The sequence below is a fragment of the Sinohyriopsis cumingii genome, chromosome 6 (assembly GCF_028554795.1).
Source record: "Sinohyriopsis cumingii isolate HCF-2022 chromosome 6, ASM2855479v2, whole genome shotgun sequence".
NCBI classification, from domain to species: Eukaryota; Metazoa; Mollusca; class Bivalvia; order Unionida; family Unionidae; genus Sinohyriopsis; species Sinohyriopsis cumingii.
Genome location: NC_142966.1, coordinates 85,764,234 through 85,836,322, shown reverse-complemented (window position 1 = coordinate 85,836,322; position 72,089 = coordinate 85,764,234). Strand labels below are relative to the sequence as shown.

General features: G+C 37.9%; 1 protein-coding gene across 3 annotated transcripts; it reads right to left on the bottom strand.

Moving 5' to 3' along the window:
• Positions 1 to 27,815: 27,815 nt before the first annotated feature.
• LOC149797367 (uncharacterized) lies at positions 27,816 to 35,803 on the bottom strand. 3 transcript variants are annotated; one of them, XM_089960400.1, is made up of 2 exons: positions 35,560 to 35,803; positions 27,816 to 29,219 (listed from the first exon to the last, which is right to left on the bottom strand). In XM_089960400.1, the coding sequence occupies exon 2, from the start codon at positions 29,197 to 29,199 to the stop codon at positions 28,063 to 28,065; it is 1,137 nt and encodes a 378-aa protein (XP_089816526.1). In that variant the 5' UTR covers positions 29,200 to 29,219; positions 35,560 to 35,803; the 3' UTR covers positions 27,816 to 28,062. The 3 variants fall into 3 exon arrangements, with proteins under 3 accessions (XP_089816526.1, XP_089816527.1, XP_089816528.1); XM_089960401.1 differs by having other exon boundaries at positions 35,572 to 35,803; XM_089960402.1 differs by having other exon boundaries at positions 35,618 to 35,803.
• Positions 35,804 to 72,089: the final 36,286 nt, after the last annotated feature.

Genomic DNA, 72,089 nt, shown 5'->3' with positions numbered 1-72,089 from the left:
CGCTAAATAGCCTAAAAGTGCTGATGCGCCGTTAAAAAATAATCAATCAATCAATCAATCATGTTTTTAAGACAGTGGTCGTTGCAGTGATATTGGATGTATGAGTGGACCATTTCCATTTGTTACGTATATCTGATTTAATTCATATTTATTTTAATTTAATTGTTTGTCAGTTTTAATTTTTTTTATTCTATTACATGCTATTATAATGTAAATTTATTCACAAGAGATATTTTTCTAGAAAATTGGTTGACCTGAATCATTCTTTTCGTAAACACCAGGTGTTGGCCTGGATGCTGACCTTGATTCAAAATTAGTAAAAAAGTTCTATTTTATTTTAAAATGATTGGTTGTTTCTAAGGCCATGACGGGCCTACATGGTTTAAGATAAAAACAACTCTTTTTATTTTAGAGAAAATTATTGGTCTAATCAAGGCCATATTCTGTGTAATTGATATAAACACGGTCATGTGACGCTCCTTCTGATTTCGCAACTTGGGCGAATTTCAAAACTGCGTCTTATACTACAATATAACCTTTGTTTTAGAGAGATCTCCCTCAGTTTTGGGCTTTTAACACTGATGTCAAGTTAACTTGTTGTAGCGAGATTTGAGCTATAACTTTCATCAGATCAGTTGGATTTCAAAAGGATTAATTTCTTTTTTTCCACTAGAAATATTTTGAGGAGTGCTCACACAGAGATTCTGGAAAGACCTTGCTTACAAATTTGGATTTCCAACACCGGAATGCCATTTTTTTGTATTTCTACAAGGAACTGAAGATAAGTACAGTACTGACTACAGCATACGTCATCGTCATCCATCTTGGATTTTCCATCAGGATTCGAACTTGAAATTATCAGAACTATTACAAAGGCTTTTGCAAAATAATTCGTTGATTATTCATAGATTAGTTTAGGATTTGATTCTTGAAAGTCGTAAGTTCTTCTCCTTTTTTCATTTTTACAGAATGTTTCCAGGAAAATAAATTATTTGTTAAATTTTGAAAAGCTTGTTGTTGTCACTCTTTCTGTGTTACTGTTTATTCGAGCCTAAACACGTAACATATTTAGGACCCACTAGATTTCAAAATAAGTATACTGGTGAAAACTCCTTGCAGATATAAACATCCATTTTGAAAATGTAGAGATAACAATATTTGTAAGATATGACTTTACATGAAGGAGTAGTAATAATATGATTTTCAAGATGGCTGCCTTGATCAAAACCATTTTAATTTAGGAATAGGTAGACATCATATGAAATCACTTAGTGAAAACACAATGTTGCTACCACTATCCATGTAGGAGGGGTAGGAGTAACAAAATTGTTAGCTGTGGCAGCCATACTGGTCGTCAGATCGGTATCATTGTCATTTAACAACAACTAAACCTCATCAGAAGCCTTTTAGTGAAAACGCAATGTTGATATGACCATCCATTCCGGACAAGTAGCAATAAGAATATTTTCAAGATGGTTACCATGGCAGCCATATTGGACAGCAGATTGGTACATATTAGTATAGGACCAAGTCGACACCAGTGAAAAATATGTTTTTAAAGTACCATCCACGAATGAGAAGTAACAAATAAGAAGACTTTCAACATAGATGTCATATTGGCACTATTTTCATTTTGGAACAAGTGTACATTATATGACGTTTTAAGTGAAAACCACGTGCCATAGACCATCCATGCAGGAGGAGTAGGAATAACAAGGTTTTCAAGATGGCTATATCGGGCTGTCGGCGCAACAACATTTTCACTTCGGAAGAAGTAGACTATGAGATAAATGTATATGTAAAATTTCATGGCAATACTCCATGTAATTGAGGAGGAGTAGTGATTAAAACCTTGTGCTACCATTTATTTAAGGAGGAGTAGCGGTGAAAAGATTTCAAGATGGATGCCGTGTCGGCCATACTGGACGTCATATTTACACTATTTCCATGTGCGACCAACATAAAAAGTCTTCTTTTGTGTGAAAACCCTATGATGGTATCATCATCCATGTAGGAGAAATAGCAAAAACAAGATTTGTTGCTGCGGCCATACTGAAATTCAGATTGGCCACATTGGACTAAGTAGACAGTAGAGTAAGGTTTTTAAGTAAATATTACCATCCATTCAGGATGAGTAACGATAACAATATTTTCAAGATGGCATTTGTAACGGCCATATTGGATGTGCGCACAGAACGATTTTCATTTAGGACCATATAGGCCAAGAGATGAATGTGTATCTAAAGTTTCATGGCAATCCTTGCAGTATTTTAGGAGGAGTAGCGATAACAAACTTGCGCGAACGGACGGACTACGGACGTCCGACGATGGACGACAGACGACGGACGATGGACAACAGACCATTCCATAAGAACTTCTAGTATATGGTCAACACGATTTTCATTTTTAGCCGATTAGGCATCTTAAGAAGTCTATTAGTGAAAACGCCATTTTGATAACGTCGTTCCATTCAGGAGAAGTAGCGATAACAAGATTTTCAATACGGCTGCCATGGTGGCCATATTAGACGTCAGATCAGAACCAATTTCATTCATGATGAACTAGACATTTTCATAAGCATTCATTCAGCGAAATCCATATGGTTATATGACGATACATGAAAAAAGGAGCAGCAATAACAAGATGGCTGCCATGGCATCATCTTCATTTATGACCAGCTAGGGGTAATAAAAAATCATTTAGTGAAAACGCCATGTTGATATGACCATTCATTGAGGAAGAGTGGCGAAACATTTATTTTCAATATGACTATTTTGGCGGCCATATTGCATGTGCGACAGCACCATTTTCATTTTTGACGATATAGAGCATGGGTTGAATGTGTATGTAAAGTTGCATGGCAATCCTCTAACCAGTGATAACAAATTTGTGGTAACGGACTGAGGGACGACGAACGACAGACGGCAGACGGCGGAAAACAGACCACCTCAAAAGCTCTTCTGCTCTATGACCAATAGAGATAACAAAAAAACATTTTGAACCATCTTTATGTATCTTCCTGGTCCTAAATGGTACGGAGAAATAACAGATTACAGAAGATACTGGCAATTTATGAAGGAGCTCAATAATAAAATAATAATAATAATAATAATAATAATAATAATAACAACAATCGTCATTATTATTATTATTATTATTATTATTATTATTATATCATATCTTCATTACGACCATCTGAATATAATTTCTTTGTGGACACAGATTTATTAGTGTCTATTGAGATATCTGCCGCGTATGGTTTTTCCCGTTTATTATGTGATGCGTCCGTGTTAAAACTTCCCAAAAACCAACCACAAAATAACCAGTCGCCAAATATTTCAAATGAACGAATAAAGTTTTCACAGGAAGGCTGCATTTTTCTGTCTAATTCATAATTTTTAAAGGAATATTAAATGGATTCACTTGTGACGTTTCATGAGTATGTAGTCAATAATGGGCGACAGTCGGCAACTCAGAGTAAAATATAAATGTACATAGATGCATTGGAAAGTAGTGTATACGGTTAAAAAAAATACTCGATATGTAGTCCTGACATCTTAACATTTTAGGGAAAAGATGCATTTTAGAAACCATGTTTTTTTTTGTTGTTTTTTTTTTGACTAGCATTATCACTGTTCAAATTAATGTGTACATATACAAATCTGAGATCCTTTGGTGTTGTACTCTGTCGGTAGCTATGTACATGCGTAAAACTGCATTTACTCACCAGTGTTGTGGATTCAACATCTTTATCTTCGCTGGTACTTTCACAACAGTACTATGAGATGAATTTCACTGCTGCCTTAGTCTTGTTCTGATTTGTCTTCTACAGGGCAAAAAAATTCCCATTCTGTTATTCCCAAGTGCTAAAATTGGAATGTCTTGCAGTAAAGGCTATGCCATAAAATTTTCGTGTGTGTGTGTTTGTGTGTGTGTGTGTGTGTGTGTGTGTGTGTGTGTGTGTGTGTGAGAGAGAGAGAGAGAGAGTTAATTATGAAACCAAACACACTTAGATCCAGTTTCGAAAATGGACTAACACAGAAGATAAGCGTGCAAAATGTTTTTACGATGTTATAATTCAGCTTGACCTTCCAATTTTCTACATCGTTTCAAGGAACAAGTAACACTAATGTGCATTATATACTATAAACTTAAAATGTGAATGTTGTATAGTTGGAATATGTATCAATGTGAACATATTTTGAACATTATTATTCACGTTTGTAAAACAATTAATGGAATGAACCTCACCGGTGGAGCCATAGACGGCTAGAATAACTCGTCCTGCTTTATTCCATCTACCTTCAGATTCAAGAAATGCATTGTTTCGACAAAGAACGTGATGTTGTTTGTCTTCATCAGAATCTTTATACTGGAGGGTAATAATAAAAGGAAACGAGCTTCCTATAATACATTACAGTACAATATAATACTGTACTTTATTGTACTGCACTAAAACATGGCACTCCAGGACATGATGGTAAAAAACAGAGCAGCACAGCATAGAACAATAAAAATACCATACGACCGAATCATATCATACTGTCAATACAATACAATAAAATATAATATAATGCAGTATAATATAATTGCAATTTAAAACAAGAATATTCATCTTAAACTAATTAATAGATCATAACATATTAAACACTAGCTAGATCTAGGAAGCTCTTCAAAAGAGTGGATAAGTGCAACATATTTGATTAGAAAGGAAAGCAAGTGGGCGAAGTGCGCCTGATCTCCTTAACCTGACCCAAATTTGTCTTTAAGCTGATATTATATTGTATATTTGACCTAAACGGACGAGACCGCTCCGGTGGCCAAGTGGTTAGAGCGTCCGCCCCTTATAAGGGAGGTCGCTGGTTCGAACCCCGGCCGAGTCATACCAAAGACTTATAATAATGGTATTAACAGCTGCCTCGCTAGGCGCTCAGCATTAAGAAGTTAGCGTCAGGACTGGTCGGCCTGGTGTCAGGATAATATCGTGTTGCTTGTCTGTGGCATGATACTCTAGTGCTACACATCACAATAAACTGCCACACTGCACACAGTGCAGCGATCTGATTGAGAAATTGTTATAGCTAGGTTAAAAATCCAAATATCACACACACACCTAAACGGACAAGATATTCCGAATGTTTTAAAGAGCTGACAATGTGATTCAGCATATGGACATGTATTTATTGAGGGAGTGACTCTTTGGGAGATATTATTTGAAACATATTTTGCTTGTTCAAATTTATCCAAAATATGGCGGCCATGCATGATTGCCACACGACTCGTATGCAGTTAGAACCCATTTAAGTAGGGATGAGCCGCGAAAAATGTGGCTAAAATTGATCAAAACGATTCTACAGCAAAAATCTAAAATAGAACGGACAGAGGTCTAATTACGAAGAACAATGGACGCAAGACCAAAAGATCACTTGGCCATCTCATATAGAGGTCATACGAATTAGTAACAATAGAATATAGTCTTGCCACGTATGATGTTTAAAGTATGGACTTTACACGTATAGGGCTTAGATTTATATTAATAGAGGTACACAAATGTCAGTCAGTATATTGTTACGTGTTTAGGCTCTCATAAACAGTAACAAAGAAATAGTGAAGACAACAACCTTAATAAAATTTAACAAATAATTTATTTCCCTGGAAACATCAAGGTAAGAATGAAAAAAAAAAATAGCTTACGGTTTTAATAATCAAGTCCATAAAATAATCCAAGAATTAAAATTTAGAAGTTCTAGTACTAAAATGTTCTAATGAATTCGAGTTCGAGTCCCAACGAAAAATCAAAAATGGAACGCGATGACGTATACTATAGTCAGCATAGTGCTGTTGTGTCTACAGTCCTTTGTTGTTCCACAGACAATAATATTCCGGTGTTAGACATCTGAATAAAATTAAAAGAAATGTCTTTGTCCAAGAATTCTGTATGAGCACTCAAATATTTCTAGGAAAAAGAATTAATATTTTAGAATCCAAATAATTTGAATACAAATTAAAATGTAACTCCAAACTGGTCAAAACCAAACGAACACCCTGACATCAAATGTTTTTAAGTCAAAACTAACCAAATTTTCTATAAACATCGGTACTAAACATGACTACAGCGCGATTCCGGTAAAACCAGACTTTCGAAATTGAGGCTGTTTGCATCTAAAGTAACGTATTCACAGTATGACCTTGACCAAAACCAATCATTTTACTCTAAAAATAAGATAAAAATAGAAAGTTGTTTTCATGACTCACTGGTTTCTAAATCAAGGCCGGGAACTAAGTCAGCTTAATGAGACAAAGTTCTATTTTTTATATTACTTTAACATGTACTGAAATAAAAAAATTAAAACTTACAGACAATTAAATTAAATAAATTATAAATTAAATCAAATACACATAACACTTCCATCATAAAGAAAAAGAAAGATGTATACAATAAAGCTTTATTTTTACCATGGGTCAATTATACGTGAGGTTAAAAAATATAAAAAGAACTCTTATGAATTATACACAGTATACATGAAATAATACATTTCTATACACGAGAAAGCGCATCCGCTATTAAATTATCCTTTCCCTTGATTGATTGATTGATTGATTGATTGATTGATTTTTAACGGCGCATCGGCACTGTTAGGCTATTTAGCGCCAAACAAAGTGTTATTTCTATAATCTTTTAAAACTTATAAAAGGTCCTATATCGACCAGCGATATAAAAGAACAAATGGTTGAAATTAAAAAGCGGTAAGATGATAACGGTGCAAAATAAAGGTTCCCGCTCAACGGGAGATGTAAAAATGATCAATAGGTATTAAAATGGGACGGTATATATATTGCATAAAACTGCACAAGGTGATAGCATAAAAGTCAGAGTTTAGAGTAAATATTTACGGCTTTCAAGAACTCTATAATACGAGTGATGTTTATATTATCAAAAAGTTCTTTCATGTCATGCACAATGTAATAACGATCGCGCGTTGGTTGTAGGTCAAAGCACTCTATCATAAAGTGCTTGACAGTGAATGGTTCATTGCAAGAAACGCACTCTGGTGGGTCGTCACCTTTTAGTATGTGGGTGTGGGTGATATAAGTATGACCAATTCGGATTCTTGCAATGACTACCTCCTCCCTACGAATGGTTCTGTAGGAAGGAGTCCATTCTCCTAGAGTCGGTTTGATTGCGTGAAGTTTGTTATTTACAGCATCATTCCATGATGCCTGCCACTTCTGACGTAAGAACTTTCTGATACAAGGTTTAAAATCAGTATATGGTATTTTAAAATCAGTTGGTTCTTGAGAAAGGGCCATTTTAGCAGCGCGATCTGCTTTTTCGTTACCTTTAATACCAATGTGGCTAGGTAACCAACAGTATATTATATTGTGGGAGACACTCAGCTCGGTATTTTTTACGAGTATGTTTTTCAATAATGGGTTCCCCAGTTTTCTATTGTGTAGTGACTGGAGTACTGATAGCGAGTCGGAGAAGATGATACAGTTTAAAATACGGTTCTTTTCTATATGTTGCAGAGCAAGGTCTATTGCTCTGATTTCGGCTGTATAAATTGATGCTCCATTTGGTAAGCGAACTTGCGTTGTGTGATTTCCACAAACAAAGGCTGCAGCAGCCTTTTCCTCATCCTTTGATCCATCAGTGTAAATTCTGGTGTAGTTTTTAAATTCGGTGAGGAGTTCATGGTAAGAGTTGTGGAAGATAGATGGGTTTGTTTCGGATTTTTTTCCATCGTGTAGCGTAAAACGTACTTTTGGTTGTTTAATTAGCCAGGGTGGTGTTTCAGAGATCGATGTTTTCTCAATTTTAGAAAGATCTATATTTGTAGTGTCAAGGCTGGATGATATTCTAATGCCAAAGGAAGGTATGGCGTTTGGTTTATTTTCGTATAAAGTTTTGTATTTGGGTTGAAAAACAGCCGAAAAAGCAGGATTCAGAGGGTTTGATTTTAATTTCAGAGCATACTGTGCGGAAAGCATTTCTCTACGATGCGATAACGGTGGTTCATTCGCCTCAGCTAGAAGGCTTTCACACGGGGATGTTTTAAATGCTCCCAGAGCCAGTCTTATTCCCTGATGATGAATTGGATCAAGCATTTTAAGATACGATTTTCTGGCTGAACCATACACAACGCAACCATAGTCCACTTTGGAGCGAATAAACGTTCTGTATAAATTTAGGATGACTTTTCTATCAGCACCCCAGTCAGTGTGCGCTACTACTTTAAGTAGGTTAAGTGCTTTTAAGCATTTAGCTTTTAAGTTCTTTAGGTGTGGAATAAAGGTCAGTTTTCTGTCAAAGATTATACCTAAAAATTTGGTTTCCTCAACAACTGGAATAGGTGTTCCATCCAGCGTGAGGTTCGGTTCATCGTGATGTTTTCGTAGTTGACAGAAATGCATGCATACCGTTTTTGATTTCGAGAATTTGAAACCGTTTGCACTGGCCCAATTTTGAATTTTGTTTATATTTTGCTGCAGTTGTCTTTCAATTGTATGCATGTGCTTTGACCGATAACATATTAGAAAATCATCAACGTATAACGAGCAATCCACACCAGGAGTCAAACACTTGGTGATGCTATTAATTTTGATGTTAAAGAGGGTCACATATAAAATACTGCTCTGGGGCACACCCATCTCTTGCTCGTGCAGATCTGAGAGGGTAGAGCCCACTCGTACTTTGAATTCTCTGTCGGAGAGAAAGCTGGATATGAAAGAGGGCAGACGGCCTTTTAGACCTAGATCGTTCAGGTCATTTAGTATCCCGTACTTCCATGTCGTGTCATACGCCTTTTCTAAATCAAAGAAAACCGCTACTAAATGTTCTTTCTTAATAAATGCATCGCGAATGAATGTTTCTAGTCTAACCAGATGATCATTGGTGCTCCGGCCATATCTAAAGCCACTTTGGAAAGGAGATATTAAATTGTTAGTTTCCAAATACCAGACAAGCCGAGAATTGATCATTCGTTCCATTGTTTTGCACACACAGCTTGTGAGTGCAATTGGTCGATAGCTGTTGGGGTCTTCGCTATCTTTACCGGGTTTGGGGACTGGTATTACAGTTGCTTCTTTCCAGATTTTTGGTACATTACCAGTAATCCATAAATCATTGAAGAGTTTCAAAAGAGATGTTAATGATGATTCTGGAAGGTGTTTCAGAAACTGGTAATGTATCTCGTCAGGCCCAGCGGATGTATCATGGGCCTTATCTAAAGCCTCCCTAAGCTCCGATAGTGAGAACAATTGATTATAACTTTCCGAGTTGTTGGATGTGAATTTTAAACGTGACTTTTCTTTTTGAGTTTTAAGTTTTTGGAAGGCTTCTGAATAATTAGATGATGAGGAATTTTTCGAGAAACTGTCAGCAAGAATATTTGCAATGTCACGTTTTGAACTAAAGTTGTTATTGTTCAGTGTCAGATGTCGGAGAGGGTTTTGCTTTCTCTTTCCGTTTATTTTGCGTATAGTGTCCCAAACTTTTTTAACAGAGGAACGAGAGTTTAAAGAAGAAACATACTTCTTCCATGATGATCTTTTACTTTCTTTGATTATGCGGCGAGCTTTGGCCCGGGCAATGCGATATATATTTAAGTTTTCGGGCGTCGGTTGATTATTAAATTTCCTTAATGCTTCTCGGCGTAGTTTAATGGCTTCCTTACATTCCTTAGTGACCCAAGGTTTTTGGGTTCTTTTACAATATGGCGAGGACTTGGGAATGGATTCTTCTGCAATCTCTATTAAAATAGATGTAAAATGCTGAATGGTGTCGTCAACATTGAAAACTGTATCCTCATTCAGCCTAGTTTTACAGAGTGTTTCAAACTTGGCCCAGTCGGCCTTCTTTAAATTCCATTGTGGAATTACTTCATCGACTGTAGAGTTAAGATTTACAAGAAAGATTGGGAAGTGATCGCTGCTATGAAGGTCATCAGCGACCTTCCATTCATAGTCCAAAAGCAGAGAAGGAGAACAAATTGTCAAATCGATGCTTGTGTATGTACCCGTGCCTGGGTGTAAATATGTAGGTGTTTTGGTATTATATAGACACAGATCGTGTCTAGAAATAAAGTCTTCAACTTTGTGACCTCTGTCACTTATATGATTCGATCCCCATAAAATGTTATGGGCATTAAAATCCCCGAGTAAAACAAAGGGTGTGGGAAGCTGTTGAACAAGATTGTCGAGTTCGTTTGGTACTAGGTTAGTGTTTGGTGGTAAATAAATAGAGCAAAATGTAATCACTCTATGTAGAGTGACGCTTACAGCAATGGCTTGTAAATTGGTGTTTAAATGAATGAAGCTATGAGGAGCTCTGTTGTTCACAATAACAGAAACTCCTCCTGATGCCCTATCAACATTATGAGAGTAGTTGTTAATCCTTTCCCTTGATGTGGCCGATGTTCAATATTACGTGCAATAAATCACGGCATTGAGATAGTATTGAGCTATTGCATTGAACCAATAGTTGCATGAAGATTAACCAAGATGCTACTAACGTTACATTTTTCGTGGCAAACATCAGTAATGGTTAATACTAATAATAACAACGAGAATTGAAAAGCAACCCTGAAATATATAATATAACAAGATTGATTAGCTTGTTTATTGTTTATATTTTACTTCTGTTTATCACATCTTTCACATCATGCACTTTACTGTAAGTGTTAATCCGCAAAAGTTTATATCTTTGGGTAATGAGGATACTTGCCATTATTTTTTTATGTACAATTCTGCATGTACATATTATTGGTAATTTAGTGACATTTTATGTATTTGTGATAACTAGTTCTTTCTGTTGATTTTGTTTATTACATTTGAACACTGGATATATGGGTTCTTTAAAAACAAATACACTGAGTTAGTTTAATGTGGCTTGTGGTTCACATAAAGGGAAATTATTAAATAAAAATCTTAGATTTCGTCCGTTTTGCTTTGGACCCATTATTAGGATACCAAGAAAGCGGTTGAGATTAAAAACTTAAAATTCATTATCGAAGTTTAGAAAAGTGAATTACCAATTGTGGTATAATAGATTATTCAGCATGTACAGAAGGACATGTGAACAGATAATATGAATATTCCAGACACTTCATTTTGGGGATCATCATAATATTTAGGACTTAAAATATATCATTAGTATTATTATTACCAAAATGCATGGAGAATTGTGTTATTATCTTCATCATAAAATACAGCTAATAACCACTACAGGCCTTGTACATATTGTTTAGGAAGTACTATCAAGGTTGTTTCTGACTGACTAGAATCAATTTTATTTGCAAACAACGTGTGCAAAAAAGGACTTCATGCTAAGTTTCTGAAGTTTTATTCAAAATTCACTTCTTCTTGCAACTAAATTGTTATTCATAAGTGTCAGTAGCATTTCCTTTGCACAACATATTTCCTGCATATTGCCGTACACGGCATCAAAATCTGTGGATACAAAGTTATGGAATTATTTTTATTACAAGTTATTCATTGACACACTCACTTCTCAATGGTGTGTAATACTTAACTGAAAGAAACTGGACATTACTATTACCCCAATTGTTAGCCATTTCTTCACAATCAGAGTACCATCCACCACTCACCTGTACTGAATTAAACATTACTAACAGCTCTTAACTAGGACTGACGCAATGTCCCCCGTGAAATCCGTGCAGAAAAACAACAACATGTATACAAGCAATTAACTACATACACCTACAGACACACAACAAATACACATTAGTACAGAAAACAACTAAGTAGCAGCTGTTTTAATTTCCCTTTTTTTTCTTAGCATCCTTACCAAATTCGAAATATCATCAGATATATTCTAGCAAAATCATTCTCAATATTCTACCATTGTACTCTCCTTTTAATACTTCCTTTCTCGTTTATAATAAAGTTAGTTGACCTATATAATGTCAGTCCATACAAAACACACAAGGGGACAGTAAAAGAACATAGCAACATGTATACCAAACACACTATAGACAATATATAGATCCCTGACAATGACCATTCAAAAGCTACGAAGTGGGAAGGAAACCCGCAAAACCATGTTTGCTTATGGAGGGGCGTACAAACCACACACAAATCAGATTTAGACCTGGTTGAGGAAAGTTTAAGAGATCTGGGAACGTTGATCTTTGTACAAATACAAACATATCACAAACAATAGAAACTCCAATCCAAAAGATATTGAAATAAATTGTTGAATCAAGTTCTTTTAATTTTTTTCTGAAGAAACCACATGCACAGAATTAGGGGGAAACATCAACATATAAACAACCCGTTTCAAAACTTTCGGACTAATGAAGGCTCCCCTCAATCGTAATAGCTAAAAGCTTGAGAGGGGCCCGCATATAAGCAAATATACACAAAGACGCACCCCCTACCAAAGACATAAATCTAACATATATTAGCGTATAATGTTTTTTACATATATAGATGATTCATTACTTAAATTGGGAGAAAAACAACAAATTAATGTTGCTATTTTAAAAAAGAAATGTTTAAATGCCTTCAATTAGCGGCATGTTTGTCACGTTCATTTCCAGAATTACCTTGGCCAATTACGTACGGGTTATTTTCACCCTGAATTATAACCTTGAGGATTTAATTAAGAGCAACTGGCCCATTTTGTTTAAAGATCAAAGAATGATATTTGCTAGCTTTTGTTTGTTCGTGAAAACAGTCGAAATTATTGTATATCGCCTTCAATAAGCGACCTCTTTTGTCGCGTTCTTTATCAGAAATCCCGCGGTAATTAGGCACGGGTTATTGTCACCTTCAGTTATAATATAGTATAGTATCAGAGCTCGTAACGCAGAACACTTGTCCTGAAATAGCCGATACTTGAATGAGTTGTGAATCACTACAATAAATGTATTAGCTATACATAAATATAAAGTAAAGTCAGCAATGGCACGTACGAAGCAAACCGCGAGAAAGTCAACAGGATTGTAGTCACTGATGATGCCAGAGAAAACACTATCATGCAAACTCAACATTGGAGAAGTACGTAGCAAGAAAAAAGATTATTTGAAAACAGAATACTGAATCTACAAAACTGTAAAGAAAAATACAAGGACTTAATAGACCTACTCTAACGAGGTGAACTCTGCACGTGAAACACGAGGAAAAATGGCGGCAGCTAGAAAAGAACTGAAGAACATAGGGAAATTTGTTAAAATCAAGAGCATTGAAACTAGTGAAGGAAACTTTATTGAATGTGCTTACAAAGATGGAACACAAGAGCTAGACCTGTCCCATGTACCGTGAAACAGAATACCGGGAACAACAGCGGTGATGGTTGCATTGAAAGTATAGAATCCAGACTACATTAAAACCTTGTACTCAGTTAACCCCAAATGATATAAAGGATACATAATCAGACCGAGAGGGAAACAACCAATTCTACCGTATGGAGAGATGTACGTAGGGAAAGATAAAGTCATAGTAAATAAACCAACACCTATATTAAGGAAAGTAAAGAAACAAACTGGAGAATTATATGTCAGACATTCCTCTAGAAATCCCACTGGAGGATGTAGTAACACAATTTGAAGAAGAAAAAATATCAGCATCAAAGTGATTTGATCCAGATTGTCAACTATCCGCCAAACAGTAATCTATAATGGGATGCAAATACTAGAAATCGAAAGAGACAAATTGAAGGACATAAAGAGCAGTCTTTATATTTGGTTTCTTAGCTAAATCTTGGTATAAAGGGTGTATGTATGACAGGAATTGTAATAGATGTGAAAAAACAGGGCATACACCCTTCAAATGTTCAACAAACCAGGCTACAGGAGCAGAGATTGGAGAACTCCAAGTCATGAAGTGACAACAACAACAACAACAAAGTCAGGAAAACCAGAAATCGTGGAAGAAACAGACCCACATTACACAGGAAGTTAAACAGAACCCTAAACAACAACAAAAAGAAGTGAGACAACAACAACAACGACAAACACGACAAAATCAACGACAACAGCAGCCAGGAGTGCAGAAAGAAATGCAAGAGCAAGCCAAAAAGTCAACAAAATCGAAACTCCCACAACAATACAATCAACTTCAACGGAAAAACAAAACCCTGACCAAATACAAAGAGATGCAAGACACCAATGACAATCACAGGGAAAGCAGCAAGAAATACAGAAACAGTAAGAACAACTCCCAAAACCACAATTAAGAGCTCAAAAACATCAAGGAAAAGCGAAGTTTGAGACAAAAAAGCAAGAACCAGAACAAGAAGAGGCCAAACAATTGACACAATTGGAAACTAATATAATAGCACAACCACAAATGACGGGAAACCCAAGTATAGAAACAGAACTAACTAGAGATAGATACAGACACAGAACAAGAAGAAGGGAAAAAAAAGAAGGAAACAAAGAGAGGAAGAAGAAAAACTAATGATGGAAGCCTATTTTATGCAAGATGACGAATGTCTGGAAGAGCCAATTGATTTAGATTATTAAAGAAAAAGAAAAAATCAATCAAAAAATAATTAAAAAATTATATATATATATATATATATATATATATATATATATATATATATATATATATATATATATATATATATATATATTATAAAAAAGAAAAAAAAATATATACCCCCCCCCCACAAAAAACCAACAAAATAACAAACAAAACTTTAAACAATTAAAAATGAAAAACAAAAATTAAATCATACAAAAAACTATAGCAGACACAAATTATAACAGTAAGGCAGGAGGGTCTCTCTAACATGGTCTGAAAAGATCAACGGAGAGCTCCTCTCCAAAAAAAAGTAAATAAATATAATGCATTTATCGCTACTTAGTGTGTAATTCATTCACAAATCAACTATTATATGTTTTGAAAATTGACTCTGAGTAGATTTTGTCGGCCTGAATTTAACTGCTCATGGACAAATTCAGTAATTTACCGAGTCTGAAACTTTCAGATCTTTGTTCTTGGTTAAATTCCAACGGTTTCTCTTCATGGATATCACTGTGATCAGAGCTGTGTGGCGGTTTTAACAACAAAGACACGCCCATGTGCTGAAAGTCCCTCAGAGGAGAACGAAAACACGCAAAGACCATCACGAGAAAAACAAAAACAAAACAAAACATTACAAAACAACCAAAAGAGACATTAGAAACGAAATTGAAAGATATTAAAATCTGTATGTCAAAGTGTCTTTCATTGTATATTTCTGTGCGTCTTTGCGTGCCATTGTGTTTGTGTCTTTGTGCGCCTTTGCATGCGGAATGTTCTGCAAAGATGAGCAAAGACCAGCACGGAACACATAATCATACAAATGCATTACAAATAATTGAATTAGAATGATATCCATGTCCGTGTGTCATGTTGCCTGTCTTTATACGTCTTTGTGCATTTTTTTGCATCTCTTTGTGGGTCGTTGCATGCCTTAGTGTATCATTGCGTGTCTTTGTATATCATTGTATGTCTTTATGTGTCTTTGTATGTCTTTGTCTTTACGTTTTTTTTTTGAATGTCTTTGCGTGTAAATTGTAGAATTAAACAAGTCGATCGTTCTCAGCATCACCAATAATTACGTCGGATCTTTTATTCATTGTAGCTTGAGCCAGAATTACACTATGTAACACAATTTTTGTTCATGGGTAGTAAGTGTTACTTCGTAATTGCTTATGCCTAAAAAGTATAGGAAATGGCTATTCTTCCCCACAAACTTTGCTTTTGTGACCAGGACAGTGATATTTAAAATGCACACATTTCCAATCAGAAAACAGGCGAATTTGTGTCTTTTCGTTCACATAAAGTCAGAAAAACGACATATAAATCAAATTTAACGTGTGTTTATACTTAAGTAATACAAAAATGACCATAAAAGATTCAGAATGGAGTAGTTCGAGATTTAAATTATACTGTAAATATTTTTCACGACTCAGCCTCCAAATGTAGTCTCCCATCATGTTCTCGTTAAACTGTCCTTGGTAGCGGTGTTTAAAGTCCAGTATATCATGGTGGAAGCGCTCGCCTTGCTCTTCCTAATACGCTTCCATGTTCTCCTTGAATTTATCAAGACGAACAACAAGGAGAGGGACTTTGAGGGACATCCTGCAGCCCATAATGTCGTAGCTCCTCACCAGAGTCTCAACAAGCTCCCTTAGTTTTCGGCCTTGTGATTGCCCATGAAGCCCCAAACCACTGCGACAAAGGTTTCCAAGCCGTTTTCTAATTACTAGTGAGCTTCTTGGGGAATTCATTGAAATCCAGGATTTATTATCTGTGGTCCGACGAAGACCCCGGCTTTGACCTTTGCCTCAGAAACCTTAGGGAAGAAGTTTTCAAGGTACTTGAAGGCTGCTGACTCCTTACCTAGAGCTCTGACAAATTGTTTCACAGGGCCCAATTTGATGTGCAGTGGTGGTGACATCAACAATTTCCAGGGGTCAACCAGTGGCTTCCACTTGGCGTTGTTCCCCCCCCCCAAAGTTCCGTCTGTGGTAGTGCGCCTTGGTGTCCCTGCTGTCCCAAAGGCAAAGATAGCACGGACACTTGGTAAAACTGCCTTAGAGACCCATCATCATTGCAACCCATTTGAAGTCTCCGATGACCTCCCAGCCGTACTCATCATACTTCAAGGCGTCCAACAAGGTCTTGATGCTGTTGTAAACCTCTTTTAGGTGCACCGAGTGAGATAGGGGAAGAGACGGGTACTTGTTCCCATTATGGAGCAGCAAGACTGTTAGGTCCCTGGATGAGCTGTCAAAGAAGAGGCTGCACACATTCTGGTTACAGACGATTACGATTTCCTAGAATAAACTAGTCGCATTGTGGCAGAAGCAAAGCCATTCGTGACCAGTTAAGAAGCTGAAAAAACTTGGTGACGCTTCCTCTGAACTGCAACTTGCACACTTTTATCCAACAAGTCCCACTGCTTGAGACTAGACGTCAAAAGTGTGGCATTGGACTTTGTGAAAACAAGATCTCTGATCAAGTCGTTGAGGTCTTTGTGGTTGGGGTAGTTTGGGTTTCTCTCCTCAGCTCCACCTCTGAAATTGTCAACTGGATCTACAACGACTTCCTCGCTCTCTGACTTACTGCTCCATTCTAAAGATGGCTGAACTCTCTCTTCGGATGAGTGGGTACGGGGAGCGCAGGGTAGTGTGGCATAGGGGTGATGGATGAAAGGAAGGTCCGGATACGTGATAGCAGGTGCATTCTTGCCAGTCAGAGCGAGGTCTTGAAGTCAACCCATTCAAAGTAGAAAGGATCGTGTTTGTGTAGAACGTCTTGAAAATAGCCAGACCAACATTGAAATGGATTCCAATCGATCATTATAAAGCGTTTAAGTGTCGAAAGGAGATCCAGTTCAGGCAATTGAATCTGGAAGCAGGGACAGACATATGAAAACCATTTCAACAACTCAGTGATCCTCTCTCTTCTTCGTGTGTTCTTATCTATGTTGAAAATGAGCAACAGTTTGAACTGCACACAGATACAAGCGAACATGGAGTCGGTGAAGTTCCAAAATATATATGATTGATTTGGCATATTAAAATATACGTTCATTTGCGCGGTACAGTACGACGTTGCTTGGCGGAAAAATGTGTTTGTTCGCCTATAGGTGATTGCTCGTTCAATATTATTATCCGTAAAATGTCAAAGTCCCATATGATAATGTACCTAAATTTTCATGCATGCATATGTATGCACGTCTCATACATCAGTTTTATGTACTTTGTATACTTGTCTAAAAAAGGGAGATGATATAGGATGTTGGTATATTCGAACACATTTATTTTATGTTGTTCAGCTTTGTGAACACATACTATGCCCCCATTTGGTGTTTTGTTATCTGGGCGTGATTATTGTCCATGTACATGTCTATATTTCTGCTTATTGTATACATGCAGTGGCACGGATATACAAATTAAGAAATGTGAGAAATATTAACTGATTCTGAGTTAATGCAGATTCAAATAGACTGAGATGTGAATGAGATGTACGTAAAGTGCTGACGATGTACTGAATGTATTTTGTTTATTTTCAGGTTACAATTACCCCATGATCCCTTTATTATGCTGAACTCCCGCCGTATCCACTAACAGACCATTACTAACACAGTATTGACTTACCAGTTTGTATGGGCCTCTAGCCTTGCTGTGTAACGTGATTAGTATTTTGTAAGAATGCTTTATTCAGTAATTTAGGCCACCGGAGAATATTACAATATATATTACAAGGTATAATAGAAAGTACAATCATTGAGAGCCATGGTGTACGTAAATTCAACGTGGTGTTCAACATATGTATACATACACAATTTACTTCAAAGAATAAATGCATATTATAAATGTGTTACGTTCACTAAGTGTGTTACTCATCATTCGACTATTGTATCAATGATTGTCTCAGTTGAAAAGCCGAATTGATATAATAAGAAAGAGTTGTTATAATTCTATTATTCTACAGGAGGATAACAATAATAAAGCTTCAGTAACCATAGTTCTTTCTCAAATGGTCGTATTCTGGCAAACACAAATGAACCAGAGTTCATCTTCTACCAAACTGATATTATTGTTTCAGCATAACTCACAATACCTATTAATTCTCTCAGTCCTGCTATGCCTACCGGAATTTAGTAACTTCCTAAAAGCATATGATCATCCAAACAATATATATTTTCCCGGTTCTGGTTCAGTTAGTACAATATTACGCACATTTACGTCAATTGTAAATATCGCTTTTACAGTTTTAGAAAGCAGAAACCTCATTTCTATGCAAAAATGGTGAGAACAATTGTTTTTCGTCTCTATCATCTTGATTACCAGACATACCCAAAACCGAAGCGAAATAACACGTCTTTATCTTTGGTAAGCCAGTTCACACGGATGGATCCATCTAATCTGTTCAACATAAAATAACAATGATGTGGATAACGAGTTCGAGGTATTGTTACAATCTCCATACAATATTTTGAATAGATCGCAAAAACTACGAGGTACAAAGTGGGTGTTCTACGTACTCTCCTTACACAATCGCATTATTGGTAGTTTTAGAAACGCATAATTACTGCTTACAAATGTTGCACTGCATATTTTCGGTATTTCTACTAAATTCATATCCCCAATTTTCTGACCCATAGCAAGCAATTGGTTATATTACAGAATCAAAATTTTAAACTCATCCTCTACACTGAAACAGTCAAAGTGGTTTTGATAATTCAAAATCCTTCTAGTTACTCTCTTTGACAGATCCGCTAGTACCTGCTTTGCTTTTGTCTAAACAAATGTTATGGTGAAAAATAAACTCATATATATGTAGTAAGGCGCACATTCAATGCATCTTTGTTTTGAAAAAGCAAACCTCCTTTTGCCTATGTTATCCCTCATTCCTAAAGAAAACAATGATTTCAGTTCTATCGAAATTGACCATCACACCAGTTCTATCACAGAGACTTTCAATGACATTTATTTGTTATTGTAGAATCCAAACTGTATCAGGACAGTTAGAAACATCATCAGAATAAAATATTGCGAAAGCTTATTGAAATATCATGCTGAATTTATTTATACATTTTTTGTTAATTCGTTCTCTGCTGGGAATCCAACCTAGGTATTCGCGGGTTACTGTATCCAACGCCTTCCACTAGTTTTAATTTTTTTCGACAAAAACACAAAGTATTGAATCGGTAACACAATGTCATGATGCGCCTAAGGTAGATTTCTGTAATTTTATGAAAGAAATGAAATTTAAATCAAGGAGTTTACTCACTTGCTGACTAGAGCCCTTTAATGTCTATTATAACAATGATGATGTGTTCTCTTCGCAGTACACGAATTTAAGTTTCATTTGTGATAAAGAAGTATTGACTGACAAGTTACAGTAAGTACTCTAATGAGTTCATCTTATTTCTTCAGTATTTCTCTGAAGTCGGAATTGAATGTCATCCAGACATTTTTGGTAACCTTAAAGTCTGGATCATGTCAAACAGTTAGTGCTATTATCGTTTTTCTACTGACGAGTCCGCACAGATTCATATGAAGGGAAGTTAATTGTCTTCCCGAAACAAGTCTGTCTGGTTGAAAGTGCTTGTGAAACAGGCCACAAATGACTACCAATATTCATGGCATATTTTTCACTGTTCAAATTGCAATCACTTTTAATCAATAGCCCTACTCCTTAGTAAGTCAAGCAGTCCCACGCTGTCAAATAAACGTTCCTGGTAGTCGACTTGTACTACATGTTCCTAGATGTTGGGGATGATAACATTGGTCGTGTTTTCTTCAGACATGATTAACCACCACCTGGCACTCATGTATGAATATATCTCTATTTCATCCATTCTGCAATTTCCATCTTAGCGTTTCCTTAGGCCAATTAATTCTTCGGATTTTGTTCGCTTTGCAAATAGTGAGAATTTTCCACAAAACACGCTTAAAGAAGCTCAAAATGCAAATGTCCTTGGGCATTCGTTTTTCTTTAAAGCCTGAACACTGACATGCGGTGAATAGGAAATGAGTATCCCTTAAGTATAGTTTTGAAAAAGAAAATCTCCAATGCTTGTCGGCCTCTGAGGTGCTATTCAGGGACATAAAGGTCCTTTAATAAGTCCGTCACAATGTTTAACCGTTAAGACTTTTTCCCTGCCATTTATTTAATTCAAAGTTCAAGCCCATATCAGGATTAAAATAGTCTAATTGTTTTCATCGTCAATATATCATTAAATATTGATATATAATTATTTTGGAATGATTCATTTACGATCTTTGGTATAAAGCTCTAATCTTGTTTCCTCTTTGTGCTTTGTGAAAAGTCAAGAGTTTATACAAGTTTCTATATCCACACGTTTCTGTAAAACTCGTCAAATAGAGAACTTTTTCCTCTGTAATATCGCCAGAGGGTCAATCATTCATAATCGCGTAGACCGTTGACCAATTTCATGGAAGGCAATATGTGAAATATAACATAATCCTAAAACATCCAAACCCAATATTTTCTTCTACACCAAACTGAAGCTCAAGGCGACAAAAGGACATATATGGCATATTACATTCTCACTATCACTGTAATACGAAGCCATTGGCAGAGGGGTGCAGTATAGTCAATATCATTCAAATTCAGACCCACAGTCCGCAGTCATCATAACCATCTCTGCCAGAATACCGTCAGCAGGCACTTCTTCTTTATCACGTAAATATTTACTTTCTAAGCAAGTGAATGCAGCAAAAAATGGCCAATGAGCAGGACAATCATCCGATTTTCTCGGACGTTATTATACATAGGAGAGATTCAGCATAGTTCAGCAAATAATTAAGTTTTAATGATTAACAATACGTGTGGTAATCTAAGCAAACAATTGATTGATTGATTGATTGATTTTATTTTTAACGGCGCATCAGCACTGTTAGGGCATTTAGCGCCAAACAAAATGTTATTTGTATAATCTTTTAAAAATTATAAAAGGTCCTATATCGACCAGCGATATAAAAGAACAAATGGTTGAAATTAAAACGGTAAGATGGTAACGGTGCAAAAATAAAGCTTCCCGATCAACGGGGGATGTAAATGTTGTATGTTAATGAAAAATGATGAAAAGGTATTAAAATGGGACGGTATATATATTACATAAAACTGCACAAGGTGATAACATAAAAGTTAGAGTTTAGAGTAAATATTTACTGCTTTCAGGAACTCTATAATACGAGTGATGTTTATAGTATAAAAAGTTCTTTCATGTCATGTACAATGTAATAACGATCGCGCGTAGGTTACAGGTCAAAACACTCTATCATAAAGTGCTTGACAGTGAATGGTTCATTGCAAGAAATGCACTCTGGTGGGTCTTCACCTTTTAGTATGTGGGAGTGGGTGATATAAGTATGACCAATTCGGATTCTTGCAATGACTACCTCATCCCTACGCATGGTTCTGTAGGAAGGAGTCCATTCTCCTCGAGTTGGCTTGATTGCATGAAGTTTGTTATTCACGGCATCATTCCATGATGCCTGCCACTTCTGACGAAAGGACTTTTTGATACAAGGTTTAAAATCAGTATACGGTATTTTAAAATCAGATGGTTCTTGAGTAAGGGCCATTTTAGCAGCGCGATGCGCTTTTTCGTTACCTTTAATACCAATATGGCTAGGTAACCAACAATATATTATATTGTGGGAGACACTCAGCTCGGTATTTTTGACGAGTATGTTTTTCAATAATAGATTCTCCAGTTTTCTATTGTGTAGTGACTGGAGTACTGATAGTGAGTCGGAAAAGATGATGCTGTTTAAAATACGTTTGTTTTCTAAATGTTGCAGAGCAAGGTCTATTGCTCTGATTTCGGCTGAAAAAAATTGATGTTCCATTTGGTAAGCGAACTTGCGTTGTGTTAGTGCCACAAATGAAGGCTGCAGCAGCCTTTTCCTCATCCTTTGATCCATCCGTGTAAATTCTTGTGTAGTTTTTAAATTCGGAGAGGAGTTCATGGTAAGAGTTGTGGAAGACAGAAGGACTTTTCTCGGATTTTTTTCCATCGTGCAACGTAAAAAGTACTTTTGGTTGTTTAAGTAGCCAGGGTGGTGTTTCGGAGATGGACGTTTTCTGAATTTTAGAAAGATCCATTTTTGTACTGTCAAGGCTGGATGATATTCTAACGCCAAAGGAAGGTATGGCGTTTGGTTTATTTCGTACAAGGTTTTGTATTTGGGTTGAAAAACAGCCGAAAAAGCAGGATTCAGAGGGTTTGATTTTAATTTGAGAGCATACCGTGCTGAAAGCATTTCTCTACGACGCGATAACGGTGGTTCGTTCGCTTCAGCTAGAAGGCTTTCACACGGCGATGTTTTAAATGCTCCCAGTGCCAGTCTTATTCACTGATGATGAATTGGATCAAGCATTTTCAAATATGATTTTCTGGCTGAACCATACACAACGCAACCATAGTCCAGTTTGGACCGTATAAACGTTCTATATAAATTCAGTATGACTTTTCTATCAGCACCTCAGTCAGAATGCGCTACTACTTTAAGTAGGTTAAGTGCTTTTAAGCATTTAGGTTTCAAGTTCTTTAGGTGTGGAATAAAAGTCAGTTTTCTGTCAAAGATAATACCCAAAAATTTTGTTTCCTCAACAACTGGAATAGGTGTTCCGTCCAGCGTTAGGTGAGGTTGATCGTGATGTCTTCGTAACTGATAGAAATGCATGCATACTGTTTTGGACTTAGATAATTTGAAACCGTTTGCACTGGCCCAATTTTGAATCTTGTTTATATTTTGCTGAAGTTGTCGTTCAATTGCATGCATGTGCTTCGATCGATAACATATGAGAAAATCATCAACATATAGCGAGCAATCCACACCAGGAGTCAAACACTTGGTGATGCTATTAATTTTGATATTGAAACGTGTCACAGATAAAATTCTGCCCTGGGGCACACCCATCTTTTGCTCGTGCAGATCTGAGAGAGTAGTGCCCACTCGTACCTTGAATTCTCTGTCTGAGAGAAAGCTGGATATGAAAGAGGGCAGACGGCCTTTTAGACCTAGATCGTGCAGGTCATTTAAATCCCGTACTTCCGTGTCGTGTTTTAGGCCTTTTCTAAATCAAAGAAAACTGCTACTAAATGTTCTTTCTTGATAAATGCATAGCGAATGAATGTTTCTAGTCTAACCAGATGATCGTTGGTGCTCCGGCCATATCTAAAGCCACTTTGGAAAGGAGATATTAAATTGTTAGTTTCCAAGTACCAGACAAGCCGAGAATTGATCATTCGTTCCATCGTTTTGCAGACACATCTTGTTGAGTGCAATTGGTCGATAGCTGTTAGGATCTGCGCTATCTTTACCGGGTTTGGGAACTAGTATTTCTGTTGCCTGTTTCCAAATTTTTGGTACATTACCAGTAATCCATAAATTATTGAAAACTTCCAGAAGGACTGTTATTGAAGGTTCTGGGAGGTGTTTCAAAAACTGGTAATGTATTTCGTCAGGCCCTGTGGATGTATCGTGGGCCTTATTCAGAGATTCCATCAGCTCAAACAGTGTAAACAGTTGATTATAACTTTCTGAGTTATTCGATGTGAGTTTCAACCGTGTCTTTTCTTTGTGAGTTTTTAATCTTCTGAAGGCTTCTGAATAATTAGAGGATGATGAATTTTTGGAGAAGCTATCAGCAAGTATATTAACTATGTCATGTTTGGAATTGATATTCTTGTTGTTTATTTTTAGATGTCGAAACGAATTGTATTTTCCCTTTCCATTTATTTTGCGGATCGTGTCCCAAACTTTCCTTATAGAGGAACGAGAATTTAGAGTGGAAACATATTTTTTCCATGATGCTCTTTTTCTTTCTTTAATGGTGCGGCGGACTTTGGCCCGAATAATACGTTACTTAGTTAAATTTTCGGGCGTTGTACGATTATTAAAAGTTTTCAGTGCTTCTCGGCGTTGTCTAATGGCCTGTTTACATTCTTTTGTGAACCACGGTTTTGAGAATTTTTTAATGTTTTGGTCAGGACTTGGGAATGGATTCTTCTGCAATGTCGATTAAAACAGAAGTAAAATATTGAAAAGGGTTATTGTCGTTTAAAACAGTATCCCTGTTAAGTCTAGTTGTACAAAGTGTTTCAAATTTGGCCCAGTCGGCTTTCTTTAAATTCCAATGTGGAATTGCTTGATCAATTGTAACGTCGGTGTTGTTAAGAGAGATTGGAATGTGATCACTACTGTGAAGGTCATCAGCGACCTTCCATTGATAGTCCAAAAGCAGCGATGGGGAACAAATTGACAAATCGATACATGTGTATGTACCCGTTCCTCGGTGTAAATATGTCGGTGATTTGGTATTATATAGACACAAATCGTGTCTGGAAATGAAGTCTTCTATTTTGTGACCTCTGTCACTTATGTGATTTGAACCCCATAAAATGTTATGGGCATTAAAATCTCCGATTAAAACAAAGGGTGCGGGGAGTTGTTGAACAAGGTTGTCTAATTCGTTTGGTATTAGGTTGGTGTTTAGTGGAATGTAAATAGAACAAAAGGTAATAACTTGATGTGGAGTGACGCTCACAGCAATGGCTTGTGTTTAAAGGGATGACGCTATGAGGGGCTCTGTTGTTCACAATAACAGAGACTCTTCCTGAGGCCCTGTCAACATTTTGAGAGTAGTTGTTAAACAGGAATTATTTTTTAAGTGTGATGTTATCTGTATTTTTCAAAAATGTTTCCTGAAGACATAGTACTGCAGGATCATGTTCGTTTAAAAGCAGAAGAATATCATGGTAGTTGGCTTTAAGTCCTCTACAGTTTCATTGTAAAATGGTGTTCTTCATTACAAATTTATATTGAAGATTCTGGAGCTAGGTTAGACCTTTCGCGGAGGCAATCTCTTTGGTTATTTCTTTGGAGGAAGTACGGGGGTGTATTTTTTGTTGTTAGGTCTGGAGCTACCTTGAGGACATGGAGCAGATTCTTCTGCATCTATGTCCTCCAAGTCTCCAAACCTATTGTGCAGCTTTATGGGGTCATCAGATCCCTTTTGCTGCCTATTTGTTTACAACTTTTCCTTACTATTTAGTGATCTTGGTGGTGGAGTATTATTGAGTGTTGTTTGTGTCGATGTTGAATTTTTCTGGAGTTTGTAGTGCGGGATGTTTGAGTCGGAATCGGATTCAGGTGGGTTTGTTTGCGTTTGTGCGTCTTTTGTTGCTTTTTGGCTGCTCTTCACTACAGTTGAGAAGGATGGGCCGGGGAGTGATCTAGCTTGAACAAGCTTCCTGGCCTCTGGATAGGGGATGTTATTCGTGTATTTAACCCTCTGTATTTCCTTCTCCTGTTTCCATGTGTCACATTCCTTTGAATTAGCATGGTGTTCCTTGCCGCAGTTGACGCAATGCGGAGTGGCTTTGCACTCTGGTTCCCGATGAGAGGTGTCGCCGCATCGGCCGCATATTTGGCTTCTAGAGCATCGGTCTTCATGATGGCCGTATTTTTGACATTTGTAGCATCGAGGGGATTTGGTATGTATATCTCAACTTTAACTTGTAGGAATCCAACTTTGACCACTTTAGGTACTGTTGGCTTATTAAAGGTGAGTATAATAGTGTTGGTGTCCTGCAGATTGTTGTTTCGTTTGATACGAATTCTGCGGACTGCAGTGACACCTTCATTTTTCATCCCCTCGACGATTTCTTTGTCGCTGACTCCTGCTAGGTCTTGGCAACGAATAACGCCTTTTGATGTGTTAAGTGTAGAGCGGGCGAAACAGCTTACTGGAATATCGTGAAAGGTCTTAATTTTTTGGATATTTTCAGTATGTGCTTTGCGCTCATACTCTACAAGTAGGCCGCCTGATTTAAGTTTTTTGACGCTTTTCGGCTTGCCGACTAATCCAAGTACAGTCTTTTCGATTATAAATGGCGATAGTGCAGCAAGTGGTTTAGACTCGTCTTTCGATTGGATGACCATGAAGCGAGGAAAGGAATCCACACTGCATGGCTCATCCTCCGACTCTGATCCAGTTTTAGTACGTTTGTTTTGGTTTTTTTTTGAATTATCCATAATGGCTTGAATAAAAATTCAGAACCCCTGCTCCCCACCCACCAAGGGGACACTTTTCAAGTGCCAGGGATACACAGATGCCATACTCAGTTGATAAAATTACCTTTGATTGACCCTGAAGTCGCCAATTTCTAAGGTCGGTAAAATTACCCCCCGATTGACCTGTTAAGCCACCGCCTTCTAGGAAGTCTTCTAAGACTTGGGAAACGGAAAGATAAAGGAATAGAATATAGGGACAACGGTGGTATCAAGAGAGATACAAGGAGAAAGATAAAGAAGGTGAGAGAGCAAATAAAGACGTCCTAGGGCTCGGCGTGACCAGCCGATTTGTCGGAACCGGGCCCATCCCGACCACCCGTCTAGGAGAAGTAGAGGCCAAAGTAGTGTATTGCATGGAAAGCCTCTGCTCAACTACCAGGATCCTTTCCTCCCCCGACACGGGACGCAACCCACAGCAAACAGGTTGCCTCTACTTAGTCGCCTTTTACGACACGTAGCGAGGCACGTCGGGCCAATTCTACTACCCCGGACCGGCAGGGGGACTAAGCAAACAAAACTATGATAAACATATACATATAAAATTTGATTAGCTTCAGCTCTACATGTTGGAAGCTAACACAAACGTGTTAAATTATTTGGAACTTAAAATGCTTTGGCGTTAGTAAATCTGCAATCCTGGATCAGTAAGAGAGTCGGCCAATATCCCTTCAGAGAGCCGATAAAATAGACCTAATATTGCTTTGCTCATTTGTTGAAATACGGAGTTACAGGAATATGAATCGGACAATCGAAAGCGTCGTTTAAATTTGATTGCAGAATCAAACCAATGCATGTCATAAACAGAGCATATCGAATTGTAAAACAAAATTGGGCTCAAAACAGTTTTCGATGTATCTATCTATGGGGAACTCGTGCAAATATCTTGGATCAGTGTGAAAGTAACTTAATGTCGCTTTAAGGAACTCAAAGAAATAGGTATAATTGTGAGTTTCCCATATGTTGGATTGCTAAGTTACAGCGACATGAATTATATAACCTTGTTTTTGCTTTGTTTAATGTTAAGCTAAAAACCAAAGCAACATTTTACATCAGTGGAATATTCTGTTCTAAACATAATTCGTTGTGTGTGGTCAACTATGGAGAGCTCGTGGAAATATTTTTCATCAGTACGGGAGTAACTTAGAGCCCGATTAAGAAAACTTCAATAAAATATCCAACATTGTAGTTCTCACCTTTGGTTGCAATATGATAAATTACAAAATCTATGTATTTTCCTTATTAAAGATATACGTGTATTGTAGAATCAATTACATAAATGGAGAAAACAACTCGGTCATGTAACATATTTTAGTGTATCTGGTGGAACATAGGCAAGAATTTAATGTTTCCCTTAAAGAACTCATTCGAGATTTAAAATCGGTCCAATAGCAATAATTAGATGTACATGGTTCAACATAAGGAACATGATTTTAAGTTGGAAAAGTCTAGAAATAAATTGGTGGTACTTTTAATGTCTTCATGAATTCGGAGTTTTCGTTGCATTATTCTTAGCTTGTTTGGATGCTTCTTGTATATAAAATTTTACATCAGGAATAATGTTTGTGATGCTAAAGGATTTTTTTCTTTCGTTTGATTTTGAAGACTTGGTCAAATGAGCCCACTTGTGGTCAGTAAATGTGTAATTTGTGGGACCTCCCAAGGCATGTCTTTTGAACCTTTCACATAACCATTTCTGTAAATGAATAAGTTCTGTCTTGGAACATAGCGTTTCCACTTCCTTTTGAAGAGTAGGGTCTGAAGACGGCATGAAGTATTCTGGTGGCGCTAAATAAACACCGTCAGCATCTGTTTTGTTGACGTGAGGATGGTCGACTATGTAGTTTCTGTATATTATGGTAACAAATCTTGGGCCCGTGGAATCCAATACCTCTGCAGCCACAGAGAACGAATGTAGATTGTTCACCAAGATCTTCATGAAGGGGTGATGACGGCGACAGGCCATGAATGCGTTACATGCCGAACCGTAAAAATTGCTGTAGATGATGGGATGGATATGTGGTTCTTGTGATAGAATACAAGAGTATTTTCTCAAGATTGGATCAAGAGGACGGAGACTTATAATATCAAGATCGGCATAAACTCCTCCAAATTCATACAAGATCATGTATCGTACCGCATCAGCACGTTGAAGATTACGTTGATAGTTGACGTAGAAAGGCAGAATCATGGGAAACATAGCCTCCACAAACTTCATCGCTATTGTATCAGTCCAGAACATATACACAAAATTGCGATGGTGTTTTTTGAATGAAGATATATACTTTCGGAAATCTTCAGGAATATTTTTGTCAATCCATGTTTGGTGGATAATTCTTTCTATTCTCAAAGATCCGTTATTTGGAAAGGGTTCAGCTGAAATATCATAAGGGGGCGGTTCAACCTGCAGGTTGACCTTTATAATATCATTCTCGATTTCCTCATGAGAAAAACGTGCTCTTTTCGTACTGTTGGAGTAGCATTTATACACAATAATTTTCTCCACCTGTTGCTGTAATACCTCAGCAAATAATAAAATGACATAATAGGCAATCAAAGCTAAAACCCAGACGAGCACTATTCTCTTATAAATATTTCTTCTTCTCATCGCTGCCATTATTCACTGCATTAATACATCTGCAAAGTAGAGAGATACACTATAAATAAGTTCCACTTAAGGAAACATTTTAATTTGTTCTTATATATATATATATATATATATATATATATATATATATATATATATATATTTATATGTTATGAAAACAATTGATAAGAAACAATTTAGGTTTAGAGAAGTGAATAGCAGCAGGAGTTCAAAAACAAAAGGCTTTTAAAAGTTCATTGAATACGATGTTTATGTTAAATACAGCTATTCGAATCCTAAATATGGCAAATAAGAAATAAAAAAACCTTTCTTGCACAAACTAATTTCATTACCAGAGACTTTAATTTAAATATAGATTTTTATAATTAGCAGTAAAGCAGCCGCTGTAGCAATGTCTGACTTGTAGTCCAAGGATCGCGGGTTCCATACCCGACCAGAACATCCCAATCAGCTGCTTCTGCCTTTCTTTGCGAAAGTCGCTTAGATATTATTTAGTTGGCACGCTACAGTATGAAGGGTCAGAAAGAGGAGAGAGTAAAGGACAAATGGACGGACGACGAGATGGAAACAGGAAAACTAAATTTTCATTACTAATTTGTGATGCATGATATATAATTCGAGCTCGATGAGATTCACTGAATATAATACAGCTTGTTTTATTGTAAGTCGAACCGGTGGACTATTTACCTAGTGCGTGCACGTGAGGTTAAAAAGTAACATTTCATTACTTGTGTTGCTATTACTGAATCTTTAGTATTTGTTTAATATATGACTTCTAATTTTCAGATCTTTGTGAGTAGTATGAATAAAAGACCGGATGACATTACAAAGTGCATTGCTAATTTTAAGACTAAAACAAGTTTTTATATTGAAGAGATTCAATGCCAGGATGTATTCAAATGATTACTCAATACTCTATTTGTGCGTGAGGAGGAACAAAAAAGACTGGATGAGTTTATGCTGCTTCAAAATGCGTAAAGTTCAACTATACAAAGGCGTTCAAGTAAACAGAGAAAAAACAAAGATGATTGCAAAAACATTATTTTACAAGCAAGTATATATGCCATCTATCGCGGTACTGAGGGCGTTCTAGCTTACAGTGGTATTCATCTTCTAATATATTGCAACGTACACATATTCTGTTCTGAAAAGGAAGTTGTCCTAGGCTCGACCATCTACCTGTTCCATTTTACCTCTAAATGGGGAGAGAAAATGCATAGTCTTGTGTAGATAATTAGCAATTGTCCACATTAGTAATAAATGACAACTAAGATGTCCCCCCAGTAATAATATATGACTTTAAACGAAATTGTTAAAATTGTGGATACAACAAAGACTTACTGGAGTCGTGAACAAAACTGCCCTGAATTTTTTAATGGAATTCTCACTTAAACATTGCTGAAGTAGAGACGAGAAATCTGTCTGTGACAGTCTATATTTTCCTCTATTTACATGGACATTAAAACAAAGTACTTGTCAGCTGAAGGGTTCATCAATGCGCAAACCCCTTAAATAATTTTTATCTAATCACTTAATGACCACATATTACGAAATTCTAATAATTTCATAATTTGATGTTTCTTTCTTTCACATTTTTATGGTTCACAAGTAAGCTTGTCTAAGCCGAATATTAGTACTTCACGCCATGAAATCTAAAATACGACCCAAGCACCTAATACAATGAAGCACTCCTATCTCCCATTACTACACATTTATATCTAAAATATCAAGATTATTCCCAATGTTAAGAAACTAATCCATGCTCTCATAAAGTCTGGTGAATGTAGCACCTTATTTACGCATGCCCCAAGAAATTTGCTAATTCGTCTGATTCAGAAGTGTCTTCCTAAAATCGTCTCCCCATAATCAACAAATAATCACTAAATTCTAAAATATCTATAAACGGAAACGTAAATACAAGTATATCATACCCTAGGATTAATAGTGATTTAACATATCAGCCCGTTTGAGGAAGTGACGCATACTCAAAGTCGATGGTAAACATTACATCTTTCATACAATGCAGATAAGTTCATGATGCTGTGCAGCATATTGGAAGAAATACGTACATAACGTTTACGTTTAGAAATGCAAATGTTGAGGCAATGTCTGAGTTTTTGAGTTTTTCTCCCAAAAATAAACGAACTGCCGCCGAGTGTCCCAAATAAATATAAATGTTTCGAAAGCTTGACTTAAATTTAATCATATAGTAAATTGTGTAGTATATACAATTTTGTCTTTTATGAATTGCTTAAAATCCAGAAAAATTAACCCATTTAGTTTGGATTATCTAGCGAGCGAGAGGAGGGGTAAATACATGTTTAGTGAATGAAGAAAAAAAAAAAGATGTAGATAATGAATGAATGTTCTTAATCAATATTCGTTCAAAATAAGAACCTGGTAGAACAGATATTAAAAGGTATGTTGAAGGCATTTACTGATACGTACCATCTAACCCATTTTAGTCCTGCAATTGAACCAGGAAATTAATTAATGAAATAGAGCTGGCAAACATTGTGCTAGGGTTCATTTATGCTAATAAAAGTTGTGAATTTTGTATGTAATGTTGGAAGACAAACATTTATGTCAGATCAAGCTCTAAACCAATTTGTTTGATGATTCAATTAATATCCTTTTTTGCTGTATAAATTTGAGACCTTTATTTAATTAAATTTTAAACTTAATCATTAAAAGCTATGTTTTATTAAATAAAAATATGAATATAGAATATTGTCGTTGCTATATCTTTTGAGTGTATCTGTGTGTGATTTGGATTGTTAACGTAGGTTTAATAATTTGTATAAGTCATATCGCTACGATGTCTGTAGTGTGGCAATTTATAATGATGTAAAGCAATCGGGTATCATGCTGCAGACATGTAGCATCATGTCCCACCCAGTCACATTATCCTGATACCAGACAAATCAGTCCAAATATTAACCTCTTAATGTTGAGTGTCTAGCGAGGCAGCTGCTAGTGCCATTTTACAAGTCTTTGGTATGATTCGGCATATTCGACAGGGACGCTCTAATCACTTAGAGCACCAGGACGGTATAAATATTTTGATAGCAGAAAGAAGGTGTAAAATGATGTATCTTTTGATATGAAAAATAAAGCGTAAAATGCTATATCTTTTGATGTTGCAAAGAAACTGTAACGAAAAGAAGGAAAAATATGAACAAATCCCATAACGATGAATGATTTGTGTGCAGTGCTGGTGTCCTCGATCCTTTTGATTATATCGGAATCACATACTATTGCCCTGTATATGCCATTTTAAAACTTATTAACAAAATTCGAGTGCCATATGAGAGCAATACAATTTTACGATAAAGACGAAAATACTTTCTTAAATTCACTTCTGCAGAAAGTCCCCCGGGGTGAAATACGTAAAAATAACGATATTAATGATATCGTTACTAAATTCACATGTCTACTTTGAGATGCAGTAAGTAACACCGTGAAACAAAGAAACGGTTACTATTGGTGCTAAAGACCCAACCTGGCTGCGCTAGGAAATTAGAAAGCCGCTTTACGTTTGAGCAAAAAGCAAGCAAAACTCACAACAATGAGTGTTATATCGTCAAGAAAGAAATAACATTATTAGTGAAATACGTGAATCTGAATATATCATCAGCCAGTGGCTGGCTGACAAAATTAAATTTTGTTTAGGTAAATGTAAGAAGTGGTGTAAACTGGTTATATACATGCAGGGAAAATCCAAGAAGAAATGTTGTAAGTCATTGATTATAAACTGGGCTATTGTGACAGACGTTTTGTGAAAATGCTAAAATATTTAACCGTTACTTTTGCTAATAGTCTGTAATACAAACTGATAATATGACACCATGTCAACTTGCTGACCTAGACGTACTCAATTGCCGTACGCCGCTATCTCTTGCATCATATTACTGAAGATGACATAGAGTTATTATTGGTTTAAATCAATCGAAGCGTGTGGTTCAGACTTATTGCATCCCAAGTTACTTAAGAGAATTGCATTTTCAATTAAGCATCCACTGTGTCGGTTAATTATCAGTTCTCATAGTACCTCAAGGTTTCCGGATTATTGAAAAATCAGCAAATGTGTTCCCAGTATATAGAGAGGGATGTAAAACAAAGGTTTCAAACTATTGCCTAATATCACTTCATTGCATTTTGTCCAAGGTGTTTGAGAAACGTGTCTACTAATATTTGCATAATAATATTGTTTAATATAATTTGATTGCACTTAAAGAAAACAGGATCTACACCCGGGGACTCGACAACTAATCAGTTAATAGCTATTTATAATTTCCATTTGCTTGCCTATACACCCTGAAAAGGAGGTTAGAATTGTATTTTTTAAATATAAGCATAGCCTTTGATCGTGTTTGAAATACCAGATAACTTACAAAACAGAGTCAATGCACTTACCACGAAAGTAAAGTTCAAATAATCGTGATAAAGTGCAGATGTTCAGTAAAGATATCCAAGACGAATTCCAACATACGCAGGTAGGTATTATATTGTTACATGATGCCACATGGCAAAATTATGTCAAGAATTTGTCTGAAACGGTTTGGAGAAAGTTAATACTTAGAAGAATTTGAATTTGAAATGTAGATTGGATCATTTTTCCTAAAACAGAATGTATACATCTTTCATACTTCGCATATTTGACTATGGTGATTATATCTGGGATAGATGTATTAGACAAGAAAGAGATTCACTTGAACATAAATTTGGAGGCTCTGAGAATCCTAATTGGTATTACCAAGAGTGTGGCTCTGACATTATAATATGAGGAAACCGGGTGGGATAGCTCGAATCATAGACGTTACAAGCATCAATTAATTAGGTTGTTTAAATGTGCAATCATTTCGCTCCAAATTATTTACAAGATATTATTCATTCTCTTTTTGTTAGCAATTATACCTACAAAACTCGATAATCGAATACTATTAGACCTCCTTTGTGCCGAACGACACTTTAGCAAAAATCATTTTTTGCCTTCCACAGTTCAACTGTAGAACACTTTACCGTTGGAAATATTTAGCAATCCATCCCTTCCAAATTTTAAAACGTAACTGAATCTGGACAAACCAATTTTAAGTCTTCTAACCAGCGACCTCCCGCATCTGAGGCGGACAGACTCACCACCTAGTTCACCGGAGCTGTATCAATTATATATACTAAACTGTCCAAGTAAAATTTTATATTTGTATATGATTTAACTACATAATATTGGTAGACAATTATTGCTTGTTAAAATTTATCGGTAAAAGGGGGACAGTGTCAACAAGCGTCCAGCTTTCCATTGAACACCCATACAGATTGTATTGTTATAAATCATACATGAAAATGTTTTGCTGAATAAATACTATTGAAACAAAGGAAAAAGAAAGTTTGTTGGCAGGCGAAACTGTGGTCTGATATTACTATAAGACTTGTACAGAACAGTTCTGGCACACTGACAATATGCCTTGAAAGGAAAATGTAGAAAAGAACATGAAGGCTTAAATTTTATGGTGTTCTTATACTACAATTTCCATTATTTATCAATCATACGTGCGAATCTGTCTTGTAAAAACAGGAGTTCGATGATGCAAATGAATTTAAATATTTGACTTACAATTTTTTAAAAATAAGAAGGTGTGAATAAATTGATATAAACTTTATAACACGGTGGTGGCGATGTTAGGAGCGTGCGTGAAGCTGGTGCGTTTTCTTTTGTCATAGAAATTTACGATTTCATGTATCATAACATGTTTTGCATGTATACTTTATCATTATCAATCTTCGCAACTTTTTTAAGAATTTCCATTTTTGTATGTGTGATAAATAACAAACATAATGAAAATCTGCAGTCACCACGCATTTACAAAATTAGAAATGAATTCTGCAGTCTTTAATATCTTAAAAAATCCATAAATTCGACGAAAACTTCAGAGATGGAGGGACTTTAAGCAACTGTGGTAAGCCTGCAATCAGCGCATGACTCTTTTGTTCAAGTGCAGTTGAAGCGACATTTAGCGAATTCATATGTACAATGATCCGTTGCTTGTTACTATTTTACCCTTTAAATGCATACATTACTATTGAGCAATAATTTAGACAATAGATTTGTGTTGCGAGTTACTTAGCAAGGCGTATTTGTTTATTGCCCCACCCCCTCGTCTTTTGTCTACAGGTGATTAGCTAATCCTGAGCCGCTATACTTCGAAGATGTAACAATTTTATGCAGGTTTTAATGTACATGCTTAGAGTAAGACTTTTGATACTGCAATGTCCTTTGAGGCTGTACGGTCGCACTGACCATGCTAACTACCAGCGTGACAATATTCATCCTTTTACCCGAAACGATTACGTTTCGATTGGTGTACTTACCGGTGAATATACTTGGTGGAGGAAGATTTCTAATATTTCAAGTTAAAACTGGTATTACCCAATTCATAGACCACCGTCCCAGAATGGTGTCACGAAACATGAGAACAAATCGGTGAAGGTGGAAATCAGTCTTATTAAAATAATTGAAAGAACTATCATTGAACTATGTTCAATTTGAATAGAGATGCCACAAGTAAACAGTCATTTCCGCCATCGCTCGGCTTGCATTCCAACGTGGTTATCACGTGATACAGGTAGAAATAGTTTGTACAAGTAGTCAGATATATAGACGTACTCAGTATATGAAATCCGACTCTTCCTTGTAATGTACCTCTGACTTAAGCTACAGTCAACAATTTTCATGGATTAATGATTCTACAGGTTACTCTTTGCTATAGTTTCAACAAGTTAAACATGACAAGCTACTGTTGAACCGCTCCGATGGCCTAGTGGATAGAGCGTCCGCGTCGGATGCGGGAGGTCGTGGGTTAGATCCCCGGCCGAGTCATACCAAAGACTTAGAAAAATGTTAATAACAGCTGCCTCGCTTAGCAATAAGAGGTTAGTGTTAGGACTGGTCGGCCTGGTGTCGGGATAATGCGAATGGGTGGGACAATAGGCATGTCTGCGGTATGATGCCCCAGTGCTAGACATCACTATAAACTGCCACATTGCATACATCGTAGCGATATGACTGAAAAATTGTTAAACTATGTTAAAAATCCGAATCACACACACAAACACAAGCTATTGTTCAGTAATTTGTGAGTTCAACGAATGATGTATATTTTCAGGACATATATAAAACGGGTCCCATAATTGACCCGTGTGATATTGGGAGGTGCGCATATATGTATGTATGCATTATGTAATTCTGTGTTTGCGGCATACTGACTCATATTGTTAACCTCTAGAAAAGGATGGAAGAAAGTTAATGCCAAAAGGCAATTGTGTGTATGTATGTATGTATGCATGTAAAATAGGCAATTCGACCTATATAACTTTATGTCATTATTTCAGCCACATTATTTGCTCGCTGCTGAAAATACGAAATGTTCGTCATATATATAATTAGTGATCACAATGATACTGTTAATTATTACGATAAGTGTGCTATTACATAATTTTGTCTCGTCGCGGGGGACCATTACATCAGATTATATCATTACAATCTAATTATATGATCGTTTGGATTGTTGGTTCATTGGTGTATCAATGGAATGTTTACCCAATTGATTTTCAAAGCGTAGAATTGGTCTTTGCGTATTGTACTCAATAATGTAATACCCATATTCAAAGTAATTAGAAAAGCAAACCTAATTATGGTATTCCTTGGGGAGGATGAAGACAATTTTGGATTTTGTGTTTGATATCTCCTATTAAAGATATCAACGTGAGCATCATTGAAGCTTTTTATCCTAACAGTGACTATTATGGCTAGCTAAAAATTCTCACATTACCCTACTCAATCACAAAGCGTAAAAGAAATACAATGAGCCTTAAAATAGCTGTATGCCTCAAGACCGACTTAAATTCATTATTTGCTATTGAATAGTGAATGCAGACTTTAAAGAAATGAGCGCTACGTCGCATGCTGTCCAATGACCATATGATGAAATTGAATCTATTGCATTGATAGTGACGTCACTGTAAGCATTCATCACTGCGTAGCTCTGTGTCCTAAACAGGCTTCTCCAGTCAGGCTTTCCTATATGGAGTAAAGTCCTTTTGCCAAGACAGACCATCATTAAAGGACAAGGTTTGGTAAGGCCGGATGTTTGCCTTCAGTTCGATTCAGATGAAATTTGAACAGATAAAAGAGGTCCTTATTTCGGCCATGCATATGCAATTGGTTCTTGTCCAGGATTGCCATTGATAAAAAAGCGACCACTAAAAAGCGAGCATGTTTCTCCTCCGAATTGGTGCTTATTTTCGTGGATTATGGACTTAAAGGTTAATAAACCGCATTCAAGCAGACTGCCCATAATTATTCATCTAAACGTATGTATTTGTGCACAGTATAGGTAATACCGTATGATAGTATGCATACGTCTGGCTTTTGTTTCGCAACATTATTTAAATTATGTTTAAATTTACATTATATACGGTCCTCTACCTCTGCCACATATTTTTTAGTTTTAATTAAAAACATGAACTTAACTTTATCATTAGCATTGACTTGCGTACCAAAATGCTGCCAGAATTAGTATAAAAGCAATTGATGAATCTCTTAATCATATCTAGTCACAAAAAGCCGTACAGTCATTTTGTACATTAATAATGGCTGTATATTACCCAAGTGTATCTTTTAGAATCTAAACCAAATGTTAAAAACATCGGCGACAACAGCGGTTTTGTGAATGTATTGGCGTGAAAGTCGGCGTGAATGCATTTAATTTAACGATTTCTTGACTTTATATTTTTTATATTTTATTTAATATTTAACGTGTAGAAAATTTATATCTATATATTTATATCTCCTGAAATCATTACATCGAGTACATAGAAAATATCAGGTAAAATCAATGCATTTAGACATAGCCTATGAATTGCATCGTGCTAATGTTGTTAAAGTTAAATACTACTTTGGGTTCGATGTGTGCAATAATGTTTAGTAATATACATTTAACACTCTATAAATGTTTCCCTCTTAGTGAGGAATGACAGTTATATATTATCCATACGGTGCCTTCCTATTTATGTAGTTGTATGTTGAGAACTTTTTCTAAATTGCCTATGAACTTTAATAACCTTGTTCACTTATTTCACGACCCTCTCCAGCCTCGCTGAATACTAATTATGCCCAAAAGTCACTAGCGCATATTACATTACAACTCCAAATAATAATTACTCAAGCGTTATCTGGTTGTCAGGTTAAACTCATGAAGTTAAGGTCGCATACTTTTTACAAATGGAATTCACATTTGAATTACAGCCTACAGTGGTGATGGTTTGATTGATTGATTGATTGATTTTTAACGGCGCATCGGCACTGTTAGGCTATTTAGCGCCAAACAAAGTGTTATTTCTATAATCTTTTAAAACGTATAAAAGGTCCTATATCGACCAGCGATATAAAAGAACAAATGGTAGAAATTAAAAAACGGTAAGATGATAACGGTGCAAAATAAAGCTTCCCGATCAACGGGAGATGTAAAAATGATGAATAGTTATTAAAATGGGACGGTATATGTATATTGCATAAAACTGCACAAGGTGATAGCATAAAAGTCAGAGTTTAGGGTAAATATTTACGGCTTTCAGGAACTCTATAATACGAGTGATGTTTATAGTATCAAAAAGTTCTTTCATGTCATGCACAATGTAATAACGATCGCGCGTAGGTTGTAGGTCAAAGCACTCTATCATAAAGTGCTTGACAGTGAATGGTTCATTGCAAGAAACGCACTCTGGAGGGTCTTCACCTTTTAGTATGTGGGTGTGGGTGATACAAGTATGACCAATTCGGATTCTTGCAATGACTATCTCCTCCCTACGAATGGTTCTGTAGGAAGGAGTCCACTCTCCTAGAGTTGGCTTGATGGCATGAAGTTTGTTATTTACAGCATCATTCCATGATGCCTGCCACTTCTGACGAAAGAACTTTCTGATACAAGGTTTAAAATCAGTATATGGTATTTTAAAATCAGATGGTTCTTGAGTAAGGGCAATTTTAGCAGCGCGATCTGCTTTTTCGTTACCTTTAATGCCAATGTGGCTAGGTAACCAACAGTATATTATATTGTGGGAGATACTCAGCTCGGTATTTTTTACGAGTATGTTTTTTAATAATGGGTTCTCCAGTTTTCTACTGTGTAGTGACTGGAGTACTGATAGCGAGTCGGAGAAGATGATACTGTTTAAAATGTGTTTCTTTTCTATATGTTGCAGAGCAAGGTCTATTGCTCTGATTTCGGCTGTAAAAATTGATGCTCAGTTTGGTAAACGAACTTGCGTTGTGTGATTTCCACAAACAAAGGCTGCAGCAGCCTTTTCCTCATCCTTTGATCCATCCGTATAAATTCTGGTGTAGTTTTTAAATTCGGTGAGGAGTTCATGGTAAGAGTTGTGGAAGACAGAAGGGTTTGTTTCGGATTTTTTGCCATCGTGTAGCGTGAAAAGAACTTTTGTTTGTTTAATTAGCCAGGGTGGTGTTTCGGAGATGGACGTTTTCTGAATTTTAGAAAGATCTATATTTGTAGTGTCAAGGCTGGATGATATTCTAATGCCAAAGGAAGGTATGACGTTTGGTTTATTTTCGTATAAAGTTTTGTATTTGGGTTGAAAAACAGCCGAAAAAGCAGGATTCAGAGGGTTTGATTTTAATTTCAGAGCATACTGTGCGGAAAGCATTTGTCTGCGATGCGATAACGGTGGTTCATTCGCCTCAGCTAGAAGGCTTTCACACGGGGATGTTTTAAATGCTCCCAGAGCCAGTCTTATTCTCTGATGATGAATTGGATCAAGCATTTTAAGATATGACTTTCGGGCTGAACCATACACAACGCAACCATAGTCTAGTTTGGAGCGAATAAACGTTCTATATAAATTCAGGATGACTTTTCTATCAGCACCCCAGTCAGTGTGCGCTACTACTTTAAGTAGGTCAAGTTCTTTTAAGCATTTGCTTTTAAGTGTTTTAGGTGTGGAATAAAAGTCAGTCTTCTGTCAAAGATAATACCCAAAAATTTTGTTTCCTCAACAACTGGAATAGGTGTTCCATCCAGCGTGAGGTTCGGTTCATCGTGATGTTTTCGTAACTGACAGAAATGCATGCATACCGTTTTTGATTTCGAGAATTTGAAACCGTTTGCATTGGCCCAATTTTGAATTTTGTTTATATTTTGCTGCAGTTGTCTTTCAATTGTATGCATGTGCTTTGACCGATAACATATTAGAAAATCATCAACGTATAAGGAACAATCCACACCAGGAGTCAAACACTTGGTGATGCTATTAATTTTGATGTTAAAGAGCGTCACAGATAAAATACTGCCCTGGGGCACACCCATCTCTTGCTCGTGCTGATCGGAGAGGGTAGAGCCCACTCGTACTTTGAATTCTCTGTCGGAGAGAAAGTTGGATATGAAAGAGGGCAGACGGCCTTTTAGACCTAGATCGTGCAGGTCATTTAGTATCTCGTACTTCCATGTCGTGTCATAGGCCTTTTCTAAATCAAAGAAAACCGCTACTAAGTGTTCTTTCTTGATAAATGCATCTCGAATAAATGTTTCTAGTCTAACCAGATGATCGTTGGTGCTCCGGCCATATCGAAAGCCACTTTGGAAAGGAGATATTAAATTATTAGTTTCCAAGTACCAGACAAGCCGAGAATTGATCATTCGTTCCATTGTTTTGCACACACAGCTTGTGAGTGCAATTGGTCGATAGCTGTTAGGATCTGCGCTATCTTTACCGGGTTTGGGAACTGGTATTACTGTTGCCTCTTTCCAGATTTTAGGTACATTACCAGTAATCCATAAATTGTTGAAAATTTCTAGAAGGGCTGTTAATGAAGGTTCTGGGAGGTGTTTCAAAAACTGGTAATGTATTTCGTCAGGCCCAGTGGATGTATCGTGGGCCTTATTCAGAGATTCCTTCAGCTCATACATTGTAAACGGTTGATTATAACTTTCTGAGTTATTCGATGTGAATTTCAACCGTGTCTTTTCTTTGTGAGTTTTTAATCTTCTGAATGCTTCTGAGTAATTAGAGGATGAGGAATTTTTTGAGAAGCTATCAGCAAGTATGTTAACAATGTCATGTTTGGAATTGATATTCTTGTTGTTTACTTTGAGATGTCGAAAGGAATTGTATTTCCTATTTCCACTGATTTTGCGGATCGTGTCCCAAACTTTCTTTATAGAGGAACGAGAGTTTAGAGTTGAAACATATTTTTTCCATGATGTTCTTTTACTTTGTTTAATCGTGCGGCGAGCATTGGCCCGAACAATACGGTACTTAGTTAAATTTTCGGGTGTTGGACGATTATTAAAATTTTTCAGTGCTTCTCGGCGTTGTCTAATGGCCTCTTTACATTCTTTTGTGAACCATGGTTTTGAGAGTTTTTTACCGTTTGGTGAGGACTTGGGAATGGATTCTTCTGCATTGTCGATTAAAACAGAAGTAAAATATTGAAAAGGGTTATTGTCGTTTAAGACAGTATCCCTATTAAGTCTAGTTGTACAAAGTGTTTCAAATTTGGCCCAGTCGGCCTTCTTTAAATTCCAATGTGGAACTGCTTCGTCAATTGTAACGTTGGTATTGTTAAGAGAGACTGGAAAGTGATCACTGCTGTGAAGGTCATCAGCGACCTTCCATTCATAGTCCAAAAGCAGCGATGGAGTACAAATTGTCAAATCAATACACGTGTATGTACCAGTTCCTGGGTGTAAATATGTCGGTGATTTGGTATTATATAGACACAAATCGTGTCTGGAAATGAAGTCTTCTATTTTGTGACCTCTGTCACTTATGTGATTTGAACCCCATAAAATGTTATGGGCATTAAAATCACCGAGTAGAATAAAGGGTGCGGGGAGTTGTTGAACAAGGTCGTCTAATTCATTTGTTACTAAATTGGTGTTTGGTGGTATGTAGATAGAACAAAAGGTAATCACCCGATGCAGAGTGACGCTCACAGCAGTGGCTTGTAAATTTGTGTTTAGAGGGATGACGCTAAGAGGGGCTCTGTTGTTCACAATAACAGAGACTCCTCCTGAGGCTCTGTCAACATTATGAGAGTAGTTGTTAAACAGGGAGTAGTTTTTAAGTGTGATGTTATCTATATCTTTCAAAAATGTTTCCTGAAGACATAGTACTGCAGGATCACGTTCGTTTAAGAGCAAAAGAATATCATTGTAGTTGGCTTTAAGTCCTCTACAGTTCCATTGTATGATGGTGTTCTTCATTACAAGTTTATATTGAAGATTCTGGAGCTAGGTTAGACCTTTCGCGGAGACAATGTCTTTGGTTATTTATCTGGAGGAAGTACGGGGGTGAATTTTTTGTTGTTAGGTCTGGAGCCACCTTGAGGACATGGAGCAGATTCTTCTGCATCCATATCCTCAAAGTCTCCAAACCTATTGTGCAGTTTTATTGGGTCATCAGACCCTATTGTGGGAGACACTCAGCTCGGTATTTTTTACGAGTATGTTTTTCAATAATGGGTTCTCCAGTTTTCTATTGTGTAACGACTGGAGTACTGATAGAGAGTCGGAGAAGATGATACTGTTTAAAATACGGTTCTTTTCTATATGTTGCAGAGCAAGGTCTATTGCTCTGATTTCGGCTGTAAAAATTGATGCTCCATTTGGTAAGCGAACTTGCGTTGTGTGATTTCCACAAACAAAGGCTGCAGCAGCCTTTTCCTCATCCTTTGATCCATCAGTGTAAATTCTGGTGTAGTTTTTAAATTCGGTGAGGAGTTCATGGTAAGAGTTGAGGAAGATAGAAGGGTTTGTTTGGGATTTTTTCCATCGTGTAGAGTAAAAAGTACTTTTGGTTGTTCAAGAAGCCAAGGTGGTGTTTCGGAGATGGACGTTTTCTGAATTTTAGAAAGATCTATTTTTGTACTATCGAGGCTGGATAATATTCTAATGCCAAAGGAAGGTATGGCGTTTGGTTTATTTTCGTATAAAGTTTTGTATTTGGGTTGAAAAACAGCCGAAAAAGCAGGATTCAGAGGGTTTGATTTTAATTTCAGAGCATACTGTGCGGAAAGCATTTGTCTGCGATGCGATAACGGTGGTTCATTCGCCTCAGCTAGAAGGCTTTCACACGGGGATGTTTTAAATGCTCCCAGAGCCAGTCTTATTCTCTGATGATGAATTGGATCAAGCATTTTAAGATATGACTTTCGGGCTGAACCATACACAACGCAACCATAGTCTAGTTTGGAGCGAATAAACGTTCTATATAAATTCAGGATGACTTTTCTATCAGCACCCCAGTCAGTGTGCGCTACTACTTTAAGTAGGTCAAGTTCTTTTAAGCATTTGCTTTTAAGTGTTTTAGGTGTGGAATAAAAGTCAGTCTTCTGTCAAAGATAATACCCAAAAATTTTGTTTCCTCAACAACTGGAATAGGTGTTCCATCCAGCGTGAGGTTCGGTTCATCGTGATGTTTTCGTAACTGACAGAAATGCATGCATACCGTTTTTGATTTCGAGAATTTGAAACCGTTTGCATTGGCCCAATTTTGAATTTTGTTTATATTTTGCTGCAGTTGTCTTTCAATTGTATGCATGTGCTTTGACCGATAACATATTAGAAAATCATCAACGTATAAGGAACAATCCACACCAGGAGTCAAACACTTGGTGATGCTATTAATTTTGATGTTAAAGAGCGTCACAGATAAAATACTGCCCTGGGGCACACCCATCTCTTGCTCGTGCTGATCGGAGAGGGTAGAGCCCACTCGTACTTTGAATTCTCTGTCGGAGAGAAAGTTGGATATGAAAGAGGGCAGACGGCCTTTTAGACCTAGATCGTGCAGGTCATTTAGTATCTCGTACTTCCATGTCGTGTCATAGGCCTTTTCTAAATCAAAGAAAACCGCTACTAAGTGTTCTTTCTTGATAAATGCATCTCGAATAAATGTTTCTAGTCTAACCAGATGATCGTTGGTGCTCCGGCCATATCGAAAGCCACTTTGGAAAGGAGATATTAAATTATTAGTTTCCAAGTACCAGACAAGCCGAGAATTGATCATTCGTTCCATTGTTTTGCACACACAGCTTGTGAGTGCAATTGGTCGATAGCTGTTAGGATCTGCGCTATCTTTACCGGGTTTGGGAACTGGTATTACTGTTGCCTCTTTCCAGATTTTAGGTACATTACCAGTAATCCATAAATTGTTGAAAATTTCTAGAAGGGCTGTTAATGAAGGTTCTGGGAGGTGTTTCAAAAACTGGTAATGTATTTCGTCAGGCCCAGTGGATGTATCGTGGGCCTTATTCAGAGATTCCTTCAGCTCATACATTGTAAACGGTTGATTATAACATTCTGAGTTATTCGATGTGAATTTCAACCGTGTCTTTTCTTTGTGAGTTTTTAATCTTCTGAATGCTTCTGAGTAATTAGAGGATGAGGAATTTTTTGAGAAGCTATCAGCAAGTATGTTAACAATGTCATGTTTGGAATTGATATTCTTGTTGTTTACTTTGAGATGCCGAAAGGAATTGTATTTCCTATTTCCACTAATTTTGCGGATCGTGTCCCAAACTTTCTTTATAGAGGAACGAGAGTTTAGAGTTGAAACATATTTTTTCCATGATGTTCTTTTACTTTGTTTAATCGTGCGGCGAGCATTGGCCCGAACAATACGGTACTTAGTTAAATTTTCGGGTGTTGGACGATTATTAAAATTTTTCAGTGCTTCTCGGCGTTGTCTAATGGCCTCTTTACATTCTTTTGTGAACCATGGTTTTGAGAGTTTTTTACCGTTTGGTGAGGACTTGGGAATGGATTCTTCTGCATTGTCGATTAAAACAGAAGTAAAATATTGAAAGGGTTATTGTCGTTTAAGACAGTATCCCTATTAAGTCTAGTTGTACAAAGTGTTTCAAATTTGGCCCAGTCGGCCTTCTTTAAATTCCAATGTGGAACTGCTTCGTCAATTGTAACGTTGGTATTGTTAAGAGAGACTGGAAAGTGATCACTGCTGTGAAGGTCATCAGCGACCTTCCATTCATAGTCCAAAAGCAGCGATGGAGTACAAATTGTCAAATCAATACACGTGTATGTACCAGTTCCTGGGTGTAAATATGTCGGTGATTTGGTATTATATAGACACAAATCGTGTCTGGAAATGAAGTCTTCTATTTTGTGACCTCTGTCACTTATGTGATTTGAACCCCATAAAATGTTATGGGCATTAAAATCACCGAGTAGAATAAAGGGTGCGGGGAGTTGTTGAACAAGGTCGTCTAATTCATTTGTTACTAAATTGGTGTTTGGTGGTATGTAGATAGAACAAAAGGTAATCACCCGATGCAGAGTGACGCTCACAGCAGTGGCTTGTAAATTTGTGTTTAGAGGGATGACGCTATGAGGATCTCTGTTGTTCACAATAACAGAGACTCCTCCTGAGGCTCTGTCAACATTATGAGAGTAGTTGTTAAACAGGGAGTAGTTTTTAAGTGTGATGTTATCTATATCTTTCAAAAATGTTTCCTGAAGACATAGTACTGCAGGATCACGTTCGTTTAAGAGCAAAAGAATATCATTGTAGTTGGCTTTAAGTCCTCTACAGTTCCATTGTATGATGGTGTTCTTCATTACAAGTTTATATTGAAGATTCTGGAGCTAGGTTAGACCTTTCGCGGAGACAATGTCTTTGGTTATTTATCTGGAGGAAGTACGGGGGTGAATTTTTTGTTGTTAGGTCTGGAGCCACCTTGAGGACATGGAGCAGATTCTTCTGCATCCATATCCTCAAAGTCTCCAAACCTATTGTGCAGTTTTATTGGGTCATCAGACCCTATTGTGGGAGACACTCAGCTCGGTATTTTTTACGAGTATGTTTTTCAATAATGGGTTCTCCAGTTTTCTATTGTGTAACGACTGGAGTACTGATAGAGAGTCGGAGAAGATGATACTGTTTAAAATACGGTTCTTTTCTATATGTTGCAGAGCAAGGTCTATTGCTCTGATTTCGGCTGTAAAAATTGATGCTCCATTTGGTAAGCGAACTTGCGTTGTGTGATTTCCACAAACAAAGGCTGCAGCAGCCTTTTCCTCATCCTTTGATCCATCAGTGTAAATTCTGGTGTAGTTTTTAAATTCGGTGAGGAGTTCATGGTAAGAGTTGAGGAAGATAGAAGGGTTTGTTTGGGATTTTTTCCATCGTGTAGAGTAAAAAGTACTTTTGGTTGTTCAAGAAGCCAAGGTGGTGTTTCGGAGATGGACGTTTTCTGAATTTTAGAAAGATCTATTTTTGTACTATCGAGGCTGGATAATATTCTAATGCCAAAGGAAGGTATGGCGTTTGGTTTATTTTCGTATAAAGTTTTGTATTTGGGTTGAAAAACAGCCGAAAAAGCAGGATTCAGAGGGTTTGATTTTAATTTCAGAGCATACTGTGCGGAAAGCATTTGTCTGCGATGCGATAACGGTGGTTCATTCGCCTCAGCTAGAAGGCTTTCACACGGGGATGTTTTAAATGCTCCCAGAGCCAGTCTTATTCTCTGATGATGAATTGGATCAAGCATTTTAAGATATGACTTTCGGGCTGAACCATACACAACGCAACCATAGTCTAGTTTGGAGCGAATAAACGTTCTATATAAATTCAGGATGACTTTTCTATCAGCACCCCAGTCAGTGTGCGCTACTACTTTAAGTAGGTCAAGTTCTTTTAAGCATTTGCTTTTAAGTGTTTTAGGTGTGGAATAAAAGTCAGTCTTCTGTCAAAGATAATACCCAAAAATTTTGTTTCCTCAACAACTGGAATAGGTGTTCCATCCAGCGTGAGGTTCGGTTCATCGTGATGTTTTCGTAACTGACAGAAATGCATGCATACCGTTTTTGATTTCGAGAATTTGAAACCGTTTGCATTGGCCCAATTTTGAATTTTGTTTATATTTTGCTGCAGTTGTCTTTCAATTGTATGCATGTGCTTTGACCGATAACATATTAGAAAATCATCAACGTATAAGGAACAATCCACACCAGGAGTCAAACACTTGGTGATGCTATTAATTTTGATGTTAAAGAGCGTCACAGATAAAATACTGCCCTGGGGCACACCCATCTCTTGCTCGTGCTGATCGGAGAGGGTAGAGCCCACTCGTACTTTGAATTCTCTGTCGGAGAGAAAGTTGGATATGAAAGAGGGCAGACGGCCTTTTAGACCTAGATCGTGCAGGTCATTTAGTATCTCGTACTTCCATGTCGTGTCATAGGCCTTTTCTAAATCAAAGAAAACCGCTACTAAGTGTTCTTTCTTGATAAATGCATCTCGAATAAATGTTTCTAGTCTAACCAGATGATCGTTGGTGCTCCGGCCATATCGAAAGCCACTTTGGAAAGGAGATATTAAATTATTAGTTTCCAAGTACCAGACAAGCCGAGAATTGATCATTCGTTCCATTGTTTTGCACACACAGCTTGTGAGTGCAATTGGTCGATAGCTGTTAGGATCTGCGCTATCTTTACCGGGTTTGGGAACTGGTATTACTGTTGCCTCTTTCCAGATTTTAGGTACATTACCAGTAATCCATAAATTGTTGAAAATTTCTAGAAGGGCTGTTAATGAAGGTTCTGGGAGGTGTTTCAAAAACTGGTAATGTATTTCGTCAGGCCCAGTGGATGTATCGTGGGCCTTATTCAGAGATTCCTTCAGCTCATACATTGTAAACGGTTGATTATAACTTTCTGAGTTATTCGATGTGAATTTCAACCGTGTCTTTTCTTTGTGAGTTTTTAATCTTCTGAATGCTTCTGAGTAATTAGAGGATGAGGAATTTTTTGAGAAGCTATCAGCAAGTATGTTAACAATGTCATGTTTGGAATTGATATTCTTGTTGTTTACTTTGAGATGTCGAAAGGAATTGTATTTCCTATTTCCACTAATTTTGCGGATCGTGTCCCAAACTTTCTTTATAGAGGAACGAGAGTTTAGAGTTGAAACATATTTTTTCCATGATGTTCTTTTACTTTGTTTAATCGTGCGGCGAGCATTGGCCCGAACAATACGGTACTTAGTTAAATTTTCGGGTGTTGGACGATTATTAAAATTTTTCAGTGCTTCTCGGCGTTGTCTAATGGCCTCTTTACATTCTTTTGTGAACCATGGTTTTGAGAGTTTTTTACCGTTTGGTGAGGACTTGGGAATGGATTCTTCTGCATTGTCGATTAAAACAGAAGTAAAATATTGAAAAGGGTTATTGTCGTTTAAGACAGTATCCCTATTAAGTCTAGTTGTACAAAGTGTTTCAAATTTGGCCCAGTCGGCCTTCTTTAAATTCCAATGTGGAACTGCTTCGTCAATTGTAACGTTGGTATTGTTAAGAGAGACTGGAAAGTGATCACTGCTGTGAAGGTCATCAGCGACCTTCCATTCATAGTCCAAAAGCAGCGATGGAGTACAAATTGTCAAATCAATACACGTGTATGTACCAGTTCCTGGGTGTAAATATGTCGGTGATTTGGTATTATATAGACACAAATCGTGTCTGGAAATGAAGTCTTCTATTTTGTGACCTCTGTCACTTATGTGATTTGAACCCCATAAAATGTTATGGGCATTAAAATCACCGAGTAGAATAAAGGGTGCGGGGAGTTGTTGAACAAGGTCGTCTAATTCATTTGTTACTAAATTGGTGTTTGGTGGTATGTAGATAGAACAAAAGGTAATCACCCGATGCAGAGTGACGCTCACAGCAGTGGCTTGTAAATTTGTGTTTAGAGGGATGACGCTATGAGGGGCTCTGTTGTTCACAATAACAGAGACTCCTCCTGAGGCTCTGTCAACATTATGAGAGTAGTTGTTAAACAGGGAGTAGTTTTTAAGTGTGATGTTATCTATATCTTTCAAAAATGTTTCCTGAAGACATAGTACTGCAGGATCACGTTCGTTTAAGAGCAAAAGAATATCATTGTAGTTGGCTTTAAGTCCTCTACAGTTCCATTGTATGATGGTGTTCTTCATTACAAGTTTATATTGAAGATTCTGGAGCTAGGTTAGACCTTTCGCGGAGACAATGTCTTTGGTTATTTATCTGGAGGAAGTACGGGGGTGAATTTTTTGTTGTTAGGTCTGGAGCCACCTTGAGGACATGGAGCAGATTCTTCTGCATCCATATCCTCAAAGTCTCCAAACCTATTGTGCAGTTTTATTGGGTCATCAGACCCTATTGTGGGAGACACTCAGCTCGGTATTTTTTACGAGTATGTTTTTCAATAATGGGTTCTCCAGTTTTCTATTGTGTAACGACTGGAGTACTGATAGAGAGTCGGAGAAGATGATACTGTTTAAAATACGGTTCTTTTCTATATGTTGCAGAGCAAGGTCTATTGCTCTGATTTCGGCTGTAAAAATTGATGCTCCATTTGGTAAGCGAACTTGCGTTGTGTGATTTCCACAAACAAAGGCTGCAGCAGCCTTTTCCTCATCCTTTGATCCATCAGTGTAAATTCTGGTGTTGATTGATTGATTGATTGATTGATTGATTTTTAACGGCGCATCAGCACTTTTAGGCTATTTAGCGCCAAACAAAGTGTTATTTCTATAATGTTTTAAAACTTATAAAAGGTCCTATATCGACCAGCGATATAAAAGAACAAATGGTTGAAATTAAAAAACGGTAAGATGATAACGGTGCAAAATAAAGCTTCCCGCTCAACGGGAGATGTAAAAATGATCAATAGGTATTAAAATGGGACGGTATATATATTGCATAAAACTGCACAAGGTGATAGCATAAAAGTCAGAGTTTAGAGTAAATATTTACGGCTTTCAAGAACTCTATAATACGAGTGATGTTTATATTATCAAAAAGTTCTTTCATGTCATGCACAATGTAATAACGATCGCGCGTTGGTTGTAGGTCAAAGCACTCTATCATAAAGTGCTTGACAGTGAATGGTTCATTGCAAGAAACGCACTCTGGTGGGTCGTCACCTTTTAGTATGTGGGTGTGGGTGATAAAAGTATGACCAATTCGGATTCTTGCAATGACTACCTCCTCCCTACGAATGGTTCTGTAGGAAGGAGTCCATTCTCCTAGAGTCGGTTTGATTGCGTGAAGTTTGTTATTTACAGCATCATTCCATGATGCCTGCCACTTCTGACGTAAGAACTTTCTGATACAAGGTTTAAAATCAGTATATGGTATTTTAAAATCAGATGGTTCTTGAGAAAGGGCCATTTTAGCAGCGCGATCTGCTTTTTCGTTACCTTTAATACCAATGTGGCTAGGTAACCAACAGTATATTATATTGTGGGAGACACTCAACTCGGTATTTTTTACAAGTATGTTTTTTAATAATGGGTTCTCCAGTTTTCTATTGTGTAGTGACTGGAGTACTGATAGCGAGTCGGAGAAGATGATACAGTTTGAAATACGGTTCTTTTCTATATGTTGCAGAGCAAGGTCTATTGCTCTGATTTCGGCTGTAAAAATTGATGCTCCATTTGGTAAGCGAACTTGCGTTGTGTGATTTCCACAAACAAAGGCTGCAGCAGCCTTTTCCTCATCCTTTGATCCATCAGTGTAAATTCTCGTGTAGTTTTTAAATTCGGTGAGGAGTTCATGGTAAGAGTTGTGGAAGATAGAAGGGTTTGTTTCGGATTTTTTTCCATCGTGTAGCGTAAAACGTACTTTTGGTTGTTTAATTAGCCAGGGTGGTGTTTCAGAGATCGATGTTTTCTGAATTTTAGAAAGATCTATATTTGTAGTGTCAAGGCTGGATGATATTCTAATGCCAAAGGAAGGTATGGCGTTTGGTTTATTTTCGTATAAAGTTTTGTATTTGGGTTGAAAAACAGCCGAAAAAGCAGGATTCAGAGGGTTTGATTTTAATTTCAGAGCATACTGTGCGGAAAGCATTTCTCTACGATGCGATAACGGTGGTTCATTCGCCTCAGCTAGAAGGCTTTCACACGGGGATGTTTTAAATGCTCCCAGAGCCAGTCTTATTCCCTGATGATGAATTGGATCAAGCATTTTAAGATACGATTTTCTGGCTGAACCATACACAACGCAACCATAGTCCACTTTGGAGCGAATAAACGTTCTGTATAAATTTAGGATGACTTTTCTATCAGCACCCCAGTCAGTGTGCGCTACTACTTTAAGTAGGTTAAGTGCTTTTAAGCATTTAGCTTTCAAGTTCTTTAGGTGTGGAATAAAGGTCAGTTTTCTGTCAAAGATTATACCTAAAAATTTGGTTTCCTCAACAACTGGAATAGGTGTTCCATCCAGCGTGAGGTTCGGTTCATCGTGATGTTTTCGTAACTGACAGAAATGCATGCATACCGTTTTTGATTTCGAGAATTTGAAACCGTTTCCACTGGCCCAATTTTGAATTTTGTTTATATTTTGCTGCAGTTGTCTTTCAATTGTATGCATGTGCTTTGACCGATAACATATGAGAAAATCATCAACGTATAACGAGCAATCCACACCAGGAGTCAAACACTTGGTGATGCTATTAATTTTGATGTTAAAGAGCGTCACAGATAAAATACTGCCCTGGGGCACACCCATCTCTTGTTCGTGCAGATCTGAGAGGGTAGAGCCCACTCGTACTTTGAATTCTCTGTCGGAGAGAAAGCTGGATATGAAAGAGGGCAGACGGCCTTTTAGACCTAGATCGTTCAGGTCATTTAGTATCCCGTACTTCCATGTCGTGTCATAGGCCTTTTCTAAATCAAAGAAAACCGCTACTAAATGTTCTTTCTTAATAAATGCATCGCGAATGAATGTTTCTAGTCTAACCAGATGATCATTGGTGCTCCGGCCATATCGAAAGCCACTTTGGAAAGGAGATATTAAATTGTTAGTTTCCAAATACCAGACAAGCCGAGAATTGATCATTCGTTCCATTGTTTTGCACACACAGCTTGTGAGTGCAATAGGTCGATAGCTGTTGGGGTCTTCGCTATCTTTACCGGGTTTGGGGACTGGTATTACAGTTGCTTCTTTCCAGATTTTTGGTACATTACCAGTAATCCATAAATCATTGAAGAGTTTCAAAAGAGATGTTAATGATGATTCTGGAAGGTGTTTCAGAAACTGGTAATGTATCTCGTCAGGCCCAGCGGATGTATCATGGGCCTTATCTAAAGCCTCCCTAAGCTCCGATAGTGAGAACAATTGATTATAACTTTCCGAGTTGTTGGATGTGAATTTTAAACGTGACTTTTCTTTTTGAGTTTTAAGTTTTCGGAAGGCTTCTGAATAATTAGACGATGAGGAATTTTTCGAGAAACTGTCAGCAAGAATATTTGCAATGTCACGTTTTGAACTAAAGTTCTTATTGTTCAGTGTCAGGTGTCGGAGAGGGTTTTGCTTTCTCTTTCCGTTTATTTTGCGTATAGTGTCCCAAACTTTTTTAACAGAGGAACGAGAGTTTAAAGAAGAAACATACTTCTTCCATGATGCTCTTTTACTTTCTTTGATTATGCGGCGAGCTTTGGCCCGGGCAATACGATATATATTTAAGTTTTCGGGCGTCGGTTGATTATTAAATTTCCTTAATGCTTCTCGGCGTAGTTTAATGGCTTCCTTACATTCCTTAGTGACCCAAGGTTTTTGGGTTCTTTTACAATATGGCGAGGACTTGGGAATGGATTCTTCTGCAATCTCTATTAAAATAGATGTAAAATGCTGAATGGTGTCGTCAACATTGAAAACTGTATCCTCATTCAGCCTAGTTTTACACAGTGTTTCAAACTTGGCCCAGTCGGCCTTCTTTAAATTCCATTGTGGAATTACTTCATCGACTGTAGAGTTAAGATTTACAAGAAAGATTGGGAAGTGATCGCTGCTATGAAGGTCATCAGCGACCTTCCATTCATAGTCCAAAAGCAGAGAAGGAGAACAAATTGTCAAATCGATGCTTGTGTATGTACCCGTGCCTGGGTGTAAATATGTAGGTGTTTTGGTATTATATAGACACAGATCGTGTCTAGAAATAAAGTCTTCAACTTTGTGACCTCTGTCACTTATATGATTCGATCCCCATAAAATGTTATGGGCATTAAAATCCCCGAGTAAAACAAAGGGTGCGGGAAGCTGTTGAACAAGATTGTCGAGTTCGTTTGGTACTAGGTTAGTGTTTGGTGGTAAATAAATAGAGCAAAATGTAATCACTCTATGTAGAGTGACGCTTACAGCAATGGCTTGTAAATTGGTGTTTAAATGAATGAAGCTATGAGGAGCTCTGTTGTTCACAATAACAGAAACTCCTCCTGATGCCCTATCAACATTATGAGAGTAGTTGTTAAACAGGGAGTAGTTTTTAAGTGTGATGTTATCTGTATCTTTCAAAAATGTTTCCTGAAGACATAGTACTGCAGGATCACGTTCGTTTAAGAGCAAAAGAATATCATTGTAGTTGGCTTTAAGTCCTCTACAGTTCCATTGTATGATGGTGTTCTTCATTGCAAGTTAATATTGAAGATTCTGGAGCTAGATTAGTCCTTTCGCGGAGGCAATGTCTTTGGTTATTTATCTGGAGGAAGTACGGGGGTGAATTTTTTGTTGTTAGGTCTGGAGCCACCTTGAGGACATGGAGCAGATTCTTCTGCATCCATATCCTCAAAGTCTCCAAACCTATTGTGCAGTTTTATTGGGTCATCAGACCCTTTTTGCTGCCTATTTCCTGTCGACTTTTTCTTACTCTTTGGTGATTTTGATGGTGGAGGATTGTTGAACGTTGTTTGCGTCGATGTTGAGTTTTTTGGGGGTTTGTAATGCGATATGTTCGAGACGGAAGGGGATTCAGGTGGGTCTGTTTGGGTTTGGGCGTCTTTCGTTGCTTTTTGATTGCTTTTTACTATGGTTGAGAAGGATGGGCCGGGGAGTGATGTTCTATTTTGTACGAGCTTCCTGGCCTCTGGATACGGGATGTTGGATGTGTATTTGATCCTTTGGATTTCCTTCTCCTGTTTCCATATATCGCAATCTTTTGAATTTGCATGGTGTTCCTTGCCGCAGTTGACGCAATGCGGAGTGGCTTTGCACTCGGATTCCCGATGAGAAGGGTCTCCACATCGTCCACATACTTGGTTTCTGGAACAGCGGTCTTCATGATGACCGTATTTTTGACATTTGTAGCATCGGAGGGGATTTGGTATGTATACCTCAACCCTAACTTGTAAGAATAAATTCTGGTGTAGTTTTTAAATTCGGTGAGGAGTTCATGGTAAGAGTTGAGGAAGATAGAAGGGTTTGTTTGGGATTTTTTCCATCGTGTAGAGTAAAAAGTACTTTTGGTTGTTCAAGAAGCCAAGGTGGTGTTTCGGAGATGGACGTTTTCTGAATTTTAGAAAGATCTATTTTTGTACTATCGAGGCTGGATAATATTCTAATGCCAAAGGAAGGTATGGCGTTTGGTTTGTTTTCGTATAAGGTTTTGTATTTGGGTTGAAAAACAGCCGAGAAAGCAGGATTCAGAGGTTTTGATTTTAATTTCAGAGCATACTGTGCGGAAAGCATTTCTCTACGGTGCGATAATGATGGTTCGTTCGCTTCAGCTAGCAGGCTTTCACACAGCGATGTTTTAAATGCTCCCAGTGCCAGTCTTATTCCCTAATGATGAATTGGATAAAGCATCTTAAGATATGACTTTCGGGCTGAACCATACACAGCGCAACCATAGTCCAGTTTGGAGCGAATAAACGTTCTATATAAATTGAGTATGACTTTTCTATCAGCACCCCAGTCAGTGTGCGATACTACTTTAAGTAGGTTAAGTGTTTTTAAGCATTTAGCTTTGAAGTTCTTTAGGTGTGGAATAAAAGTCAGTTTTCTATCAAAGATAATACCTAAAAACTTTGTTTCTTCAACAACTGGAATAGGTGTTCCGTCCAGAGTGAGGTTAGGTTCATCGTGATGTCTTCGTAACTGACAGAAATGCATACATACTGTTTTGGATGTAGAGAATTTGAAACCGTTTGCATTGGCCCAATTTTGAATCTTGTTTATATTTTGCTGCAGTTGTCTTTCAATTGCATCCATGTGCTTAGATCGATAACAGATTAGAAAATCATCAACGTATAACGAGCAATCCACACCAGAAGCCTAACACTTGGTGATGCTATTAATTTTGATGTTAAAGAGGGTCACAGATAAAATACTGCCCTGGGGCACACCCATCTCTTGCTCGTGCAGATCTGAGAGGGTAGAGCCCACTCGTACTTTGAATTCTCTGTCTGAGAGAAAGTTTGATATGAAAGAGGGCAGACGGCCTTTTAGACCTAGATCGTGCAGGTCATTTAGTATCCCGTACTTCATTGTCGTGTCATAGGCCTTTTCTAAATCAAAGAAAACCGCTACTAAATGTTATTTCTTGATAAATGCATCGCGAATAAATGTTTCCAGTCTAACCAGATGATCATTGGTGCTACGGCCATAGCGAAAGCCACTTTGGAAAGGAGATATTAAATTGTTTGTTTCCAAGTACCAGACAAGCCGAGAATTGATCATTCGTTTCATTGTTTTGCACACACAGCTGGTGAGTGCAATAGGTCGGTAGCTGTTGGGATCTTCGCTATCTTTACCGGGTTTGGGAACTGGTATTACAGTTGCTTCTTTCCAGAGTTTTGGTACATTAGCAGTAATCCATAAATAATTGAAAATTTCCAGAAGGACTGTTAAGGAAGGTTCTGGGAGGTGTTTCAAAAACTGGTAATGTATTTCGTCAAGCCCTGTGGATGTATCGTGAGCCTTATTCAGAGATTCCGTCAGCTCAAACAGTGTAAACGGTTGATTATAACTTTCCGAGTTATTCGATGTGAATTTCAACCGTGTCTTTTCTTTGTGAGTTTTTAATCTTCTGAAGCTTCTAAATAATTAGAGGATGATGAATTTTTGGAGAAGCTATCAGCAAGCATATTAACTATGTCATGTTTGGGATTGTAACGTCGATGTTGTTAAGAGAGATTGGAAAGTGATCACTGCTGTGAAGGTCATCAGCGACCTTCCATTCATAGTCCAAAAGCAGCTTGATTGATTGATTTTTTAATGGCGCATCAGCACTGTTAGGCTATTTAACGCCAAACAAAATGTTATTTGTATAACATTTTAAAAAAATTATAAAAGGTCCTATATCGACCAGCGATATAAAAGAAGAAATCGTTGAAATTAAAAACGGTAAGATAGTAACGGTGCAAAACAAAGCTTCCCGATCAACGGGAGATGTAAATGTTCTATGTGAATGAAAAAAGCTGAAAAGGTATTAAAATGGGACGGTATATATATATATATATATATATATATATATATATATATATATATATATATATATATATTGCATAAAACTGCACAAGGTGATAGCATACAAGTCAGAGTTTAGAGTAAATATTTACGGCTTTCAGGAACTCTATAATACGAGTGATGTTTATAGGATCATAAAGTGCTTGACAGTGAATGGTTCATTGCAAGAAACGCACTCTGGTGGATCTTCACATTTTAGTATGTGGGTGTGGGTGACATAAGTATGACCAATTCGGATTCTTGCAATGACTATCTCCTCCCTACGCATGGTTCTGTAGGAAGGAGTCCATTCTCCTAGAGTTGGCTTGATTGCATGAAGTTTGTTATTCACGGCATCATTCCATGATGCCTGCCACTTCTGACGAAAGAACTTTCTGATACAAGGTTTAAAATCAGTATACGGTATTTTAAAATCAGATGGTTCTTGAGTATGTGACATTTTAGCAGCGCGATCTGCTTTTTCGTTACCTTTAATGCACATGTGGCTAGGTAACCAACAGTATATTACTTTGTGGGAGACACTCAGCTCGGTATTTTTGAAGAGTATGTTTTTTAATAATGGGTTCTCCAGTTTTCTATTATGTAGTGACTGGAGTACTGATAGAGAGTCGGAGAAGGTGATACTGTTTAAAATGTGTTTCTTTTCTATATGTTGCAGAGCAAGGTCTATTGCTCTGATTTCGGCTGTAAAAATTGATGCTCCATTTGGTAAGCTAACTTGCGTTGTGTGATTTCCACAAACAAAGGCTGCAGCAGCCTTTTCCTCATCCTTTGATCCATCAGTATAAATTCTGGTGTAGTTTTTAAATTCGGTGAGGAGTTCGTGGTAAGAGGTGCGGAAGACAGAAGGGTTTGTTTCGGATTTTTTCCCATCGTGTAGCGTAAAAAGAACTTTTGGTTGTTTAATTAGCCAGGGTGGTGTTTCGGAGATGGACGTTTTCTGAATTTTAGAAAGATCTATATTTGTAGTGTCAAGGCTGGATGATATTCTAATGCTAAAGGAAGGTATGGCATTTGGTTTATTTTCATATAAAGTTTTGTATTTGGGTTGAAAAACAGCCGAAAAAGAAGGATTCAGAGGGTTTGATTTTAATTTGAGAGCATACTGTGCGGAAAGCATTTCTCTACGATGCGATAACGGTGGTTCATTCGCCTCAGCTAGAAGGCTTTCACACGGGGATGTTTTAAATGCTCCCAGAGCCAGTCTTATTCCCTGATGATGAATTAGATCAAGCATTTTAAGATACGATTTTCTGGCTGAACCATACACAACGCAACCATAGTCTAGTTTGGAGCGAATAAACGTTCTGTATAAATTTAGGATGACTTTTCTATCAGCACCCCAGTCAGTGTGCGCTACTACTTTAAGTAGGTTAAGTGCTTTTAAGTTCTTTAGGTGTGGAATAAAGGTCAGTTTTCTGTCAAAGATAATACCTAAAAATTTGGTTTCCTCAATAACTGGAATAGGTGTTCCATCCAGCGTGAGGTTCGGTTCATCGTGATGTTTTCGTAACTGACAGAAATGCATGTATACCGTTTTTGATTTTGAGAATTTGAAGCCGTTCGTACTAGCCCAATTTTGAATTTTGTTTATGTTTTGCTGTAGTTGTCTTTCAATTGTATGCATGTGCTTTGATCAATAATATATAAGAAAATCATCAACATATAGTGAGCAATCCACACCAGGAGTCAAACACTTGGCAATGTTATTAATTTTGATATTGAAAAGTGTCACAGATAAAATACTGCCCTGGGGCACACCCATTTCTTGCTCGTGCAAATCTGAGAAAGTAGAGCCCACTCGTACCTGGAATTCTCTGTCTGAGAGGAAGTTGGATATGAAATAGGGCAGACGGCTTTTAGACCTAGATCGTGTAGGTCTTTTAGTATCCCGTACTTCCATGTTGTATCATAGGCCTTTTCTAAATCAAAGAAAACTGCTACTAAATGTTCTTTCTTGATAAATGCATAGCGAATGAATGTTTCCAGTCTAACTACATTATCGTTGGTTTTCCGTCCATAACGAAAGCCATTTAGGAAAGGAGATATTAAATTGTTAGTTTCCAGGTACCATACAAGCCGAGAATTGATCATTCGTTCCATTGTTTTGCACATGCAGCTTGTGAGTGCAATAGGTCGATAGTTGGTAGGATCTTCGCTATCTTTACCGGGTTTGGGAACTGATTGAATGATTGATTGATTGATTTTTTAACGGCGCATCAGCACTGTTATGCTCTATAGCGCCAAACAAAATGTAATTTGCATATTATTTTAAAAATTATAAAGGTCCTATATCGACCAGCGATAGAAAAGAAGAATTGGTTGAAATTAAAAACTTTAAGATGGTAACGGTGAAAAATAAAGCTTCCCGATCAACGGGGGATGTAAATCTTGTATGGTGGTGAAAAATGATGAAAAGGTATTAAAAAGGGACGGTATATATATTGCATAACACTGCACAAGGTGATAGCATAAAAGTCAGAGTTTAGAGTAAATATTTACGGCTTTCAGGAACTCTATAATACGAGTGATGTTTATAGTATCAAAAAGTTCCTTCATATCATGCACAATGTAATAACGATCGCGCGTAGGTTGCAGGTCAAAACACTCTATCATAAAGTGCTTGACAGTGAATGGTTCATTACAAGAAACGCACTCTCGTGGGTCTTCACCTTTTAGTATGTGGGAGTGGGTGATATAAGTATGACCAATTCGGATTCTTGCAACGACTATCTCCTCCCTACTAATGGTTCTGTAGGAAGGAGTCCATTCTCCTAGAGTTGGCTTGATTGTATGAAGTTTGTTATTTACAGCATCATTCCATGATGCCTGCCACTTCTGACGAAAGAACTTTCTGATACAAGGTTTAAAATCAGTATACGGTATTTTAAAATCAGAAGGTTCTAAAGTAAGGGCCATTTTAGCAGCGCGATCAGCTTTTTCGTTACCTTTAATACCAATATGGCTAGGTAACCAGCAAAATATTATCTGGTGGGAGACACTCATCTCGGTATTTTTGACGAGTATGTTTTTCAATAATGGATTCTCCAGTTTTCTATTATGTAGTGACTGAAGTTCTGATAATGAGTCAGAGAAGATAATACTTTTTAAAATACCTTTGTTTGTTATATGTTGCAGATCAAGGTCTATTGCTCTGATTTCGGCTGAAAAAATTGATGTTCCATTTGGTAAGCGAACTTGCGTTGTGAGATTTAAACAAACAAAGGCTGCAGCAGCCTTTTCCTCATCCTTTGAGCCGTCGGTATAAATTCTTGTGTAGCTTTTAAATTCGGTGAGGAGTTCTTGATAACAGTTGTGGAAGACGGAAGGGCTTGTCTCAGATTTTTTTCCATCGTGTAGCGAAAAAAGTAGTTTTGGTTGTTTAAGTTGCCAGGGTGGTGTTTCGGAGATGGACGTTTTATGAATTGTAGAAAGTTCAATTTTTGTACTGTCAAGGCTGGATGATATTCTAATGCCAAAGGAAGGTATGGCGTTTGGTTTATTTTCGTACAAGGTTTTGTATTTGGGTTGAAAGACAGCCGAAAAAGCAGGATTCAGAGGATTTGATTTTAATTTGAGAGCATACTGTGCGGAAAGCATTTCTCTACGATGCGATGACGGTGGTTCATTCGCTTTTGATAGTAGGCTTTCACAAGGGGATGTTTTAAATGCTCCCAAAACCAGTCTTATTCCCTGATGATGAATTGGGTCAAGCATTTTCAAATATAATTTTCTGGCTGAACCATACACAACGCAACCATAGTCCAGTTTGGACCGTATAAACGTTCTATATAAACTGAGTATGACTTTTCTATCAGCACCCCAGTCAGTGTGCGCTACTACTTTAAGTAGGTTAAGTGCTTTTAAGCATTTAGCTTTCAAGTTCTTTAGATGTGGAATAAAAGTCAGTTTTCTGTCAAAGATAATACCTAAAAATTTTGTTTTCTCAACAACTGGAAAAGGTGTTCCGTCCAGCGTGATGTGAGGTTCTTCGTGGTGTCGTCGTAACTGACAGAAATGCATGCATACCGTTTTTGATTTTGAGAATTTGAAGCCGTTCGTACTAGCCCAATTATGAATCTTGATTATATTTTGCTGTAGTTGTCTTTCAATTGTATGCATGTGCTTTGACCGACAATATATGAAAAAATCATCAACATATAGTGAGGAATCTACAGCAGGAGCCAAACACTTGGTAATGCTATTAATTTTGATGTTAAAGAGCGTCACAGATAAAATACTCCCCTGAGGCACACCCATTTCTTGCTCGTGCAAATCTGAGAGAGTAGAGCCCACTCATACCTTGAATTCTCTGTCTGAGAGGAAGTTGGATATGAAATAGGGCAGACGGCTTTTAGACCTAGATCGTGTAGTTCTTTTAGTATCCCGTACCTCCATGTTGTGTCATAGGCCTTTTCTAAATCAAAGAAAACTGCTACTAAATGTTCTTTCTTGATAAATGCATAACGAATGAATGTTTCTGTCTAACCAGATGATCGTTGGTTCTCCGTCCATAACGAAAGCCACTTTGGAAAGGAGATATTAAATTGTTAGCTTCCAGGTACCATACAAGCCGAGAATTGATCATTCGTTCCATTGTTTTGCACATGCAGCTTGTGAGTGCAATAGGTCGATAGTTGGTAGGATCTTCGCTATCTTTACCGGGTTTGGGTACTGGTGTTACTGTTCCTTCTTTCCATATCGTAGGTAGGTTACCAGTAATCCATAAATCATTGAAGAGTTTCAAAAGAGATGTTAAAGATGATTCTGGAAGATGTTTTAAAAACTGGTAATGTATTTCGTCAGGCCCAGCGGAAGTATCATGGGCCTTGTCTAAAGCCTCCATAAGTTCTGATAGTGAAAACAGTTGTTTGTAACTTTCCGAGTTGTTGGATGTGAATTTTAAACGTGACGTTTCTTTTTGAGTTTTCAATTTTTGGAAGGCTTCGGAATAATTAGATGATGACGAATTTTTAGAGAATGTATCAGCAAGAACATTTGCTATGTCACGTTTTGATCTAAAATTGTTATTGTTCAGTTTCAGATGTCGGAAAGAATTGTGTTTTCTCTTTCCGTTTATTTTGCGAATCGTGTCCCAAACTTTCTTAATTGAGGAACGAGAGTTTAAAGAGGAAACATATTTCTTCCATGATGCTCGTTTACTCTCTTTGATTGTGCGGCGAGCTTTGGCCCGGAGAATACGACATTTACGGAAATTCTCGGGGTGGGATGATTGTTAAATTTTTTCAAGGCTTCTCGGCGTTGTCGTATGGCTTCCTTACATTCCTTAGTGAGCCAAGGTTTTAGGGTTCTTTTACAGTTTGTTGAGGACTTGGGGATAGATTATTCTGCAATGTCGGTTAAAATAGATGTAAAATGCTGAATGGGATCGTTAACATTGAAAAATGTATCCTCATTCAGCCTAGTTTTACAGAGTGTTTCAAACTTGGCCCAGTCGGCCTTCTTTAAATTCCATTGTGGAATTACTTCATCAGTTATAGAGTCAAGATTTACAAAGGAGATTGGGAAGTGATCGCTGCTGTGAAGGTCATCAGCGACCTTCCATTCATAGTCCAAAAGCAGCGAAGGAGAACAAATTGTCAAATCAGTGGTTGTGTATGTACCCGTGCCTGGGTGTAAATATGTCGGTGTTTTCGTGTTATATAGACACAGATCGTGTCTAGAAATAAGGTCTTCAACTTTGTGACCTCTGTCACTTATATGATTTGATCCCCATAAAATGTTATGGGCATTAAAATCCCCGAGTAAAATAAATGGCGCGGGAAGCTGTTGAACAAGGGTGTCTAATTCGTTTGGAACTAGGTTAGTATTTGGTGGTAAGTAAATAGAGCAAAATGTAATCACTCGATGAAGAGTAACGCTTACAGCAATGGCTTGTAAATTTGTGTTTAGAGGGATGACGCTATGAGGGGCTCTGTTGTTCACAATAACAGAGACTCCTTCTGAGGCCCTGTCAACATTTTGAGAGTAGTTGTTAAACAGGGAATAGTTTTTAAGTGTGATGTTATCTTTATTTTTCAAAAATGGTTCCTGAAGACATAGTACTGCACGATCATGTTCGGTTAAAAGCAGAAGAATATCATGGTAGTTGGCTTTAAGTCCTCTACAGTTCCATTGTAAAATGGTTTCCTTCATTACAACTTTATATTGAAGATTCTGGAGCTAGGTTAGACCTTTCGCGGAGGCAATCTGTTTGGTTATTTATCTGGAGGAAGTACAGGGGTGTATTTTTTGTTGTTAGGTCTGGAGCTACCTTGAGGACATGCATCCATGTCCTCTAAGTCTCCAAACCTGTTGTGCAGCTTTATTGGGTCATCAGACCCCTTTTGCTGCATATTTGTTTGTGACTTTTTCTTGCTATTTGGTGATCTTGGTCGTGGAGTATTGTTGAGTGTTGTTTGCGTCGATGTTGAGTTTTTCTGGGGTCTGTAGTGCGGGATGTTCGAGTCGGAATGGGATTCAGGTGGGTTTGTTTGAGTTTGTGCGTCTTTCGTTGCTTTTTGGCTGCTCTTCACTACAGTTGAGAAGGATGGGGCGGGGAGTGATCTAGCTTGAACAAGCTTCCTGGCCTCTGCATAGGGGATGTTGGACGTGTATTTAACGCTCTGAATTTCCTTCTCCTGTTTCTATGTGTCGCATTCCTTTGAACTAGCATGGGGTTCCTTGCCGCAGTTGACGCAATGCGGAGTGGCTTTGCACTCTGATTCCCGATGGGAGGGGTCGCCGCATCGGCCGCATATTTGACTTCTAGAGCATCTGTCTTCATGATGACCGTATTTTTGATATTTGTAACATCGGAGGAGATTTGATATGTATACCTCAACCTTAACTTGTAGGAATCCAACCTTGACTACTTTAGGTACTGTTGGCTTATTGAAGGTGAGTATAATAGTGTTGTTGTCCTGCAGATTGTTGTTTCGTTTGATACGAATTCTGCGGACTGCAGTGACACCTTCATTTTTCATCTCCTCGACGATTTCTTTGTCGCTGACTCCAGCTAGGTCACGGCAACGAATGACGCCTTTTGATGTATTAAGTGTAGAGTGGGCGAAAGAGGTTACTGGAATATCGTGAAAGGTCTTAATTTTTAGGATATTTTCAGTATGTGCTTTTCGCTCACACTCTAGAAGTAGGCCGCCTGATTTTAGTTTTTTGACACTTTTCGGCTTGCCGACTAATCCAAGTATAGTCTTTTCGACTATAAATGGCGATAGAGCAGCAATTGGTTTAGACTAGTCTTTCGATTGGATGACCATGAAGCGGGGAAAGGATTCCACACTACATGGCTCATCATCCGACTCTGATCCAGTTTTGGTACGTTTGTGGTTTTTTTTGGAATTATCCATGATGGCTTGAATAAAAATGCAGCACTCGTGCTCCCCACCCAACAAGGAGACACTTTTCAAGTGCCAGGGATACACAGATGCCATATTCAGTTGATAAAATTAGCTTTGATTGACCCTGAAGTCGCCAATTTCTAGGGTAGGTAAAATTACCTCACGATTGACCCGTTAAGCCACCACCTTCTAGAAAGTCTTCTAAGACTTGGGAAAGGGAAAGATAAAGGAATAGTCTATAGGGGCAACGGTGGTATCAAGAGAGATACAAGGAGAAAGATAATGAAGGTGAGAGAGTAAATAAAGACTTCCTAAGGCTCGGCGTGACCAGCCGATTTGTCGAGACCGGGCCCATCCCGACCACCCGTCTAAGAGAAGTAGAGGCCAAAGTAGTGTATTGCATGGAAAGCCTCTGCTCAACTACCAGGATCCTTTCCTCCCCCGACACGGGACGCAACCCACGGCAAACAGGTTGCCTCTACTTAGTCGCCTTTTACGACACGTAGCGAGGCACGTCGGGCCAATTCTACAACCCCGGACCCGCAGGGGGATCCAAAAGCAGCGATGGGGAACAAATTGTCAAATCGATACATGTGTGTGTACCCGTTCCTGGGTGTAAATATGTCGGTGATTTGGTATTATATAGACACAAATCGTGTCTGGAAATGAAGTCTTCTATTTTGTGACCTCTGTCACTTATGTGATTTGAACCCCATGCAATGTTATGGGCATTAAAATCTCCGAGTAAAAGAAAGGGTGCGGAGAGTTGTTGAACAAGATTGTCTAATTGGTTTGGTACTAGGTTGGTGTTTGGTGGTATGTAAATAGAACAATAGGTAATCACTCGATGTAGAGTGACGCTCACAGCAATGGCTTGTAAATTTGTGTTTAAAGGGATGACGCTATGAGGGGCTCTGTTGTTCACAATAACAGAGACTCCTCCTGAGGCCCTGTCAACATTTTGAGAGTAGTTGTTAAACAGGGAATAGTTTTTAAGTGTGATGTTATCCGTTTCTTTCAAAAATGTTTCCTGAAGACATAGTACTGCAGGATCATGTTCGTTTAAAAGCAGAAGAATATCATGGTAGTTGGCTTAAAGTCCTCTATATTTCCATTGTATGATGGTGTTCTTCATTACAAGTTTATATTGAAGATTCTGGAGCTAGGTTAGACCTTTCGCGGAGGCAATCTGTTTGGTTATTTATCTGGAGGAAGTACGGGTGTGTGTGTATTTTTTGTTGTTAGGTCTGGAGCTACCTTGAGGACATGGAGCAGATTCTTCTGCATCGATACCCTCAAAGTCTCCAAACCTAATGTGCAGCTTTATGGGGTCATCAGACCCTTTTTGCTGCCTATTTGTTGGCGACATTTTTTTATACTGTTTTGTGATCTTGGTGGTGGAGTATTGTTGAATGTTGTTTGCGTCAATGTTGAGTTTTTCTGGGGTTTGTAATGCGGAATGTTCGAGTCGGAATGCGATTCAGGTGGGTTTGTTTGGGTTTGGGTGTCTTTTGTTGCTTTTTGGTTGCTCTTCACTACAGTTGAGAAGGATGGGCCGGGGAGTGATGTTCTAGCTTGTACAAACTTCCTGGCCTCTATGTATGGGATGTTGGATGTGTATTTAACCCTTTGGATTTCATTCTCCTGTTTCTATGTATCGCATTCTTTTGGATTAGCATGGTATTCCTTTTCGCAGTTGACGCAATGCGGAGTGGCTTTGCACTCGGATTCCCGATGAGAAGGGTCTCCACATCGCCCACATATTTGGCTTCTGGAACATCGGTCTTCACACCTTCATTTGTCATCCCCTCTACGATTTCTCTGTCGCTGACTCCGGCCAAGTCACGGCAACGAATGACCCCTTTTGATGTATTAAGAGATGTGTGTGCGAAACAAGTTACCGAATGTCATAAAAGATCTTAATTTTTTGAATGTTCTCAGTATGTGCTTTAAGTTCGCACTCCACAAGCAGACCACCTGATTTGATCTTTTTAACGCTTTTGGGATTGCCGACTAATGCAAGTATAATCTTTTCGATTATAAATGGCGATAGTGCGGCTAGGGATTTGGTTTCATCTTTTGATTGGATGACCATGAAGCGAGGAAATGATTCCACACTACATGGTTCATCATTTGAGTCAGTTCCAGTTTTGGTACGCTTATTTTGATTGTTTTGATTTTCCATGTTGGTGTATTGGTAAATTCAGCACCCGTGCTCTCCGCCAACCATGGAGCTGAACAAGAGAACACTTTTCAAGTACCAGGGATACACAGATGCCATACTCAAATGATAAGATTACCTTTGATTGACCCGTGAAGTCACCACCTTCTAGGGTCGGTAAAATTACCTCCCGATTGACCCGTTAAGCCACCGCCATCTACGAAGTCTTCTAAACCTTGGGAAAAGGGAAAGATAAAGGAATAGACTATCGGGGCAACGGTGGTATCAAGAGAGATACAAGGACAAAGATAAAGGTGAGGGAGTAGATAAAGACTTTCTAGGGCTCGGCGTGACCAGCCGATTTGTCGGGACCGGGCCCATCCCGACCACCCGTCTAAGAGAAGTAGATGCCAAAGTAGTGTATTGCATCGGAAAGCCTCTGCTCAACTACCAGGATCCTTTTCTCCCACGACACGGGACGCAACCCACAGCAAACAGGTTGCTCTCTACTTAGTAGCCTTTTACAACATGTAGCAAAGCACGTCGGGCCAATTCCACTACCCCGGACTCGGAGGGGGAATTAGGATCTTGTGGTGGGTACTCAACATTATATTACAAAGATTCAGTATATGATTTATTAGAAGTATTACAACACAAAAGAGCAAAATTATGTTGTTTCTTTATTCATTTTACGAATAAGTTAGATACAGGTTGTCTGGCTGGTCCTTGCCGAAAGCTATTCTAAAATGCAAGAAAAACTTTGTTTAGTATTATTCTCTTCTTATATCAGCGTGCGCTATAACGATTCCATGTTTGATGAATCACACTAATTTTGTTTGTCTGCGATTTTTGTGTAAACATGTAAATTCTTACCCTCTTACTGCAATCTTAATGTAATCAAGTTCGTCTAAATATATATGATGTATCGTATGCTACTGTGACAATGACTGTTGTTTATTGGTAATGTAGGCAATATGCCCTTAAAATCTAGTTTCACAACAATATTGCAATGATGGAGAGCGCCATAATACAAATAAATGTAATACAGTGAGGTGAAAAATGGAAAGATTCAGCACACAAGGATAAAAAAACACACACACAGGGCCGTTCGTAAGGCAAGGCGAACGAGGCAACATAATTGGGCCACGTGCTAAATCGCAATGCGATTTTTTTTGCTTGGGGCTCCGCGTTCGTCGATTGCTGCCTTGGACTCCACATGCTGCCTTGCGCACCGCACATCTTTGGGACGGGCCTGCACACACACACACACACACAACATGAATAGGCAGGAAGATGAAACGGAACCTGCATTACATAATTTCACCGTTTTACCTATACATTTGATCTCTTCTGTGTAATGCTGAAAAGATGTATTGTGCATATTGATATATTATAACAGGGTTCTTGGACTTCTTTACACAATGGAAGAATTCTTCACATGGTGTTGTTTACTAAACTTCTAGTAGGAATCTGTTTCTAAGATCTGCATAAAAAGGGGATTACAGAACAAATTCTAGTTCACTTTTATCACGTAACAGACATAAACGGTTATTTGGAGGATTCCATTATGTGGTCCTTCTTCTATAGCTAAATTATGAACGGAAGAACGGAATCTGCTTGATGCATTTTGTAGTTGTTAATTATTGATTCTATAAAACGCCAACTATGGAGAAAAAAAAAAAAGAAAAAAAAAACCCACTCCAAAATTACGAAACAAGCAACACGTGTGTAGATAGCGATCTTCGTATAAATCTTGCGTTTAAATTGTTCTGGGCTACATTTGTTCGTAGAAGCATGATTTGTACCTTTATCAAATCCGTAGATGTCTTCGGTTGGAAGTGAGCTTTCATTACGTTGGTTAAAATCCATTTCAGTTTCAGAAATTATGAAGTACTTTTGATCACGGGAATTGTAATAAAATGTTCATGAATGTTTTTGTCTCCTCTCGATTTCGTGCTTGTTTTGGAAGTGAATGTTACTTCACGTCTAGTCCATTTTAATAACATATTCTGGGTGTTTTGTCACTGTTGTCCAAATTCCAGTTTTAACTGCAAATATGATCTTTCAAAACCTTCCACTGTGTATGAGCAAATGAATTTTTAAAATATTGCTGTAAATATTTTACCTTTTAAAACTTTAAGAATGCATGCACAAAATATGTTTCTCGCATCTATTTTGGGAAAGAAGTTTTAAGTTCTTACGCCCGAACACCCAAACATTAAAATCAAAATTGACGACTTCAACAAAATCAACCACCAATCCGATTAATGATTATTAAAGATGATAAAACAAAAACTCTGAATCAAGGGGCTTGTTTCTAATAGCCCGTCACTCAGTATCCACAACTAAACTTTTCTCTTTCTTTTTGAATCACTGCTTGCTTATAAGTAAACCTAAATATCAACAATAAACACAAATTAACCAAGCTGAATCCAACATGAAAATGTTCCAACAACTTATTCGCGTTTTAACTCTCAAAACAATCTTCGGAATTCGATGCAGGAAAGACCTTTCTACACATAGGTCTCTAACAACAAGACATCTAATTTAACACAGGACCATTCATGTTTACAAAAAACAATCCTCAGGTCTGGAGTTTGCGTTCCCACCAGAATACATGTCTCCCAGTAGACCTTAGTACACCTGTACACAATATATTTTTCGACTCATTCTGTGTCAGACGATCCTATCTTCCTACAGCTAACTCATTACTAATGGATCACTGGTACAGCGACCAAACATAGCCACAAGAAAACCTACTCCGAAAAGCAAAGGTTTGGAACACCATGACATAAACGATTCAACTATAATGTGGTATGGAATACCATTACTTCATGCTGCTAATTAATTGACATTTACTACGAATTGCCCTTCACAACATCCCAAGTGGACACTTTTCCATCCAAACAGACAATTCAAGCTATCCATGATGGAAGCCATACTGAATCATTATAATTGTCAAGATAGTAGCGAATAATTTTTAATACACATTGTATGAATCAATTCTCAGCTGGCAAGGCGCTAGCAGTTCAATAACAATGAAACACGGGAACCTTCCTGTGTACAACGAGTTTAGAGAGTGCGTTTTCCAGAGAATAACACGTCACTTACGAACCTCAAATACAAGTCAACCATGACGTTAGCGCCCAACTGGCGCAACACACATTGTCATTCACAGAACGCTAGACGTGACACTGCCTTTTCAGCCTTTTTTCACCACACGTACTAACTCTACAGGGACAGAAATAACAGTCCACTAATCTAGAAACAATCATTACATAAAATCACCATCTTCTCTTAATAATTTAGCTCTACTCCACTCCAAGCACAACCCAAACAAATATATCTAATTTACCAAACTATGGATTCACGCAGCAAACAACTTATTCATAAGAACAAACAATTAGACATGTCGTCACATAACTAATTCACTAGAACCACGCTATTTACACAACCGACGGGCGCAGATTAATATGATTCTACCTGCGTGGCTTTGTATATCGACCCGTTCGATGATTTGTCTTATACCCAACCAATTAATAATAACGAGGAAATGATTATTACCCACCTATACTCTATTTATCACCGGTCAGTGCTATAAGTACATGCAATAACTGAACTCGGTTTAAAAACATGTCTGTAACGATGCAGCACAGTGGCGTTTCTTTGCCGAGCCCTTCTTCGTTCAATTAGTTTGGTCCTTTGAGCCGTAATTAGATTTGGCGTTACTTCTTCCTTATCGGATTCATCATCGCTATCGTGTATTTCTTCGTGGCTATCGGTGTGTTTATGTTCACTTTCCGGTAGCACCAAGCATGGTTTTAGTCTACTGAAGTGAACAATCTGAGTCGCTTTATGATTGCTCCTTGCGAACAGGTATGCAACATCCGTTACTTTCTTAGCAATCCGCCATGGTCTAGTCCACTTACCTGTAACTTAGGTGATTTCCCTTTCTTTCTTAGAGTATGGTGCAACCACACTAGGTCACCATCACTGAAAGACTGACCATGAACATTGATATCATAAGCGAATTAATTTGCAGAATAGCGGTGCCTATTTTTTTTATAGGGCTTCTTCGTTGGCCTCCCACATTGCCTTTCTATAATCCGACACAAATCGAAGCAGATTCTTTTTGGCCTCATCTGGATCTAGAAGCTCCGTAGGGAGAATCACTTCTCGATCCAGCATCAGCTTGTTCGGGTGAATCCGGAGGAAGTGTGCTTAGATTTAAGGTACGCCATGCGCGTAAGAGAAAGGTATTGGTCCCGATATTCTGGTTAATCACCCACTTATGCTGCTATGTGGCATAAAGTTCTGTTATACGGATCCACCATCCCATTACATCGTGGATGATAGGGAGACGTTCGCGTCTTCTTAATCCCTAATATTACACAGAGCTCTTTGAATACGGCACTTTGAAACTGTCGGCCTTGGTCAGACATCACACGAGGCACGCCAAATTTACAAATAAATTTATTCAGCAACGCTCTTGCTACCGTTGTGGCTTCAAAATTAGGCAGAGGCACAGCCTCAAACCACTTTATGAAGTGATCTCCAATTACAAGGATGTATGCATTTCATTTCTCCGTTTTCGTAAGAGGTCCCAAAATATCCAGGGCTACCAGCTCTCTTGGTTCCCCAGCCGTTTTGCCCTGAAGTTTCGCTCGGCGTTTCTGCTTGGGACTTTTGTGCTGAGCGCAGACGGAGCACGTCGCACAATAGTTACAAATATCATTCCTCATACTGGGCCAATAGTAACGTTGGCGCACTTTACTGAGCGTTTTGTCAACACCTAAATGTCCCCCGGCGGATCCATCATGGCATTGTTTTAGGACTTCTCGTCGCCAACTGTATGGTACGACGATGCAACTTTTAACTGGTTTGCCGGAATGATATGCACAAGCATCTCGTCTGACATCTCTAATAATCTGTATGCCCCCCCCCCACGCCTTTATGTCTGCACTATTCTCAGATATTTCTTCCCATGCTGGGCGTTGCTGTGTCTCAACCCAACTAATAACTCGTGATAAAGTAACATCTTGTCTCTGTATCTCTCCAAAATGTATCCCACTGTCTAGCAGAGAACCCCACGGTACGTTTGCTACAGTATTTGCAACCGTTGTACGGTAAGCGACTCAAACCATCAGCATTGGCATGTCGAGTTCCAGGGGTACGTTCTATCACAAAATGATATTTTGACAACTGTTCCAGCCAACGGGACAACTGTCCTTCGGGCTATTTGAAGCTCATGAGCCATCGCACGCCACTGTGATCAGTGCGTACCTTGAAATTTCGGCCATAAAGATAGATCTTAAAATGGTGAATAAAATGTACGACGGCCAACAGCTCGCGACGAGTGACACAATACTGGCGTTCTGTCCTGTCCAGACACAGACTAGCGCAAGCTACAAGTCTTTCTTTCCCATCTATGTTCTGGGACAGGACAGCACCTATGGCTTCACCATTCGCATCTGTGTCAATTATAAAGAGCTATTTAAATCCGGTACAGCCAACACTAGTGCAGAGGCAAGCGCTTTGCGTAATTTTTAGAAGACAGGTAAAGACCCGTGCTTGTATTTCAAGTAACTACTCGAACTTGCTTCCGAAAACTATCACGTCGTCGAGATAAATCAGATAAAACTTCATATTTAAACCCGGCTAGAACGGCTTCTATTAGTCACTTAATGGTCCCTGGCGCGTTGCATAAAGCGAACGACATGACTCTAAATTGATAGAGACCCTGCTCGTTGCAAACGCAGTCTTAGGCCGATCATCCTGCTCAATATCTACTTGCCAGTACCCGGACATCAAATCTAATGTCGAGTACCAGCTCATGCCAGACAGTGAATCGAGAATATCATCGATTCTAGGAAGAGGATACGCATCCTTCTCTGCAACTGCAATTTGCGCCCTATAGTCCATGCAAAACCTCTTCCTCCCATCTTTTTAGCCACCAATACCACTGGAGAAGCCTAGGGGTTTACGGACAGTTCTATAACCTTTTTCAGCATGTCGTCTACTTGCATGTCAATCTCCTGTCGGAGCTGGAACGGTAATCGTC

Bases quoted from the DNA above. Each gene is read 5' to 3' on its own strand.
- LOC149797367 (XM_089960400.1), bottom strand. From the start codon at position 29,199: ATGGCAGCGATGAGAAGAAGAAATATTTATAAGAGAATAGTGCTCGTC.